The sequence below is a fragment of the Prionailurus viverrinus genome, chromosome B3, assembly GCF_022837055.1.
Source record: "Prionailurus viverrinus isolate Anna chromosome B3, UM_Priviv_1.0, whole genome shotgun sequence".
Taxonomy (NCBI): Eukaryota; Metazoa; Chordata; class Mammalia; order Carnivora; family Felidae; genus Prionailurus; species Prionailurus viverrinus.
The window spans coordinates 88,306,025-88,378,113 of record NC_062566.1 but is presented as its reverse complement, the minus strand read 5'-3'; positions in this window follow the sequence as shown (position 1 = coordinate 88,378,113).

Sequence of the window (72,089 nt, the reverse complement as noted above, 5' to 3'; positions counted from 1 at the left end):
TCCCTTGATCTCTGTAGCAAGAGATTCTCTGCTGTCCTGTATACTGTTTTCAAGCCCAGCGATTAATTTTATGACTATTATTCTAAATTCACTTTCTGTTATATTATTTAAATCCTTTTTGATCAGCTCATTAGCTGTTGTTATTTCCTGGAGATTCTTCTGGGGGGAGTTCTTCCGCTTGGTCATTTTGGATAGTCCCTGGCGTGGTGAGGACCTGCAGGGCACTTCCCCTGTGCTGTGGTGTATACCTGGAGTTGGTGGGCGGGGCCGCAGTCAGACCTGATGTCTGCCCCCAGCCCACCGCTGGGGCCACAGTCAGACTGGTGTGTGCCTTCTCTTCCCCTCTCCTAGGGGCGGGATTCACTGTGGGGTGGTGTGGCTCGTCTGGGCTACTTGCACCCTGCCAGGCTTGTGATGCTGGGGATCTGGCGTATTAGCTGGGGTGGGTAGGCAAGGTGCTCGGGGGCAGGAGGGGCAGGCTTAGATCGCTTCTCCTTAGGTGATCCACTTCAGGAGGGGCCCTGTGGCAGCGGGAGGGAGTCAGATCCGCTGCTGGAGGTTTGGCTCCGCAGAAGCGCAGAGTTGGGTGTTTGCGCGGAGCGAGCAAGTTCCCTGGCAGGAACCAGTTCCCTTTGGGATTTCGGCTGGGGGATGGGCGGGGGACATGGCGCTGACGAGCGCCTTTGTTCCCCACCAAACTGAGCTCTGTTGTCAGGGGGCTCAGCAGCTCTCCCTCCCTTTGTCCTCCAGCCTTCCCGCTTTCCGAGCAGAGCTGTTAATTTCTGACCTCCCAGACGCTAAGTCGCGCTTGTTGTGGGAACACAGTCCGTCAGGCCCCTCCGCTTTTGCAAGCCCGACTCGGGGGCTCTGCTTGGCCGGCGAGCCGCCCCTCCGCCCCGGCTCCCTCCCGCCAGTCCGTGGAGCGCGCACCGCCTCGCCGCCCTTCCTACCCTCTTCCGTGGGCCTCTCGTCTGCGTTTGGCTCCGGCGACTCTGTTCTGCTAATCCTCTGGCGGTTTTCTGGGTTATTTAGGCAGGTGTAGATGGAATCTAAGTGATCAGCAGGACGTGCGGTGAGCCCAGCGTCCTCCTAAGCCGCCATCTTGCCGCAACTCCCCATATATGTTTTTTTAAGTAGCTAAATTTTGTGGTAATTTTTTACCCTTCTAGATATTCTGTGTCACATTATCTTATTTTAATGAAAGCTCTTATCATTTGAAACGATCTTAATTGGTCATTTATTATATCTCTTTCTTCAATTCAAATGTAAATGTATAAGAATTGGGAACTTTCTTGTTGTTCTTTAATTCCCCAGTGTTCAGAAGAACATCTGGCACACAGTTACTGGTCATCAGTATTTATTGGTTGAAGGAATGAATGAATGAATGGGCAAATTTTGCTTAGTTTTCTCTCTAGGCCCTTGTTACTGTGTCTCCTTAAAATAAGCAAAAGGCTTAGGGCAAGAGCATTTGCCTTTTTTCCTTATCTTTACCTACTTGAGGGTTATTTCTCAAAAAAAAAAAATTAACCTGCTGTTAAACTTCCTTCTAACAGCTGTTTTTCTTTTAACTTCTCCATGTCCAAAGGTCTTCATGAACAATATCATAATTTTCATTTTGGATAAAATTAGGTTAAAAAAGCCTGCTTATTTGACACATGGTACATTTTCACATTTGCTTTTCTCTGGATTCTGAGCTTGAGTTCACTGATAACAGAGCAACATATTATCCGTAGTATTAAAATTGTTTTCTTTTCCATGTTGTTTCACTGTGAATGGTGTTAGTTTTCTTAGTAAAGTTTTCAAAAGTGAAAATAAGAAATATCTTCTTTCTTGCGCTCTCTTTCTCTCCCTGTCTCCTTGTCTCTCTTATTTGTTTGCTACTGTTGATTTCATAAAAAGTAGGGAACTTCTGGTTTTTCGACCACATTTGGCCTTGGCTTCATTTCATCCAGTATTCAGAACAATTTTGCTATTGTCACTGATGTGGAGGCTCATAAAATAAAGTAGTTCTCTTATTCTTTCATTTCTTGTAAAATTTCTTAGGGTTTAAAATTACAGTAAAGTTATAAGCAATAGGTTCAAGTTTCAAAAGTATTGATGATTGCAGTCTAAAGTTGTATCAAAAGTAAATAGCAAATGGGGAGCCTGGGTAGCTCAGTCATTTACACATCCGACTTCAGCTCAGGTCAAGATCTCATGGGTTTGGGAGTTTGAGCCCTGCATCAGGCTCTGTGCTGAGAGCTCAGAGCCTGGAGTCTGCTTCAGATTCTGTGTCTCCCTCTCTCTCTGACTCTCCCCTGTTCATGCTCTCTCTTTCTCAAAAATAAATAAAAATTAAAAGCAAGTAAATAGCAAATGTATTATTATGTATTTTTTCCCATCATGTCAGGAGCTTGCTAAGGGATACATAACTAATCCTGGAGTCCTTCACATTTATAAATGATTTCTATTTCTGATGATTATATCCTCAAAAACCAAAGTATTCAGCTGCCAGCGAAGTAAAGCAAATGAAGTTTGTAGTCACCAGGTTCTAATATTGTTAACTACTTTTGAAATTTAGAGTAATTGACCAAAAATTCCAGTCAGTAAATTCAACACATGTATTTCTGTGTTAAGGCAATGTGTTTGGCCAGTCAAGGGAGAGTGTAAGAGGTGAAGCAAGCTGGGAGAAGGAGAAGACAAATAGACACGGATCTAAAAGTCTTTTTAATTATTTTCACCACACTAAAGGCCTCATAGTTTTCTATGAGTGGGGAATTTAAGAATTCACTTTATAGTGAGGAAAAGACAAGGTAGGGGAGAAAGTGAAATAATACTTACAGGGCTTCATACACATTATCTTTATATCACTTACAACAGTCTTAAAAGGTACATTTCCCCATCCCTGAGTAGATCAAATTCTGTCTTCTCACAACACAGACAGAGCTGAAGTAAATAACACAAATGGTCTTTCTCTAACTTCAGTCTCAACCAGGCTCTTAACCAAACTGAGTTAGTTTATTTTCCTACTGACCCAAATATGATTTCAAACCTTCGTGCTTTCTTTAAATATCTCACTCTTCCCTTCCCACATTACTCTCAGTTGATGATTTTGTGTCTTACTTCAGAGGGAAAATGGAAGCCATCAGACATTGCCTACTTCATCTTCCTATCCTTCTCCCCACCTACTAATTTGCTGTCATGTATCCTTTCCTTCTTCTTTCCTGTTAATCTGGGGGAATTATATCTACTTCCATTGATGTGGATTAGATACTCTCTTGCCTCTTCAGAAACCAGGCTTTTAAATATGCCCTTTCTCTCCTTTATTTTCAGTATATTTCTGTGAACTGAACCCTTCTTATTAGCAATATGCTACATGCAAGTATCTCCTCCATATATTTTAAATATAATATTTAAATATGTGTTATAAATGTGTTTACACATTATTTTATGTGTTTTATTACAAATCCACAGAAAATTAATAATTATTATTTTCTCTGAGGAAAATAATTCTTCCCCTCCTCATACAAGCACACTATTATTTTTTCATCTTAAAATCACTGTCTCTTAACTCATTTCTGCTTCCAACTATTGCTCTATTCCTATCTTCCTTTCATAGCAAAACTTTTTGAAAGACTATGGTATATTCATATTACTATTTTCTTTTTCTTCTTTTCTCTTATCAAACTTCTTTTAAATAGACATTATTAAATACAGTGGTAACTTCTTAGTTGTGATATTTCTTGAAATTTCAACAACATTTGCCATAGTTGATTATGCGTTTCCTTGAATCTCTTTGTTTACTTGTCTTTCAAGATGTTGTCTGATTTTCCTGCTAATTCTCTGGGTTTTCCTACTTGCTGCCCTTTGCTGATTCCTTCTTATCTCTTTGACCTCTAAAGTGGGATTGTTTGGGGTTTACTACTTGGATTTCTATTTAAGCTCACTTCCTTGGGATTCTCAAGATACAGAACTTTAAATATGAGCTGCTGACTCCCAAATTAATACCTTCAACAAAGATTTCTTCCCTGACTTCCAGCCTCACATAGCCACCTGCCTTACTTGTTTCCTCAATGTAAATATGTAATATGCATCCTAAACTTAACATATCTAAAACTGAGCTCTTTATATGCCCACTACTCAAACCTGTACCTCTCACAGAGTAATGCAGTAGATGGCAAATTCACTCTTGAAATTTCTCAGGGCAGAAGCTTGGAATCCTCTTTAATATCTCCCCCCACCCTTCCCCCCCACTGCCCCTCATACTTCATATCTTAGGCTATACTTTTAAAATATATCCAGGATACAAATTCATTAAAAATTTTTTTTAAATGTTTGTTTATATTTTCAAAGACAGGCAGAGTGTGAGTGGGGGAGGGGCAGAGAGATTGAATCTGAAGCAGGCTCCAGGCTCTCATGTGTCAGCACAGAGCCTGACGTGGGGCTTGAACTCATGAGATATGAGGTTGTGACCTGAGTCCAAATCAGATTCCTAACCAACTGAGCCACCTAGGTGCCCCCCAGGATACAAATTCTTGAACCTCCACTGTTATTCCACCCTGATCAGAATCCTAATTATCGCTTACCCAAAATCTCTTCGTTGGTCTCCCCATGTCTGCCTTCAACTTATTCCCAATCTATGAAGAAGCCAGAGTAAGTATGATGAAACCCAAGGCAGATCATGCTCAAAATCTTCCAGAACTTTCCTATTCTATGCTGGATAAAAGTCTAAGTCCTCTTAGTGACCACAGGACCCTATATTATTCTCATTTCAAATGATCTCTCCTACTTTACCATCTCTAACTTCTACTTCAGCCATAATAGCCCTTTAGCTCTCCAGCTCTTCCTTAAACCAGCTTGCTTGCAACTGAGACTCTTCCACTTGATATTGCTTCTGCCTACAATGGTCTTTCCCCAGGTGTTTATTTGGCCTACTACTTTGTTTTTTCATAATAGAGGATGTGTTTTATTTATCTTATTTTTGTCTGTCTCCCCCATTAAAATATAAGCCCTATGTATTACAGTAATGCTAGCTGTTGTAACAAAGAAACTCCCAAATTTCAGTAAGCTAACATAATAGTTTATTTTTGGCCCATATAGATGTTCATTTATTTTTATGATCAGTGGTTCAAGAGGGCATTCTGCCCCCACATAGTCAATTAGTGACCCAGGCTGACAAAAGCTTTACCATCTAATTTCATCATCTAAAGCCATTTTGAAGACGATTCCTGTTTCTTAAAGGATATAGCACAGAAATTACCAACTTTGTTTCCATTCAAATTACAATGAAGCTACCCAGAAAGACAGCCACATTTGGATGAAAACTTGTGGGGAAGATAGCCCCTGATGGGCAGCTACCCTCCAGTGGTAACCAAGAAACTGAATATTTGGTGAACGCCTAGCTGTCTATGTCACATTCCATAAGAACGGTGATTTTTGACTATTTTATTTACTGCTATATGCCCAGCACTTAGAACAGTTAAATGAATAAGTGAAATACAAACAAATACGACAAACCATTTATTGGCTATAATCTTGTCCAGCTACTACTATCTTTTCCCTTCTCAAGCTTATCAAAATGGTAGCCCAGACTTCCTGTTTCACTCTAATTTCCTAGTTACCCCAATCTGAGTTGTGCTGAACATGAACTTTCTCCTTGTAAATAAATTCACTGGAAAATGTGGAAGGATAATATTCTTGACAATTTTTAAAAATTTTTCTGGGTCTCTCTCTCTCTCTGTCTCTCTCTCTCTCCCTCTTAACTTGTGGTGCTCTGTCCCTTGAAATGAAGGCAACTGTTACCTCAGGGAGAGGGCAGAACACAGCCAAATGGGAAGAAGTCAATGTTCAGCTTTAATGTTCCACGGACAATTCTAAAATCTCACAGGAAAGCCAAAGGTTATGAAAACTGATTTTCAGTTGCAACAGTTAGGCACTTGAGAGTGATAAAAGTTTTTCTTTTTTTCTGAACTTCCAAAGATATTTTTAATAGCAGAAAGTATACTTGAAAATGCATTTTTGGCATTTAGTCTAAGCTATAGAGTAGACACAGTATGACATGGGAATGGTTTCATTTCACTCTGGAAGGAGGTAAAAAAATCATCCTTACGCAGCAGTGGGAGAGTATTCTGAGGTGGGGAGCATTTCAACTTGGGTTTTCCAAAAGCAGAGGCTATGTTAAGGGCTTACATGTAACTTTTTATTTGGGGAGATGATCTTCAGGAATGGGAGGAAGAATTAGGAAAAGTAAGATAAGAAAGCTGGAAAAAGCCAACATAAGTGTATCATTGAAGCTCCCGTTATGAGCAATAAAGACTTTATTTTCCTGAGAAATATAGTCTGCCTTCTAGAACTGTCCTTTCAAGGATGGAAGGCAGAAACACTTTATTCATTGGCTCTCGTGCCAAATTGGTCAAGATACTCCTGAGAGAGTTCACTTCCTTGTGCTTCTGAGCTATATATGCCATTTAGGCTATCACAGCACTGGAGAAGTTCCCAGTGGACAAAGTGTAAATTGGGGTAGTGTGTCTTAGTAGTGGCATGCTGGAGGCATTACGTGACTTAAAATCCTTATGGAACTATTCACTCTAATTTTGAAGTGAAGTGAAGTGAGACCTTAAGGATATGCACTAGACACTGGAAATACCTCATATAAAGAGATTCTCAAATGATATGACAGACATTTAGGCATATTTTTTCCTTGCCAAATTTTGGACTAGAAGAAGCTGGGATTTGAAGCAGAATGGCCATATTATAAAAATATCAGAAATTAGACATGATAAGCCCTGTGTATATCAGCAAATGAATGCCACTCAAGCAAGAAAAACTAAGGACAAGCTGCATAATAATTGGAGGCCATTGAAAGTCTGAGGGCTACACAATGACTAGATGCCCTCTTCTGATGTTAGACTGCTCTAAGCTTGGAGGAAGGAAGGGCACAGGGTCAGGACTCTGAATTTGCCTGAATACTTGACCAAAATGATAATTCTGAAAGGGCATTCACTTAATATCTCCAAAATTTATTCACCACCTCTAAAAGAAAAAAGACTTGGGAGAAATAGTAGCTTATGAATAAGTTAAATTCTATTATGGAGAAGTAAAGGTCTTTAAATCTTCAACACTTGATTTATACTTTCAGAACTAAACTCTAGAATTCACTAGATATTCTTTTGTCACCATCAGCAGGAAACTAACTTAGCCACTGCTGCTTGCAACCAAGGAAGCCTAACTAAAACAATTGCTTTCAGAGAATGAATTAACTGACTATGCTATTCTCTTGGAAATGGGACTTGGTATTCTGAGACAATAGAATTCCAGTTCATATTTTGGGAATGGGAGCTAATAGCCCATGAGACAAAATCAAACCATGATGTTGAAGCTCTGAGATTCAAGCAGCTGGCACCATAGAATAATTTTAGAAAGAGTATGAATTCAGGGATGCTGTGTATGGTGCTTCTGATAAGTGTTGGATCACTTACAGTAAAAGGATAGAAGTTCAAATCACTAACTTATCACCAGGTATCATGGAATGAACACAGGGGCTTTCTGATTCTCTTAAAAGACATTTTTTTTAAATAACAGAAGTACTAAAGTCACTAATTGATTATTGATTCTGAAGATTGCTGAATTATAACAATTGAAATCATAACCTCATCAGGTCTAATGTGTGAATGTTAGGGAACTCATCAGTAACTGATGAAGATCTATGAGAAAAGCATATCTAGAAAGGTCTAGAGAATCTTGACATGGAGTATGCCACATTGGAAGTCATCTGAAACTCCCTATTGGCTTGTTGTTTGTTAGAGAAAATCCTCTTCTGTTAACAAGGGGAAGCTAGCAATTCCCTTCATGCCCATGCTGTTGCTTGCTAGTAACCAGAATCCAAATTCTACATTGCCAGGGCATTGAAGTGCATAGTTAGAGGAGGGAATGAAAGGTTACACAGATAAATTTGAAGAATTTGCCAATTTGATTAATCAACAATCTGAAAAAATTGAAGTTCGTTTAGAGGGTATCATAATTAAGGCAGGTGTAACAGCATTGTAATTATGCTTTCTTTATTGCAATGGCTAGGTTTTTTTGAGATTCTGAATTTAATGGATTAGCCAGGGCTAGGGCTGTGATTCTAATGGTTTCTGGGTTGAATAACAAAAACCCAAATTCATAGTTGGCCCATTGTAAAAGACATGAATTGGCCAGGAATCCCTAGTGTCATGAAGAAGGGAGGTTGCTATCTGGCAGCCTGCAGCTTGGATCTGGCCTGTCAACATGCTTTGTTTGGCCCTCATGATTTTGGTCCACACAGTGTTTTTAAAACAGTGGATTTGTATGCCAAAACGCCTTCATAAAAACTTTTATTTCTACCCCTTTTTTAAAAAGATCTGGCAACCCTGAGTTCATATTCCTATGTGGCAACAATTTGCTACAGTCTGCTAAAGATGGGGCAGGTGTGCTTGAGTTTGCTCTAGGCCCATCCCTTTCTATCACAACCCTATTACAGTCCACTGCACTCATTTACATTTGATTTTGTGATCCATTTTGCTAATGAAGGAATAAAAAACTTTCAATAACAGAACTCTGGATTAAATCTATCCTATATCTCACCTACTCACTCAGAATTGCTTTGAACAATGGAATGACGAAAAAGCAGAAGAACCTGTTTAAAGAAAATACTTTTACTGACCCTCTAGGGCCCATAACTGAAATACCCTTAGATTTTCACAAGAATGGAGAGTCCTGTGGTGGCAGAGCCCAGTGTATGATACAAACAGAAGATAACAGAGAATATACCTTAGAATGTAACCTTATTTGGAAATAGGGTCACTACAAATGTAATTAGTTAAGATGAGGTTGTAGTGGAATAGGGTGAACCCCTACTCTAATATGACTGATGTTTTTTTTTTTTTTTTTTTTTTAAATTTTTTTTTCAACGTTTATTTATTTTTGGGACAGAGAGAGACAGAGCATGAACGGGGGAGGGGCAGAGAGAGAGGGAGACACAGAATTGGAAACAGGCTCCAGGCTCTGAGCCATCAGCCCAGAGCCTGACGCAGGGCTCGAACTCACGGACCGCGAGATCGTGACCTGGCTGAAGTCTGACGCTTAACCGACTGCGCCACCCAGGCGCCCCATGACTGATGTTTTATAAAAGGGGGAACTTGGACACACACTCACACATAGAGAATACCAGGTGAAGTTGAAGGCAGAGATTAGGGCAATGCACCAGAAGCCAAAGAATTCCAAGGATTGCCAAGCAAACCACTAGAAGCTAGAAGAGAGACATGGAACAGATTCTCCTTCCTAGCCCATAGAAGGAGCCAACTCTGCTGATTTCATGATCTTGAACTTCTAGCTTCCAGAACTGTGAGACAATAAATTCCTGTGATTGAAGCCACTCAGTTCGTGGTGCTTTTGTTACAGTGGCCCTCATAGACCAATACAGTTCCAATACTTTCTGAGGGCAAGATCTTCAGTTTTTCCTTCTATTCTGTTATCTGATATTCTCTGAATTGTTTTCTTTGTGTGTGTGGGGGGGAGTAAGGCTTAAGATAAAATCTATTTTTCTTTTTTCAAAGAAAGTAATAGGCACAGATACATAAATCCCACAAAGTTTTGACTAGGTCGTTTTGGACCTATTCAGTATCGCCTCTACCCCTTACTCATCCTTAAAATCCCACCTAAATGGGAAGAAATAAGAGGAGGAATCTCCACACAGGCATACACACACATTCACCAAGACTAGATGAACACTCTGCATTTGTTTACCCATAGAAAGATTTTAGTTACAAATAAAATAATTACTTATGGGGTTATTCGTTAATGTATAACGACCCACTAGACCAAAATCTATTACAGGAGGCAAGACGTGTGTTCTATGTCCACATAGTAGTACTTGGAACGTGGTAGGCACTCAGTAGATATTTTGGAATGAATTAAATGCTAGGTTTGTCTTATTCTTAAAGTCAGTAATAGTCATTAGGTATAATAATGAAAAACTCTCATAATTAAACTAAAAAAATTAGTGTCTGTTTTAGAGTTCTTAAAATATTTGCAATCATTGCTTTTGTGATAAAATGCAATTAATCCTTTCAGAATTAACTTTTAAAGATTATTTCTTCTCTAATCTTTTGTTCATTTCACATGGTAACTGTGACTATACACTAATACAGTATATATTTACATATTATCAAGTTGAATTGTCTAGAATTAAATGGAAGTTTCTTTTAGCAATTTAAAAGAAATTAGCATTAATAACCACTGAAGTGAAAAAACTACAAGCCTTTTGTTTCTTGACTCTTGATCAATGAAATTTAAATGGAATTATCTTTCTCATAACTTATTGTAAAGTAAAACATCAAAATTATCCATGCCTTGACAAAAACATGTGAAAGGGTGTTGAACATAATTGGCGAAATTATTTTCATGTATGACATCAAATGCCAGTAAAAAAAAATGCTCAAATGCTTGTTTCACACTAAATAAAAAACCTAGCAAACAAACTTACAAAACAGCATTCTTTTATGTTGATATTGCTGCGTATATGTTTAACCAAATGAGCCACCTGACATTACCATTTCAATATCTGATAGGCATTCCAAATTTATATCTCTAAGTAGAACTCTTTTTTTTTTTTTTCTAAGTAGAACTCTTGATTTCCTCTGCATTTCAAAGTTGGTTCCTATCTTTTTTTTTTTTTGGTCTCACAATTCGCTCAAAGACAAAAATTTTCTCAAGACAAAAATCTGAAAGTCAGCCCTACCATATTTTCTTTGATCTTCACATTCAAATCAATAGCAAGCCCTGTTGATTTTCACTTCAAAATTAATATTGAATATGAATACTTCTCTCCAACTCCTCTGTCACAACGTAAGTATGAACCACTTCAATAGTCCCCCGAAGCGGTCTTTCTGCTTGTACCCTTTTCCTCTTAAAACCATTCTCCACAAAAGAGATTTCACCATCAATTGCTTCTCTTTGTGTTTAGATTAAAATATAAACCAAATACTATGGTCTTTGTATCAGTTGGGTCCTTGAAGAGAGGGAGTTAGAAATGCTAAGTTTTAGGGGGAGAAACAACTTTGAAAGAAGGGGAAGAGCAGGATTTGTCAGAGATAATGAAAGAGGAATGCAGATCTGAAAAGGTCTCTATACCCGCGACAGCTTGCTGTGGAATGACAGTTACTCACTACCCCACGGAAATTATTTTCACATATAACACACGTAAGCCATATATATATATGGCTAATATATATTATCTTAAAAGCTGTGATGGATCTCACGGTGTAGAGCTGGAAGCTGTCAATTAACCACTTTCCTTGCAGTGGGGCATACTTGAAGATGAATTTGGGTAGTGAGTTCCTGTACCTGCTAGTCTTAAAGGCTCTGGTGCTTTAGGTCCTCATTCAAAGTTTCAAATTCATCTGTTAACACCCTTCCTTGCAGTCACTGCTCCCTAATTTTCCTATACACACAAAGTCCTTTCTTGCCTCGGAATCTATGAACATTGTTTCCTCTGGAGTATTTTTGGTATGTATTAGTTCCGATAACAAACCTATCAGGTGAGTATAATGATTATTACCATTTTACAGATGAGGAAACTGAGGCACAAAGAAATTAAGTAACTTCCCCAGGGTTTCACATCTAGTATTTGTAGAGCAGGGCTTCTAAGCCAAGATTCTGTCTCCAGACTTGCTATTAATGTTTCTACTCTACTTTTCTTTTTTTATAGATATTCTCATGGCTCAGGTCTCAGCTTCATGATTACCTTCTCATGGAAGCGTTCATAACTACCCTCACTTTACTAATACTCAAACCCACCCCAGTTACTATTTGTAATCTCTAGTATATTGTCACAGACTTAATCTAAATATAAAATTTTCTTTTTGCTCTTGGCTTTGACATTTATTTTGTCTTACCACACAAGAATGTAACCTCTTTGAGGCCATGTCTGCAGTTCACTGTGCTCTCCTTTACACTCATAATAAAGCCTGGCCTTCATAGAAGCTCTTTAAGTATTTTTTTTTTTAAAGATAAATTACCAAATCTTTCATTCTCGTAAAAAAGAACAATATTAGGCTGTATTCATCTTGGAAATAGATATATCTCGAATGAATAAGTAGATGCTGAAATCTATTATTTTCTTTTTTTACTCTTACCTAAGAAGGGTTTCATGATAACTCATATCTGAAAAACACTATGTTAAAAGGGAAACTAGAAAATGTTTGGGCTTTTAAAAGTAATGTACATATAGATATCTCTTTATCACCTATCAGTCATCTCTCATCTATCTATGCACACATAAATACATGTACACACACATATAGCATAACAAGGGCTGCTTCATTAAAATAGGTAGGAAAAAAAATTAGGTCTGTTGGGTATGGACTTAACCTGAAGTGCCTTAGAGGGGATTCATAGCTGCTTATACATTTCTTACTAAGCCAGTTGGCATCATAGAAGCCTCTGATTGTGAGTGGTGCCAAGTCCATGGGAAAGGACCATGTAATGTGCCCCAAAGGTATACATATCCCCCCACCAAGCCTCTCCTAAAGGGGCCTGTGGCTGTTAGCCATATCGGGGAAAGGGAAAAAAAAGATCCTTCAGAGGTTATAAGATTATGAATCTGAACCAACACTAATCCCCATTGACAACTACATGGTTTGCTAGTCAGAATGGAAATCTATATGCCAGGTGACAAATTCTTAGACCAGTATAACCCACGTTAGGTTTAATGCTACCACTGAAACATCCTCAGAATGTAGAATAAGAATTAATATACTTAGCAATTGGAAGAATTCCAAAGTAGTTTCATTATCCATAGGGTCAAGGCCATTAGCTTTGGAATTGTCAAATAAGTCTCAGGAATTGCCTTCCACCTTTGCTCCCATCCCTGAACTATGCTCCCATCCCATTCGCTATGTTGGGACATAGGGAATCAAGACCGCAACACTGGGGGAATTAAGGGTTTATATGTATTGACAAAAACTTGAAAGATGCGAGAGGTTTAACTTCTGTTGGGTGCAAAACTAGGTAGGTCTTGAAGAATGACTGTGAATTATTACAGTTGGAGATACTAATCACAGCTGTAGTTCCAGATTTGTTTTCTTTATTGGAGGAAATAAAAATATTCCCTGCACCTAATATGCAGCTATTACAATCCTCCCCCCCACCCAATCTTATTAATAAAGATAATAAGAAGCAGTCTGCAGAGAGAGCAGAACATCTTTATTGGTTTTCCCTAAAGCTACACCAATTTTCCTGTTCTCTGTTACAATCTTTCTCCTTTAAACTTTATAGAGTATTCATACCCATCTTAATGTCTTAAATAAAATGTGTTTTCTCTTTCCTTACTATAGTTATCTTCAATAAAAACATTGATAGTCATATAAGCATCTTTAAATGACTCATATCTTTTAAAATTTTATACTTCCCACATGATAGGAATAGATATGTCTGGTTGAGATGGTACTAATTAAAATGTTAATTATAATTAAGAAACACATGCGGATTATTCAGAGTCTTGACAATTTTTTATGACTGTGCCATTTATTAAAAGGCTCAAAAATTTATTATCTTTTAATGTTTATTTTTGAGAGAGAGAGAAAGAGAGAAAGAGACAGAGACAGATCATGAATGAGGGAAGGGCAGAGAGAGAGGGAGACATAGAATCCGAAGTAGGCTCCAGGCTCCAAGCTGTCAGCACAGAGCCCAACATGGGGCTTGAACCCATGAACCGTGAGATCATGACCTGAGCTGAAGTCAGACGCTTAACCGACTGAACCACCCTGGTGCCCCAAAAGACTCAATAAATTTAAAGATAAATTTTATGGTGCAAGTTCTAATTCTAACATCCTTAGTCTTTCTCCCTGTGCAGTCTATGCCCTTTACCCCTAGGACCTTAACACTCCACCTCCAAAAGGGTCCTTTCCTTTCTTCACAAACTAAAAGATGGTCTTGATCAGTAAGGTAGGGCAATTCCTGGGCTGAATGTAGATGCTGTGGTTTTTGAAGGTGTGTCAAGCACCAATTCTGGTACCACCAGGTTTTTCTAGATATTGTAGTACACTTTAATTTTTCCCTAAATGGGATATTGCACAACGGGGTCACACAAGGGGAACATGTCCCATATTCATGTTTAAAAACAAAACAAAACAAAACAAAACTGTAACTAGGGTGCCTGGGTGCCTCAATCAGTTAAGTGTCTGACTCTCATTTGCAGCTCAGGTCATGATCTCAGAATTTGTGAGTTCCAGCCCTGCATTGGGCTCCGTGCTAACAATGAGGAGCTGCTTGGGATTCTCTCTCTCCCTCTTTAGTAGAGAGTTCTTCCCCTGCTTGTTTTCTCTCTCTCTCTCTCAAATTAAAAAAACAAAAAGAAAAAAGAACCCAAAAAACCCAATAACTTGGGGTGCCTGGGTGGCTCAGGCAGTTAAGTATCTGACTTTGGCTTAGGTCATGATCTCATGGTTCATGAGTTTCAGCCCCACTTCGGGCTCTGTGCTGGCAGCTCAGAGCCTAGAATCTGCTTCAGATTCTTGTGTCTCCCTCTCTCTCTGCCCCTCCCTGACTCACACTCTATCTCTCTCTCCAAAATAAATAAACATTAAAAAAAATAATGACTAAAAAATTATTATACCAAGGTGGATTTGGGGAAAACATAGTAGCAGTGGTAGCATACATTTTGAATCTTCCAAATACTTACCTTAAAAACAGAGCAGCCTGATAGCAAAACCAAAAACCTGTAGATAATACTTCCAACCAAACTACATATCCTCTCAAATCCCCAAATGCAAGTAAGTTGGAACAAAGTACCAACCAGGCTGAGTTTTCATATGCATGTACAATTAGGAAGCAGAGAGCTGAGGTCTGTGGTGGGCGGGGCAGTTCAACATCTAGTTGGCTGGAGGCGCCACTTCAAGGCTGATGGTGGCCAAGGCCCATGCCTGTGGTTGACTGGATAGGGCCAAGGCACCAATACGAAATTAAATCGGGGGCATTGTTCCACAGTGTACCTGCTCTGGGCTCAGGGGACCCCATGCGTGGTGAGGAGCAGATGGAAGAGGTGGAAACATATGTGCCCTAGGTCTAGTCTGGGGCTGGCTGCCAGCTGGCATGTCTGTGTGTGGTGCACAGTTGTTCCTGGGAGTCTGGGACCCCTGCCCAGAGCAGAAACACTCTGACACAGTAAACTTGAAAGGGGAGTTTAGGACAGCAGCTGCAACTGGAAGTGGGTGCTACCGCCTTCTCAGGTGAATTGGGTGTAAGGGGTCTGTGGACCGATCTGTGTGGTGTGGAGCAGTATAGCCTCAGGAACTTTGAAACTGGTACTCCAAGACTCTCTTGTTTTAAAAATTGCAATTCTAGTATAGTTAACATATAGTGTTACATTAGTTTCAGATGTACGATATAGAGATTCCACAATTCCACACACTGAGTACTCAGGGCTCATCATGACAAGTGCACTCTTTAATCCCCATCATCTATTTCACCCATCTCTCTTCTGGTAACCACCAGTTTGTCCTCTTTAGTTAAGAGTCTGTTTTTTGTTGTTTGGTCTATCTCTATTTTCCTCTGTTCCTTTGTTTTGCTTCTTAAATTCCGCATATCTGTTAAAAAACACATGGTGTTTGTCTTTCTGTGACTGAGTGACTTCACTTAACATATTCTCTAGTGTCCAGTCACGTTTTTGCAAATGGCAAGATTCCATTCTGTGTGTGTGTGTGTGTGTGTGTGTGTGTGTGTGTGTGTGTATGGTCACATTGATTCATCTGTCAATGGACACTTGAGTTGTTTCCATAATTTGGCTATCGTAAATAATGCTGCAATAAACATAGGAGTGCACGCCACCAAAAAACTACTAGAACTGTTACGTGAATTCAGTAAAGTTGCAGGATACAAAATCAATATGTGGAAATCTATCACTTTTCTATACACTAATAATAAAGTATTGAAAAGAGAAATTAAGAAAATAATCCCATTTATAATTACACCAAAAATAAAAAAAAAATACCTAGGAATAAACTTAACCAAGGAGGTGAAAGACCTGTACTTTAAAAACTATAAAACACTCATGAAAGTAATTGAAGATGACACAAATGGAAAGATATTTTATGCTCATAGATTGGAAGAACAAAATTTTTTTAAAATGTCCATACTACCCAAAGCAGTTTACAGATTTAATGCAATCTTTATCAAAATACTAACAGCATTTTTCACAGAAATAGAACGAATAATTTTAAAATTGGTAAAAGACCCTGAGTAGCCAAAGCAATCTTGAAAAAGAATAACAAAACTGGAGGTGTTATAATCACATATTTCAAGATAGACTACAAAGCTGTAGTCATCAAAACAGTATGATACTGGTACAAAAATAGACACATACATCAAAATGGAACAGAATAGAAAATCCAGAAATGAACCCAGAGCTATATGGTCAATTAATCTTCCACAAAATACAAAATAATATCCAATGGGGAAAAAGACAGTCTCTTCAATAAACAGTATTGGCAAAACTGGACAGTAACATACAAAAAATGAAACTGAACCGCTTTCTGATACCATACACAAAAATAAACTCAAAATGGATTAAGGACCTACATGTGATCCCTGAAACCATAAAAATCCTAGAAGAGAACACAGGTAGTAATTTCTCTAGGGCTTTCTTTCAAGACAGGATTCTACCCTCAGTGGAAAGTACTGACAGTGGAATGAAAAATGAAAGGAACAGAAAGAAAAAAAAATATATATATGATTAGAGGTTAGGGAGGAGAATAGAGTCAGAGATCTCAGAAATCAAGGTGTCATATTTTTTAATTTTTAAAATTTATTTATTTATTTATTTATTTATTTATTTATTTATTTAGAGAACAAGTGAGTGGGAGAGGGACAGAAAGGGAGAGAGAGAATCTTAAGCAGTCTCCACGTCCACTGTGAAGGCTGACTCAGGGCTCTATTTCATGACTCAGATCATGACCTGAGGCAAAATCAAGAGTTGGACACTTCACTGATTAAGCCACATAGGCACCCCAAAAGAGAGGACTTCATGACATTAGAAAAGGTATCTGAACCGAGTTTCCTAAAAATGTACAAGGATGAAATTTACCAAAAATGAGGTACAGAAAATTATCAACTCTCAGAAAAGTTGCCATAAAAAAATAAGGGGAAAAGAACATTCCTACAGGGATTAAACTCTGAGGAAAGACATGTTCATAAAACAGAAAAAAACTGTAACATATTATTTAAAAATGAGCCAAAAGATACAAAGATGATTTAAAACATTTCAGAACAACATATATCAGACTTAGAAAATCTCAGAAAGTGGGAAAAAATCAAATATAATTAGAAACAAAAGAAAAAAAACATTTTGTAAATGAAGACTAGAAAAAATAGAAGAAACAAATATTGAAGACAAGTGTGGTAGATAAATAGTACTCCTGCCCCCTTTCCTCTGCTCCCCCTCCAACTCCCCTTTCCATGAAAAAAAAGATGGCATCAGGTCATAATCACTGGAACCTATAAATGTTACTTTATATAAAAACAGGGTCTTTGAAAATGTGATTCAGAGTCTTGAGAAGATACCCAGGATATCAGGGTGCATTCTAAATTCAATCACATATACCCTTCTAAGAGGGAGGCAGGGAAAGATTTGATGATACACAGAACAAGAGATGATGCGGTAAAAGTAAAGATAGGGATTGGAGTAATGTGGACGCAAGTCAAAGAAAGCTGGCAGCCACTAGAAGCTGGAAGAGTCAAGGAAAGGATTCTTTCCTAGAACTTCCAGAGGGTCAGTGGCTCTGCTAACAGTGGGATTGTGGGTCAGTGATACAGATTTTAAACTTCTGGTTTTTAAAGTTATGAGAAATAAATTTAGTGTTTAAGGCACTAAGTTTGTGGTAATTTGTTATAGCAGCCATATGAAACTAATACCATAGACAACTAATGCAACATAGGGAGAATAGGTGTCCTTAAAGATGAAAATCAAAGCAAGTATACTATAACAAATACTAAAAATTATAATTCAATAAAACCTTACTGAATATATTAAAAAATGGAAGTACATATTAAATGAACATACCATGTACTTGAGAATATTGACCTAAAATGACCAACACAAGGACATATTTTTAGTAAATTACTGAATTTTTAAGAAAAGAAAGAAATCATTTGGGCATCTAGCCAGAAATGGTGCATGTGGCTTAGAAGAGAAATAGGGGCACCTGGGTGGCTCAGTTGTAAGCGCTGGACTTCAGCTCAGGTCATGATCTCACAGTTCGTGGGTCCAAGCCCTGCGTCGGGCTCTGTGCCGACAGCTCAGAGCCTGGAGCCTGCTTCGGATTCTGTGTCTCCCTCTCTCTCTGCTCCTCTGCCGCTTGTGCTCTGTCTCTCTCTCTCTATCTCTCTCAAAAATAAATATCAAAAAAAAATTTTTAAAGAAGAGAAATAAAATTGAATCATGTCAGTCTTTGTGACAGCAACTTTTTATGCCAAAGAAAATACAGTAACATCTTTAAGATATTAAGAGAAAGAATATGTGAGTCAAGAATTTATATCTGGAAAAAACTGGCCTTCCAATTAAAAGGAGATATGCACACACACTGTTATCAGTATTTAAGAAATCATAGAGAATTATTCCCAGAGTTATTTCTAAGGAATCTACTACAAAATAAATTTCAGAGTATCAAAATGAATTGATACAGTGATGTAAGACTGGAGAGGATGATGAAACGTGTGGTTCTTAGTAAAACTGAGATTAAATGAGAATGTAAAGAGAAAGGTATTAAAATAGGTAATAGGTAGTAGATCTGTGATTTGACAGTGTAAATCTAATTATAAAAATGTGGAAAGAATAAGAGTGGCATAGGCAAAAAAAATATAATTGCTTTATTTATACTAGTGGTAGTACTATTAACACTATTATGTCTGAAGCTCTTATATTTTTAATATGAGGTGAAACAAAAAAGTAATTATGAGATACCCTAATCCCATCATCTCTGTTCTTAACAATCATGATCCTCAGTATGGAAGAAAGGAGATACAGAATAATGTAGATGAATTTAGACAAGAATCTCATAGTCATGCATTTGAGTTGGAAATGTTATTTACTCATGAGCATTGTATCAATATCTATCTGCCTGTATTTATCTATATCCCATTCTGTCCACTAAAAAGGAAACAATGACCAAAACAGTAGCAATGAGCATGCCTTGCACACAGATTGCCAACTTGAAATATCAGTTCCCATTATAAGGGGACATGGCTTCTTGGATATATGGCTGATTGTAGAGCAGGTAATGTAACAGATGACCCTAAAACATCTTGACATATTAGCTATCAAGGAAGCTATCAAAAATACTCTGGCTATATCAAGAAGATTTAGGAGCTAACTTAAAGGGTCTTCCACTAGCCGAAGATTGAGCAATTTGAGGTTAAAAAAGATGAGGATTAGATTGGGTTTAAACTCATAAAGCTTTTTTTATTCCTGAGTTTATAATGATATTTTTAAAATGCCAATTGGTCACGTTTTGAAAATGAGAGAGAGCAAATTCATTTTCTTGCAAACAGGTTAAATAAGAGAAAGAACTGAGCATTTATCTTGCTTTTTCCATAAGAACCATTTCACTAGTAGCCACAAAGAAAAAGAGAAGTGCATCATTAAAAAATCATTACAGCTACTACATGAAAAAAAGTGATAGAATTAGAATATCACCTTTTTATAACCCCACTGAATTTAATTAATGGATCCAGGTCTGAGCATCAACCGCTGCCAGCATCAGAAAAAGGAAGCAACTCCGTATTATGTGCTTCCTGATGGCAGCACCCAGTAGAAACACCCATCCCCCCATTGTTTTTTCCTTAAAGGGATTGCATCTGAGTTTGGTCAAGCATCTTAATCCAGAAGTCAATTTGCAGGAAACTCACACAACATGTTGAACTGTACCATGAATGTACAATTAGCAAAAAGCAGACTGGAAAAACCACAGGCCAAATGGCCCAGGTTCTTCATCATATAAACCGTAAAAACAACAACATGAAAATATTGGCTTAGAGGGGACGAAAGTGTTGCCTTGAATTTTCCCTTAATGACATCATCCCATTTCTGTATCATATTTGATTAAAAGTTCTACTGGATAGGGGTTGTCTGGGTGGCTCAGTCAGTTAAGTCTGCAACTTCAGCTCAGGTCATGATCTTGTGGTTCATGGGTTTGAGCCCCACATCAGGCTCTGTGCTGACAGTTCAGTCTTGAGCCTGCTTCAGATTCTGTGTCTCCCTCTCTTTCTGCCCTTCCCCTGTTGACACTCTGTCTCTCTTTCTCAAAAATAAATAAACATTAAAATAATTTTTTAAAAGTTCAGTTGGATAAAGAGTCCTATGTTAGCAATAGTTACCTTTTAATATTTTGAAGGCATTGCACCATCATCCTTTACTTTTCCATGTGACTGTTGAAAAGTCAAAAGCCATTCTGGGGGCTCATGGATAGCTCAGTCAGTTAAGCATCCAATTCTTGATTTCGGCTCAGATCATGATTTTGTGGTTTGTGAGTTAGAGCCTATCCTTGGGCTCTGTGCTGGCAGCTTGGACCCTGCTTGGGATTCTCTCTCTCCCTCTCTCTCTGCCCCACCCATGGTCACTATCTCTCTCACACAAATAAATAAACTTAAAAAAGCCATTCTGATACCTAGTCAATTGTTTCTGAGAATTTTAACCTGTTCGCTGAAATCTTTTTGGATATTTACTTCGTCTTCAAGTGCTTAAATTTCACCATGATGAATTTTAATGTACCTCTATTTCTCATTCCTTGAGTTAGAAATTCTGTGGAATTTTTATTTTCAAAAGTCTTATCTTTCAGTTTTAAAATCAGAAATTTTAAACATAGTTGATATTTTCTTTTGAGAAAATCCGGTTACTTTAATGTGGAAGTTCCTGGATCAATCAGTATATTAGTAACTTAAGTCCAATAATATATTTAACATATATATCATGACCAGATGGGGTTCCCTGCAGGAACGCAGGGGTGTAAATTTGAAAATCAATAAATTTGTCACATTAGTAATAAAAGAAGAAAGCGATCAGATGATCTAATAGATATGGGAAAAGCATTTGATAATTTCAATATCTGTGCATGATAAAAATCTCTCAGCCAGCCAGAAAAGAAGAGATTCCACAAACTTATATATCCAAAACTAATGGCTAAAATCATAGTTAATGATAGAACACTGAATTCCTTACTTTTGAGGTTTGGAAAAGGATAAATTATGTCCACCATCCCTACTCTCAATTCTGTTTTTTTTTTTTTCTGATATGTTAAGACTCATATTAGCTTTCTTCTTGAATTTTGTCAATTCAGGAGTTTAAGTGTGTGTTTTCTCAAGTCAACCAACTCCATTTTTACTGTTCCATATGGGTTAAAGCTTTGAAAGTTTGTTTCTTGTCAATTATTTTCTTTTTTTCCTGTTTTAGTTATATTTATCCTAGTATTTTTTTCCTCCCCCCACTTAACCAAATCCCTTTTCTGTAACTGTAATAAGGTTTCAGGTGAGACTTCAACATGTCATGATTAGTGTGGGATTCCAGCCAGTTAACTTTGTTTATATCTTTTGTAGTAGGTAAGTTTAAAATTTTTGAGGTTTAAAATCTGCCAGTCTTTTCATACAGATCATTTAGGTTTTTGTGTTTGCTTAGAAAGTTCATTTCCACCTTGATAGAATTAAAGTATTTGGCTTCTAATGCTTTAATAATTGTTTTAATGTTTAGCCCTTTAATCAATTTGATTTATGTGTGTGTTGGGGGGCGGTGTAGAGTGGTTTGGTGTTTGACATGATTTTCAAGTAGATAGCAGATGTCCAATATAATTTATTAAGTGATCTATACTCTCCCCACTGGTGTCAATGCCTGCCGATTTTATTCAGACTAAAGTTCTATATATGTGTTTGTATTTTTTAATGGAATCTATAGGCTGCTCCCTTTACATCTTCATCAAGTTCTGTGCAAGTTTATACTGTTTCATTTACAGTAACTACATATCTTAATTGCTGATGGGGCAATATTTTCTTACTGTGTTTATTCATTTTTTCCCATATGAGATGTATAATTAGATTTTCATGTTCCATAAAAATTCTGTTGAGATTTTATATGAGAATATTTTGAATTTCTGGGTACATTGTGAGATTGTTAATTTTAGTTAATTTTTATTCTCAGCTCATTTTAATTCTATCAATTTTCTAAGGATAGTGATTATGTCTGTTTGGTCCATGATTTTATTCCTACTGCCTCATATAGTGTTGGCATGCAATAAGATATTTTATATGTATTGGATACCTGGGAGGCTCAATAAGTTGAGTGTCCGACTCTTGATTTTGGCTCACGTCATGACCCCATGGTTATGGGATTGAGTCCCCATTGGGCCTCATACTGAATGTAGAGCCTGCTTGAGATTCTCTCTCTCTCCCTCTGGCCTTCTCCTCTACTCCCACATGCTCTCATTCTCTCTCTCTAAAAATAAAAATAAAAAATATATGTTAACAAATAAATATTTGTATAATTTTTCTTTATAACTGATATACTATTCACTGTAATAAAAATATAATACTATTGGCACTAGGCCCACTGAAGCAAAAATATCTTCTATCATTAAAACATTATCTCCTTAAATTCAGAAAAATCTCAGGAAGGAAAAGATAGATTGCTTTGTCTATGTGTGTGAACATACATTTATGGCAAGTTGTGCTCAGCATAATAAAAAAGGATATATTTGGTTTTATTTGAACATCTACTGCTAATTACATGATTTGTACTAATGCCAGTAATAGTAATAAAATTATTAAAAATGTTAACTGTGTACTCCTTTGTGACTTTAACATTTAAGTAATTGGTTTAAAAAAATCTGTTTATAAATTTAATTTGGTTAACGTAGGCAAGAATCTGTCATATATTTCATATTGTTCCTTAGAGTTGTGTTTCTATTTTTAAAAATTTAGCTTTGGCTCTGCAAAGGAATAGTTGTTTTTTTTTTTTTTCATTCAAAACACTAGAGGAGACTTTTCTTTCTCCTCTTTTCATTTTGTAAACAGATTGCTTCATGGTACCAATCTTATTCTAGACTCTTCTGTATCCTGTGTCCTTCTTTCTCTCCAAGGGCTAGGAACATGGAACTACCTGGCCTTGCTTGGTGTTCTGCCTCTGAATGCTGGCTATAAGAACAGAAGTGCTTCATTCAGTACCTTTGACAGGTTTCTGATTTAACAACGAAGGATTCCAATTTTACAATTTACTCACACTTTCATTATCCAAGACAGGCACCCTAAAGCTGCAAAGATAATAAAATAAATAAAATAAATTGGAAACCTTTAAGGACAGATGAATTGCCTCTCTCATATTATCTCAATCGCTGTCTGTTAATCTTTGGTAGACAATTACCAACTTCATACGTTTCCAAAATGAAGGAAATGTAGGTGCCATTTCCCTTTTCTGATCTAGATATTTCTTACGGAGTAAATGCTTTGATAAAAAGCTAAGAGTGAGAGTATGATTTATTATAGTGTCAATTCTGTAATGTAAACTTTTTTGAATATATTGATATGTTAACCTCATAGCTCTTGGTTTTATCTCAGTCCAATGCAGGAAAGTCTGAGAGGCTTAGCATGTAAATTTCTTTCCCTTGTATTGTTTGACAGCATGCCAACTTAAATCTTTTCCACTGCTTGTTTTAAATGTTGAAAATAGTTTTGTTCGTCATACTTAAACATTATAAAAGCCATTTATGAAAAGCTGACAGCTAATATCATCCTCAATGGGGAAAAACTAAGAGCTTTCCCCCTGGGATCAGGAACACAACAGGGATGTCCACTCTCACCGCTGTTGTTTAACATAGTGTTGGAAGTCCTAGCATCAGCAATCAGACAACAAAAGGAACTCAAAGTCATTAAAATTGGCAAGGAAAAAGTCAAACTGTCACTTTTTGCAGATGACATGATACTCTACATGGAAAACCCAACAGACTCCACCAAAAGTCTGCTAGAACTGATGCATGAATTCAGCAAAGTCGCAGGGTAAAAAATCAATGTACAGAAATTGGTTGCATTTATACATACCAATAGTGAAAGAACAGAAAGAGAAATAAAGAAACTGATCCCATTCACAATTGCACCAAGAAGCATAAAATACCTAGGAATAAATATAACCAAAGATGTAAAAGATCTGTATGCTGAAAACTATAGAAAGCTTGTGAAGGAAAGTGAAGAAGATACAAGGAAATGGAAAAACATTCCATGCTCATGGATTGGAAGAATAAATATTGTTAAGATGTCAATACTACCCAAAGCAATCTACACATTCAATGCAATCCCAATCAAATTTGCACCAGCATTCTTCTCGAAACTAGAACAAGCAATCCTAAAATTCATATGGAACCACAAAAGACCCCGAATAGCCTAAGTAATATTGAAGGAGAAAACCAAAGCAGGAGGCATCACAGTCCCAGACTTTAGCCTCTACTACAAAGCTGTAATCATCAAGACAGTATGGTATTGGCACAAAACAGACACATAGACCAATAGAATAGAATAGAGAACCCAGAATTGGACCCACAAATGTATGGCCAACTCATCTTTGACAAAGCAGGAAAGAGTATCCAATGGAAAAAAGACAGCCTCTTTAACAAATGGTGCTGGGAGAACTGGACAGCAACATGCAGAAGAATGAAACTAGACCACTTTTTTACATTATACACAAAAATAAACTCAAAATGGATGAAAGACCTGAATGTGAGAGGAAATCATCAAAACCCTAGAGGAGAAAGCAGGAAAAACCCCTATGACCTCAGCTGCAGCAATTTCTTACTCGACACATCTCCAAAAACAAGGGAATTAAAAGCAAAAATGAACTATTGGGACCTCGTGAAGATAAAAAGCTTCTGCACTGCAAAGGAAACAATCTAGAAAATTAAAAGGCAACCGATGGAATGGGAAAAGATATTTGCAAACGACATGTCAGACAAAGGGCTAGTATCCAGAACCTTTAAAGAGCTCACCAAACTCCACACCCAAAAAACAAATAATCCAGTGAAGAAATGGGCAGAAGACGTGAATAGACACTTTTCTAAAGAAGACATCTAGATGGCCAACAGACACATGAAAGGATGCTCAACATCACTCCTCATCAGGGAAATACAAATCAAAACCACCCTCAGATACCACCTCACGCCAGTCAGAGTGACTAAAATGAACAAATCAGGAGACTATAGATGCTGGTGAGGATGTGGAGAAACGGGAACCCTCTTGCACTCTTGTTAGGAATGCAAACTGGTGCAGCCACTCTGGAAAACAGTGTAGAGGTTCCTCAGAAAGTTAAAAATAGATCTACCCTATGACCCAGCAATAGCACTGCTAGGGATTTACCCAAGGGATACAGGAGTGCTGATGCATAGGGGCCCATGGACCCCAAAGTTTATAGCAGCACTTTCAACAATAGCTAAATTATGGAAAGAGCCTAAATGTCCATCAACTGGTGAATGGATAAAGAAGATTTGGTTTATATATACAATGGAATACTACTTGGCAATGAGAAAGAATGAAATCATGCCATTTGCAGCAATGTGGATGGAACTGGAGGGTATTATGCTAAGTGAAATAAGTCATACAGAGAAAGACAGATACCATATGTTTTTACTCATATGTGAATCTTGAGAAACTTAACAGAAGACTATAGGGGAGGTGAAGAGGAAAAAAAAAGTTATAGAGGGAGGGAGGCAAACCCTAGGAGACTCTTGGATAGTGAGAACAAACTGAGGGTTGATGGTGTGGGGAGAGGGGAAAGTGGGTGATGGGCACTGAGGAGGGCACCTGTTGGGATGAACACTGGGTGTTGTATGGAAACCAATTTGACAATAATTTATATTATTAAAAAAAAGGAAATAGTTTTGTTCGTGTATTTTAAGATGACGAAATAACTTAAATAGTACCTTACTATTTAGCAGCTATTTGCACACACATTAACGACAACATGAAATAAAAGTAAGCAAAATCCTTTCCAACTGATTTAAAAAACAATTTAATAGGGGCGCCTGGGTGGCGCAGTCGGTTAAGCGTCCGACTTCAGCCAAGTCACGATCTCGCGGTCCGTGAGTTCAGCCCCGCGTCAGGCTCTGGGCTGATGGCTCAGAGCCTGGAGCCTGTTTCCGATTCTGTGTCTCCCTCTCTCTCTGCCCCTCGCCCGTTCATGCTCTGTCTCTCTCTGTCCCAAAAATAAATAAACGTTGAAAAAAAAATTAAAAAAAAAAACAATTTAATAGAGCTGTTTTAAATATGTATCACATTAGGTTTTTAAAAATATTACAAGCTGCTTTGACTTGAGATCATTATGTTCATATGTTTTTTAAATTAATTTTTTTCATTAATCATAACTTAACATTTATTAGGTCACTAAATCTTGAAAAATTAAATCCTTGTTTATAGCTGCATAATAATTAATCTTGTGATTATATAGTAATTTATGTAGCCATGCTCCTGTATTATAGACTGAACTGTGTCTCCCAGCCTCTATTCATATGTTGATGGTTTAACTCCCTTAGTGTGGCTATATTTTGAGTTGGGGCCTTTATGGAAGTAATTTAGGTTAAATGAGGTTGTAAGAGTCGGAACCTAATTCAGTAGGACTGGTGTTCTTATAAGATGAGGAAGAGACACCAAAGACCAATCTCTTTCTATGGAGCAAAGGCCATGTAAGGACACAGTGAGAAAGCAACATGGAGGCTCAGGAGAGAGTCTCACCAGAAACAACCCTAGTAGCACCTTGAGCTTGAACTTCCAGTGTCCAGAACAGTGAGAAATAAATTCCTATTGTTTGTCTAACCAAAATACTGAATCCATGGTATTTTGTTATGGTAGCCCAAGCAGACTAAGACATCCTGTTCATGAATTTTTAATTTGTTTTATATATTTCACCATTACTATTTTACTATTATATTTTACTACTGACTATTCTATATGTTTTAGTAAATGTTTTACTATTATATTGATATAACTGGAATTCTTGTAGTCTTGTCCATAATTCTTTGTGTACAGGCATCTCTATTTTTTTCTAGTCTAATTCAGTATGTGGAAATACTGAGCAAAAGCTAGAAGAAATTTTTGTCTAGAACTTTTTGTCCAGACATGTTTTATATAAGTTTATATTGCTATGTCATAGTTGCATATGAGAGCCCCTTTCATCATAGGCTTGCCAAAAGTTCATTTTACCAAAAAATTCTTTCCAAAGTAAAAAGTAAAAAAAAAATATTATTCAAATTTATGCCACCTTGGTTATTTTTGAATTTGATAATCTTTATTTTTTTAAGTTTTTTTAACGTTTTTTTATTCTTATTTTTGAGACAGAGAGAGACAGAGCATGAATGGGGGAGGGTCAGAGAGAGAGGGAGACACAGAATCTGAAACAGGCTCCAGGCTCTGAGCTGTCAGCACAGAGCCCGACGCGGGGCTCGAACTCACGGACCGTGAGAGCATGACCTGAGCCGAAGTCCGCCGCTTAACCGACTGAGCCACCCAGGTGCCCCTGAATTTGATAATCTTTAAGTATTTATGGATTATTCCTTACTTCTTCTACATTGAATTGTTTTTCATGTTCCTTCCCCATTTTTCTGGTTGTGTACACTTTTTAATACTAATGATAGAATCTTTGCAAATTCCTTCTCTGTTTTGCTTAATATATAATTGATTTAGCATTTTAAAAAAAGCCATACCTAAGTTATATCTCCATTAGACTTTTAGAATATTCATTTACTCACCTGTTCTTTGATGAATATTTGTTGAATACTTTCTATGTGCATAGCAGTATATTGGGTCCTTGTATTAGAGCACTGAACAAAATACTGTCTGTATCCTCTGAAATTATATTCTCATGAAGAAGCAACAGAAAGCAAGCAATGTGTAAAGACCTTAAAATAAAATAAAGGGTATAGGGAGGGTGAAAAGTGGGTGGGGTGGTTGCTGTTTTATATAGATGTGTCAGGAAGGCCTCTGACAAAGTGACTTAGATCTAGGGAAAACTCAAGACTGGACTAAGTAACTGTGTGGAGGTAAAGCTTTCCGAGAAGGGGGAGATGCAAATGTAAAGGACTTAAAGCCAATGTGTCCTCCCATGATGTCAGTTTTTAAAACTTGTATATTGTTGCTATTATTACCTTTTTAGGAGTCTACATACTGTATGAATTTAGTATTAAATAAAAGATGACTCCTCATTTAAGTACTAAAATGATTAGAATTAAAGTTACTAGTCTGGGGGAACCTGGGTGGCTCAGTCCGTTAAGTGTCCGACTTCAGCTCAGGTCATCTCACAGTTCGTGGGTTGGAGCAGCACATCAGGCTCTGTGCTGACAGCTCAGAGCCTGGATTCTGCTTCGGATTCTCCCTCGCTCTCTGCTCCTCCCCTACTGATGCTTTGTCTCTCAAAAATAAATAAACATTGAAAGAAAAAAATTAAAAAAAAAGGTGCTAGTCTGTATTCTCTTTGGTTAATTGCTCAACTACTATTTTTGGCACTTAAACATATCAGTGAACAAACTTAAACACTTAACATATTCTTTAACACTTAAACACTTAAACATATCAGTGAACAAACAGGTGCAACTTTCACACTTTTTGATTATTACTGTGTGTTATTGCTATGTTTAAATGATGGTGGGAGCTAGTGCATGGGTTAGTGTAAAATTTAGGAACTTGATGGCAGCATTTCCAAGCATGAATTCCATGAAATATTATTTGAAAAATGTCAACATCTTTCCAAGAAAATATTTTCTTTGTCAAATAGATTTTGGAAATGCTACGTATCATTCCCTTCTATGAAGAGCTTTCCCAGTAACAAATTGTAAGTAAGTCAATCAGAGAAAGAAAGAAAATACCAGATGATTTTACTCGTATGTGACATTTAAGAAACAAAACAAATGAGCAAAGGAAAAAAAAAAGAGAGAGAGAAAGACAAGTCAAGAAATGACTCTTAACTGTAGAGAACAAACTGATGGTTACCAGAGGGGAAGTGGTGGGGGGGATGGGTAAAATGGGTGATGGGGATTAAGGAGTGCACTTGTGATGAGGACTAGAAGATGTATAGAAGTGTTGAATCACTATATTGTAGACCTGAAACTAATATTACACTGTATGTTAACTATACTGGAATTTAAAATAAAAAATAATTCCAAATGGAAAGGCCTTGAAGATAATGTGTACTTGTATTAGAATAATGATAGCTAGATAAAATTTCAATAAACGCACTTTAAAAAAATTTTCTGTTGAATATTTATTGACATGCTATGGGAAAGCATCTTGTGAAACAATGGATTATTAGAGAAGTACATTGAACTTCATTTTTCCTCCTTGGAAACCAGTTGGGTATTATGAGATAAACTACCTCACCAAATCACAAATTAATCATAATCAAATCATCTTTTTATAATAGTTCTGAATTAAACTAATGTATAAAAAGTTCACAGTAATATAATATTAAGATCCTATATTTAAGAAAATACTTTATTGACTATCCTTTCTTGCTAAAAGTCTCTGATTTTGACTTGCAAATATAACACCAGTGAAAAACACTTCCTTTGTATAGCAGATAAACTTTCTTGAGTAGCTTCACTTCTTAGTGATCATTCTTTTTCTTCCAATGCCTTGTGAAGCCTTTCAACTTACTCAACAAGGAATCACAAACTTGGTCTTTCACTGAGCTGATTGATATTTGTACTTCACACCTGCATTTTCATTCAGTTTAGTACTGAACCTGGAGAAAATTTCTGTCTTAGAATTTTAACATCCCAGTGCATTGAGAAGGGGAAAAAGGTGGTATCTCTTTATTGGACCAGGAGGTTAGATGTCCTCTCCTCTGAAAAATATTCAGAAGGTCCATTCTGGTCTGTCTTATTAGAGAATTTAATATCTAGGAACTAAAGCATTCAGATGGATTTTCTCTTTGAATACCTATGATCTTATACATGTGATTGCCTGTTTCATTAAATAGCTAGTAGTAATCTCAATTTTTAAAAGGCATTCTAATTAGGAAGGCTTCATCTCTCAATACTATTTATTTCATCATTTATTTTTGCTACTTATAATTATTATTTATTCACTTTTATTTTATTAAAATTTAGTTAACATACAGTGCAATATTGGTTTCAAGAGTAGAATTCAGTAATTCATCACTTAAATACAACATCCAGGGCTCATCACAAGTGCCCTCCTTAATACCCATCAACCATCTAGCCCATCTCCCGCCCATCTCCCTCCATCAACTCTCTGTTCCTCTATCATTAAGAGTGTCCTCTTATTTGTTTCCCTCTCTCCTCTTTGCCCCCTTCCCATATGTTCGTCTGTTTTGTTTCTTACATTCCACATATGAGTGAAAGCATATGATATTTGTCTTTCTCTGAGTAACTTATTTTTTTTAGCATAATACATTCTGGCTCCATCCATGTCATTGCAAATGGCAAGATTACATTCTTTTTGATAGCTGAGTGATATGTATATATATGTGTGTATATGTATACACATACACACACACACATATATGTATTACCTCTTCATTATCCATCAGTTGATGGACATTTGGACTGTCTCCATAGCTTGGTTTACTTACAATTATTTTGATTATTATTATTTGTTTAGTTAGATACATCTTTGAATTTTTTTTCCCAGAAAGCTTATGTGAAAAGTGTATTTCCTATATTTCCATGAGTACTTGCCTGCCTGAGAATTTTGCTTTCAAAATAAGAATATTAACTTGGATGGGTTGATTTTTGAATTGAAATATTTTCCCTTTGAAACTCAAATTTAGGATATTTCTTTATGTTTGAAACTAGAAAAGGGGGAAAAAAAGATATGTTTAGTGTGCTCCTTTTCATTAATTATGCTTGGTACAAGGCAATGTCTTTCATCTGAAAAATTAAAGTATTCAGCTCATTAAAATTTAATTGTATTATTTCTTTACTTATTGCATATTTTCCACCTCATTAAAAAAAATCTCCTTTTAGTATTGCTGTAGACTTACAGTTTCCTGTCTCAGTTATCTATTGAAGTGTAACAAGCCACCTCCAAACTTATTTGTGTAAGTACAATTTTATTAAGATACCATAAACAGATTTTAATTTTATTAGTATACACATTCAGTCTAGCTAAACACAGCTGCATTCACTATTAACAGAGAAAAACGTGCAGTCTTTCTTTGGCATGTGATGAACCATTATGTATACCTTTTTTTGTTATGCCATAGAGACTTTTTTTTAACACTTATATCTTTAATATCAGCCCTAGCTTGACTCGCATTTTCACTTCTCTTTGCTGTACATAAACTAAACTATGAGGAACCACCCTGAGCTTGTTATCAAATTTCCAAATTTCTGTGATTATGTATCGATTCTTGCTGCATTGGTGACCAGTAGCATGGACCCTAACCTTGCAGTGCCATGGGCTTGTGTTTATGAACTCTGTGATTACAGGTTCTGTGCTGAATACCTACAAAACTATTTTTAGACTAGGGCAAAGTGTTACAAAAAACTTGAATAGAGAAATCTAAGAGTGAGCTTACTTATGGAGTGAGATTGAATGAGAAGTGTTGCTTCTCTTTTAGTTACTTAAATAAAAGTAACTATTATGGACCTTGGTGTCAACAGATATTTCCTTCCCTTTCCTCTTCATCCGTGTATTTTTCCTAATCCACCCTTTTGCTAGACTGTAGAGATAATGCCATTATCAAGGGGTGTGTCCACTAGTGAGTGAGAGAATTGTCTTCATAAGATAAAGGAGTGTCTTCTTCATATATATGTAGGTGAATTCAAGGAAATAGGATGAGAATAAGGGTCCAAAGCCATTTCTTTTAAATATATGTACTTACTGTACATATTTGTATACCTTGTATACTAGCATGTATTGAAGTTTATAGAGTAGAGTTGATATTATAAATGACTGAATAGTTGATTACTACTCAGTGTGATGTGGGAGTAGTGACTTCTTTTAAGTGTCTCTCTTCCTGACTTGTCATTGTCTTCAATTTCAATTATTGCATTGAACTTTCTTTTATCATATTTTCATGCTGGAGTTGACTGATGCTTAGGAGTTTATTTTTGGAGATTTTCAAGTTTTCCCCTGAAGTGGTTTTATTTTTATGTTTTAATTTTGATGATAATCTTAAAGCTTATATAAATATATTCTGGATGACCTGACTGAAGCAGAAAAAAAAAAATGGAATAAATTTTTGACTAAGTTGTGTATCTTTCTATTCTGAAGAGTAAAGTTTTGATAAAGAATGCTATATTATCAGTGAGTAGAAAATTTGACTTAAACCAGACATTGTACTATACAATAATCCAATAAATCATTTATTCACTTATTCAACACATTCATTAAATACTCAGGAGTAATAAAGGCAAGCATTTCTTTTATTTGTTGAGTAGGCAGACTTTAAACAAGTGATTATTACATATTTAATTATATCTGTCCCAGTATATTTATAGAAATTCTAGCTTATTCAAATTCACTAACAGATGCTAATACTTCAGAAGACAATTACATGGTAAATGTTCATTATAGAATTTTACATGGAATTAATATATTTATCAGTATTTCCTTCTAGGGTATTAATACTCTGTCTTAAAATGATAAAACAATGTGTTCATTTAGTTTTGTGCCATTGAATATAAGCAGTATACTCCGCTGCAATGGTAGGAAACTTCTGAGGCAGTTATTTTCTTCACAGCTGTGTATAGTAATTAGTAATGTGATGCATGACCAGAGATGAAACTGACAATAGTAATGTTTTATTTCTCCAAATAATTGTGAGTACTGAGGAAAAGAATCTATTTATTGATTTGTTTTTATACTTTTTAATAGCATTTTTAAATTTTCTGCTAGTTTTATTTTTTATGTTTTTATTTATATTCCAGTTAACATACAGTGTAATATTAGTTTCAGGTGTACAAAATAGTGATTCCACACTTCCATACAATACCTGTGCTCATCGCAGCCAGCACACTCCTTAATCCCCACCACCTATTTAACCTTTCCCCCCACCTACCTCCCCTCTGCTAACCATCAGTTTGTTCTCTATAGTTAAGAATTTGTTTCTTGGTTTGCTTTTTTTAACTTTCCCTTTGCTCATTTATTTCTTAAATTCCACATATGAGTGGAACTTTATGGTATTTGTCTTTCTTTGATTTATTTTGCTTAGCCTTATGCTCTCTAGCTCCATCCATGTCATTGCAACTGGCAAGATTTCATTCTTTTTTATGACTGAGTAATATTCCATTGTGTACATATACCAAGTCTTTATGCATTCATCAGTTGATGGACACTTGTGCACTTTCCATTCTGGCTATTATATAATGCTGCTATAAGCATTGGGGTGCATGTATCCCTTTGAATTAGTATTTTTGTATTCTTTGGGTAAAAATCTAGTAGTACAATTGCTGGGTCATAGGGTAGTTGTGTTTTTAACTTTTTGAGGAACCTCCATACTGTTTTACAGAATGGCTGCAACAGTTTGCATTCTCACCAACAGTGCAGGAGGGTTCCCCTTTCTCTGCATCCTCACCAAAGAGATGAAAACTATAAAACACTGACTGAAGATGAAAATAATCACTTTAGAAGATGATATTGTAGTTGGAAAATTGATGACTACATGGTACTGAGTACATTATTAAAAAGAGATATGAATAATTAGCCATCATGCAGATATACATAGAAAAATATTCATTTTTATGACAAAAATAGTTTTGCTTCATAATATATACTTATAAATACCTGTGCGAAATGAATCATGTAAATAGAAGAGTTGGAGAAACTTAAGTAGATAATGTTTTTTACAATTGTAAGCCTGTTTTTCAATAGGCAAAATGGATTGATTCATTCAAATTATTATTTTTCTTCCTATAATGTCACCACCCTTTATGTGGCTCAAAAACTTTTATTTTTTATTTTTTTAAATGTTTGTTTATTTTGAGGGAGAGAGAGAGAGAGACAGAGTGCAAGCAGGGGAGGGGCAGAGAGAGAGGGAGACCTAGAATCTGAAACAGGCTCCAGGCTCTGAGCTGATAGCACAGAGCCCAATGCAGGGCTCAAACTCATGAACTACAAGATCATGACCTGAGCTGAAGTCGGACACTTCAGCCACTGACTGTGGCTCCAAAATTAAAAAAAAACAGCTCAACTATACTATTTTTTCCCAAGAATGATGTCAAATTTTTTATTCTCAATAACTAAATCAGTAGGATTTTTGCATGAATCCAATCAGTTGTATATGCTCAGATTCAGGCACATACAAACCATGCATCTCTAGAGTTTAGCTTCCACTCTAGCAGCATTAATATAGAAAATTATTACACATAGTGAGTCTAATTCTACTTGGGCATGTGGCTGGAGGCTAGCAATGCCTCCTTCAGGAACTGCAGGAAACCTCCCTCCTTTCTCCTGAAATGATTCCTTTGACATACATTCAAATAGGACTTGAGAAAATAATCTCTAGCATTAGTGCAGGTCAACTAGCTTCATGTTAATTCTTCAGAAAAGGTACAAGAAGCTGCAGTTGAAAGAAGTGTGTGTGTGTGTGTGTGTGTGTGTGTGTGTGTGTGTGTATGTGTGTTTTAGGGACAGAGAGGTAGGGAGGGAGAGAGGGAGAGAGAGAAAAGGGGGGAGGGGGAGACAGGAGGGGAGGAGAGAGGGGAGAAAGGGAGGGGTCAGGGAGAGGGAGAGAGAGAGTGAATGAGAGATTGATTCTGTTGCTAGGTTGGTACTATGCTGTTGGTATTTGGTAATAAATGTGTAAGCAATCTTATTACTGAGCTGTTTGCCATGTGGTATCTACCTTTGATGCTTTCTCTCCCACTCCTTGCCTTGACCTCCAATTATGGGTCAGGAAAAAGAACTGCTTGTTAGCCTTTTTAAATGTGAACCCAGGCATAAGTTCTATCTAGCACTCTATTTTCTCACTGGGGAAGCAGTTTTCAAAGCACAAGATAAAATTTTATGGAGTTTGTTAAAGTAAAGAAAAACACAACTTTAGAAATGTTGTATCTCCAATGAATTATTATTTCTCAAAGGAGGAAAGTTTTCAAAATGAGTTTTACATTGTTAAGAGGATATTAGCGTTCCCCCCCCAGTGTATTTGTAAGATAAATGGATAAACCCAAAGGGCTTCATTTTTATTGTTGTTCTATTAACATTGCAACTTTTTTGGTATAGATTTCATTAAAAAATTTGGAAAAGTTGGTTTTTGTATGTGGCTTAACATATCATGCCTTTCCAACAGATAAGAATACAAAACTTTTTGCCAAATGTACATATTTCACAAGTTATTAATTTGTCTTGGGTTAAGCAGAAGTAATAAGGTTTGGGTAGCATATCTGTTACACAGTTTCTAGAGCTGGGGGCAACTTGAACAGTTAATGTTTATCTCTCGTTCCTCTATTTCACAGTATAACTACCTTCCATGGTGGATTATTTCCTATACAAACATATCAAAATAATTCTTTTTTCCTGTGCTATGATATTTTTCCTTGGCAATGCATTTTTAACTTATTTTCATTTTTAAATGTGAGATATTTATTATATAACAAAGTAATAATATATACTGTAAAAGTAATAGAACAAGTACTATTGTAAAGTATCCAGATTATTTTTTTATAAAGTTTTTTTTTAATTTTATTTATTTTGAGAGAGACAGAGGCAGCGCAAGGAGGGAAGAGGCAGAGAGATGGAGAGAGAGAATCCCAAGCAGGCTCCACACTTTCAGTTCAGAGCCTGATGTGGGGCTTGAACTCATGAGCATTGAGACCATAACCTGAGCCGAAACCGAGTCAGATGTTTAACTGACAGAGCCACCCAGGTGCCCCAGATTATTAAATCAAATGTTACCAATATCATTAAAGCTATTCCAACCATCCTGTGATCTCTTTACTACCTTCCCTACCAGAGAAAAGTCCTTCTTTCTGGAGATAGTCTATCACTGGGCTTCAGGGACAGCACTTTTGCTGGATTTCTTCTTACCTAAGTGCTGCTCCTTCTAAGTCTTTTCTGGCTCCTCCTTCTATTCCAGACCACTAAGCACTGAAATGTTCCAGGTTTAGTTTTCCTCTCTCCTCTCTCTATAGTCTCGTTCTTTCTTTCTTTCTTTCTTTCTTTCTTTCTTTCTTTCTTTCTTTCCTTCTTTCTTTCTTTTCCTTCCTTCCTTCCTTCCTTCCTTCCTTCCTTCCTTCCTTCATTCCTTCCTTCTTTTCTTTCTTTCTTTCTTTCTTTCTTTCTTTCTTTCTTTCTTTCTTTTCCTTCCTTCTTTCTTTTCTTTCTTTCTTTCTTTCTTTCTTTCTTTCTTTCTTTCTTTCTTTCAATTTATTTATTTATTTTGAGAGAGAGGGAGCAAGAGCAGGGCAGGGGCAGATAGAGGGAGAGAGAGAGAGTCCCAAGCAGGCTCCACACTGTCAGAACAGAACCCTGAGTTGGGGCTCAAACTCACAAACCATGAGATCATGACCTGAGTGGAAATCAACAGTCAGTGCTTAACCCAGGACCCTTACAGTCACTTTCTAAGCGATCTAACCCAGAGTCAACTATGTAAAATCAAAATTACCCTGAAGATACCCATATTTTAATTGCCAGTGAAGAAATGTCCTTTCAACACTAGACTTCTGTATCTAATTCCCTACTCAACTTCTTCATTTTTAGGTGATTGATAGCCATCTCAAATCTAATATGTGCAAAACCCAAACCTCATTTTTTAGCCATAGTTGCCCACTGTCCATCTTCCAGATGCTTAATGCAAACACCTTGGAGTCTCTTTGCCATTCTCTTTTTATTGTAACCCACACTAAATGCATCAGGAAATTGATTTTACCTTCAAAATTACATCCACAATTAATTCTCACTACCTCCAGGGATACCAGCCTAGTTCCATGCCACCATTTTCTCTTGCCTGGATTTTTGCAGTTGTTTCCTAATTGATTTTCTATCTTTTCTTTCCTTACAATCTCTTCTCCATATTGTATCCAGAGTGATACTTGTAAAACAGAAAGATGATCACGTTATGTATCTGCTGAAAACTTTCCAGCAGCTTTCCACTAACTCAGAGTAAAAGACAAAGTCCTTATATTGGCTTATAGGCCCCTGTATGATCTAACTCCTTTCTTCTTCACTGACCTCATTTTTATTGCTTTCCCTACCCCATTACCAATCTACTCACCCCACTCCCAGCTACATAAGAATCCTTGTTGTTCTTGGAATGATCGAAGCACACCCCTATTTCAGGCCATTTGCCTCTGCTTTTCTCTCTTCTGATAATGCCATTCTTCTAGAGAACCATTGGATCCCTTCTTTTTTCCATCAGATTGATTCTCAAATTATGCCTAAGCTTCTGTGTCCTAAGACAGCTATTCTACTTCCTCCAAATCCACCAAATCTACTTTATCCACTTTGTTTCTGTTTTTTCATATTTACCATGTGACATCTTGTTTCCTGTCTTCACTAAAATGACTGCTGGATGAGAACAGGTTTTTTACAGAAATATTTTGTTGGCTTCTCCGACTCCATCAACCTAACAATACCAAGTATGTGAATAAATAAATCCTGGATTCTGTATTAAGCACTTCATTGCTTTTCTTTATAATTTTGCCATATTTATTTATATTAGGTAGAACCATATGAAATTTCCAATACTCAGGTATAAAAATGGCAATTTCAAATGACTAAACATTGCATCTCCCTAAATTTTATATGCTGTTTGGATTTGCATGTTTAAAATTTATGTAAAGTGTATAATATGGTGTGTATTTTTATGAGTGTTGCTGTTTTCATCAATATTTCATCAATATGTACCTGACATATATCCACATTGTATGTGTGGCTGTAGTTGCTCATTTTTTTCTTTAAAGATACAGAATATTCTTTTGTGTGAATATACCATGATTTATTTATTTAGACCATGGACATTGAGTTGTTTTCAGTTTTTTTCCCTTTCAAGCAATATTGACAAGGTAATTACAAATTTTTTTATCCAATTAGTAGTTGTATTGACTTATTTTCACTAATAGTTTATAAACTTTTAATCTGCATTTTTGTTGACACTAGTATTGTCACACTTAATTTCTGCTGTTCTGGAGGATGTAAGATGGTATTTATGGTTTTGATGTTCATTTTCCTAAATTGTTAATGAGATTGACCATATTTTCAAGTGTTTATTGGTCCTTCATGCATCTTTATCTGTGAAATGCTTATTTATGCTTTGTGACCATTTTCTGAGGGTGGTTAGGTGATTTGGATTATTTTGTTTTTCTTATTGTTTTTTTAAGTTTTTATATTCTTGCTAGAAATCTGCTTATATCTTCCCCTCTGTAACTTCTTTTTCTGTTTTTTAGTGATATAATTTTATGAAAGATTTTATATTTTAATAATGTCTGATATATATGTTTATTTATTTGTGGTTTGTGCTTTTGTGTATCACTTAAGAAGTCCTTTCACACCCAAGCTCACCTGGGGACCACATTTTTAGAACCAGTGCTGCAGTTTATGGCAAGTATAATCAGCCGGTTTTGATAATTACCATTGATTTCCAGCTGTAGTATCTTTACTGGCACAAATAAGCTTAACCACTAATACCACATCTGAAACTGTTTCCTAGCAGATATTTTTGCATCCATCTATATAATTAAAGAAAGTCTGAATCACTTTAGCCTTACCTGGCAGTGACAAAAAGATATATTGATTTCTTGCTTCAGGCCCTCATCAACTCTGCTGCTTTCTATCATAGCATAATTTTGGAATAACTTGATAATGATATCACAGAGAATATTTGAGATATCTTAATTAGACCTTTCTTTGGTTATTTGTCACCATATAACAACTTACCTATTGCTTAGGAGCTGAAGACAACCGTTTTTATTTTGTTTACAATTTTGGAAATTAAATTTCAGGATCTCTCAAATGCATAATTTTGGCTTGAGGTTCCTTAGGTGATCATGTCTGTATTTTGATTGGGGATTTGGTCACTTGAAAGCCAAGATGGATTATTTACATGGCAGACAGTTGATATTGGCTATCTGCTGGGAACTCAGCTGGAATTAGAGACCAACCTTCACGTAGCTCTTTCATGTGACTTAGACTTCTTATGGTGTGGCAACTGGATTTTGAAAGGTGTCCTGAGAGTAGGTGACAAAAAATGAACATTCTGATGGAGCAAGGTGGATGCTCCAAGTTTTCTGACCTAACCTAGGAAGTCATATAGTCATATAGCATTGTTTCCGTGGAGAGTCAGTTACTAAGGCCAGTCAGATTAAAAGGGAAGGGAATTAGATTTCACATCTCAGTGGGAGCAATGTCAGAATATTTGTAGTTGTGTTTATCCATCACAGACCTAGTAAGTATAAAGAAATAAGGACCCTCTTTGCCTTCATAAGAAATATGAATTCTAGGGAGTAGATTATATATCTTTATAAAAGTTCAAGTGATGTCACATGGGTGAAATTTCTAGTGTTAATTAATTTTTGGACATGTTTAGATATCCCTCCCAAAGTATGAAAAACATGTTGCATTTTACACTGTTTACCATAAAGACAGAGGCTCAATATTTGGTAGGCCTCATAAGATTTGGGAGGCAACACATAACAACAGTTTGTGTTAAGCTGTTCCAACCCTACATGTAGATAAAACATACAGCTCCTTTCCTGGGGTGAAAATTAGAACAAGATCACCTGTTTTATAAGTTCCCCTGCCCTTTGGTCTTTAGGGAGTGTGTGTGTGTGTGTGTGTGTGTGTGTGTGTGTGTGTTTATCTGCTATTGGGTGTCTTGTTCTATTTTATGGGTCTAACTGGTTTATTCTTATGCCAATACCAATATATACCATACCAATAGCAATATAAAAATGACTCAGTATCTGGTAGATTATGATTTTCAATCTTCCCCCTACCATGTAATTCTTTCTCTTCATGAGAATGATGGTCTTTCTTTATCTTTCACTCTTTCATATGTAGTTACTGTAGGGGATAAGATTAGGAATCCCCCAGGCCTACAGCACTGGGTTAACAAGGCATAAAGAAAAACAAAGTAAAAAAATGCTTACACCTGAATTCAGGAAAAACAGATTGGCATGCCAAGGATAGGGAGGCACAAAGGTGTCAAGAATAGGGGGGTGCAAAGGCACCACAAAATAGGGAGGGGTACTGAATTCCCAAAAATAGAGAGGGAAAGACAAAGGCCTGAAATAAAATCAGCACAAAGGTGCCCAATACATAGGACTAACGAGATTAGATATTCAGGGTGAAAGCACCCCAAGTTTAGTACTATAGCAGAAAGCTGCTTTCATAGGAGAATGGGGCCAGTTCAGGTAAATTGGTGAATTGGACTTTGGACCACTGTGCTTTAGGCTAAGCAGCCCGGAGCAGAGATGGTTAACTAAAGAAAAGGTGTCTTGTTAACCCTGAGGTTATTCGCCTTATCTGCCTCATCCCCTAGGCTGGCAAAGATAAACAGGCAAAGTGCCTCCTGTCTGCTGTTAACAACCATCTATCCATCTGCCTGGCGCCTGGATTTTGTCTTATGTTGACCCAAACCCCAAACACTGTATATCTTCAAGACCCCCCTTTCCCCCTCATGTCCTCAAGTTAATGTTCACAGTTTCTTTGTCTCTTTGTGCACACCCATCACGTTTGTAAGCCTTCTGATCTGAATAAATACTAGGCAAGGACCCTTATTCAGGGCTCTTGTCTTTTTCCCCCCGGACATTAGCTACCTCTCGTTTTAATCCTGCATCTGCTCTTTTGCTGGCCCAAAGAGAACTTTATACGACAGTTAAGACAGTTACGAGTGAGCTTATCATGTTCTACCAAAGAAGGAAAGGAAAGGATAGGAAAAGAAAGGAAAGAAGAAGAGAAGGATGGTAAGAAGGAAGGAAGGGAAACACAAGAAACCTTGCTTGGTTTTATTAGAATTTTCATCACACCCAAAGGCAGTTTAAACCAATAATATGTCTTACTTGGCATGTCCCTCCATTTATTTAGATTTTCTTAATATATATCAATAAAATGCTTATTGTTTTTTTTTATTTAAGAAAATTAAAAAAAATTTTAACGTTTATTTATTTTTGAGACAGAAAGAGACAGAGCATGAACAGGGAGGGGCAGAGAGAGAGGGAGACACAGAATCTGAAACAGGCTCCAGGCTCTGAGCGGTCAGCACAGAGCCCCACGCGGGGCTCGAACTCATGGACCATGAGATCATGACCTGAGCTGAAGTCGGACGCTTAACCGACCAAGCCACCCAGGCGCCCCGAAAAATTTTAATGTTTATTCATTTTTGAGAGATGGAGAGAGACAGAGCATGAGTGGGGGAGGGGCAGAGAGACAGGGAGACACAGAATCCAAAGCAGGTTTCAGGCTCTGAGTTGTTAGCAGAGATCCCGATGTGGGGCTTGAACCCACGAGCCACAAGATCATGACTTGAGCCAAAGTCAGATGCTCAATTGACTGAGCCACCCAGGTGCCCCTATTGTTTTCTTTTTAAAAACATTTATTTATTTTGAGAGAAAGAGAACAGGAGAGGAAAGCAGAGAGAGAGGGCAAGAGAGAATCCCAAGCAGGCTCTGTGCCATGAGATGATGACCCGAGTTGAAACCAAAAGTCAACATTTAACAGACTAAGCCACCCAAGCACCCCCTAAAATGCTTGTTTTCATATATGTCTTTTCAAAACTTGTTCTTTGGTACCTCATATTTTTAATTGTTCTTAAAAATCGTACCTTTTTGAAAATACTTTTTTCTACTTTCTTGTTATTATATAAAAATACAATTTACACTTTTATATCAAAATAATTTATTTTAAATAACTTATATTAAACTAAATTAAATCTTATATTCTAATAATTTTGTAAATATTTACATAGATATATACATAATAATGATAGTGTCGTAAAGTACTTTTAAAAACCATATAATTTGTTTTTTTTCTTATACTAAATAACACTTCAGTTAGATTAATCAAAGTAGTACTAGTGGGTATCTAATATTGCCAATTTTTTCTAGTATCAGTATATCTATGCAAGTTTCAGTTTCTTCCTTTTGTTTCCAGTTTGCATTGCATGTCTTTAAGAATCCTTTTTCATACTCCATCTTTTGGGTGCAAAGTTCTGTGTAGGTTCATTAAATGAAAGTATTAATGATAATGTTTAAATATTCTATATCTTCACTCATTTTTATCTGTTTTATATAGCTGATGAACTATATATATGAACATTTATAAAATTTTATACTATTCAATTTGAACATACATGCCATCTTTAATCCAATTCCCTTGAACATGGATAGGGCCAGTGAGTATGATGAGCTAATGCTTCTGTGATTGCTACTAGTCAGTTAATTTGGATATTGTTTTGTGTGGGCTCGATCTAAACAGGTGAGTCCTTTAAATGAAGGTGAAGCATCAGAGAGAAGTCCTTTTGATGGTCTTAAGGATTCAGTTCATGACTTCCTAAACTGTCCGGATGTGAATTCTGCCAATAACCACATTAACTTGGAAGAGGACCTGGAGCCTCAGATGAAACCTTGGCCCCATTTATCACCTGGATTTCAATGAGACCCTAAGCAGAGAATCTAACTGAGCTCTATCACAGAAACTGTGATATAATGAATTTGCAGTGTTTTAAAGTGCTATGTAGCAGTAGAGACATAAAACATCTATTTTTATGTATTTACAAATTCTCTTATATAAATCAGTTTCTAATCATATTGCCTACCCAACCACCATCCTAAAAATGTAATCATTCTTTTTATTTGTATCCTTTTATTATGTGTGTGTGTTCTTGGAAAATACATGTTATCTTATACATACATATTTTTATTTCATAAGCTATTATAAGTCTCATTTTAATATTATAATTTTAATATGGCAATGTTTCTATGAACTATTTAAATTACATTTACAGCTAGTCTATTGCTTCTTATAGCCCTGTAATATTCCATGGTTTGCATCTACCATATTTTTATGTCCATTCTCCAGTAAGGACCAGCCTTGTGGGCAATTTCTCTAGGATATATATGCTCAGGAGAGTATTGCTGGTTCTCAAGAGTATTTGTATACTTAATCTGACCGAGTACTGTCAGATTGCTTTCCAGAATGGCTGCCCATTTTACACTATTATCTGTACTGCATGAACATCTCTATATTCCAGTGTTCTCTCCAAGAATTTATGCTATCTAGCATTTTAATTTTTGCTAATATGGGCATGAAATTAGATCACATTGTTTTAATTTAGTTTTCTCTTTTAAAAATGAGTTTAAGCATTTCTTCATATCTCTATCATTCACATTATTTCTTCTGTGATTGTGTTTTTAATTTTTGAAGTTGATTAATATCTTTGTTTTCTCCTTACCAGAAGAGTTATTTATTATTCAGTCACATCTTTGGTGTTCATCCTACTTTTCTAGCATATTCATATTATCTGTAATTTTGGGACTGGTTGTTATGAAATGCTTTTACTTTTTCTGTTATTAATTAATTAAAGTTTATTTATTTAGAGAGAGAATGCAAACAGGGGAGGAGCAGAGGGGAGAGGGAGAGAATCCCAAGAAGGTTCCGTGCTATCAACCCAGAGTCTGGTGCAGGCTTCATTGTGGGGCTCAAACCCCATGACCCATGAGATCATGACCTGAGTTGAAATCAAGAGTCAGATGCTTAACTGACTGAGCCATCCAGGAGCCCTGTTTTTATATGTTTAAAATATGTCTATGAGAATCACAAATGTGTTGACTTTTTCTGGAAAATCATACATAAATTTGATTTGATTTTAGAGCTAAGCTTAAATATTAGAGACTCATAGAACCCCTCATTCCCATATAACTTCTGGCTCATCTAAGTACCCAAGCACTGTGTCACTTTTTTTTTTTTACATTAAATTCACTTGAATGGTTAGTACAATGAATTATTGACCTTCTGATATCACATTAAGAAAAATACTCTCATGTCAGAACAGAATTTACCAAACATGAGTGGGCAGTTGTTTTTGTAGGAATATAGGATTTCACATGCAGAGACACCAAAAAGAAAATGTGGATAGATTGAAAATATCACTGATTCTTGTAGGTCATTGATCTTGGAATGATATTAATTAGAACATGTTAAATATTCTCACAAATATATAAATTTCACTTGTTTTGCTGTATTAATTATACACTTTTCTCTACCCAGTTCCATTCCAGGTTAGTAAAACAGTAAAAAGAAATATTAATAGCTACCATTTATGCATTTTAAAGTATTTGCCATTTTACTTTATTTGGTGCTTTATTTGCAATAGCTCATATAATTCTCAGAAAACTCCTATGAGATTTATACTCTTATTTTTTAAAGTTTATTTATTTATTTTGAGAGAGAGAGAGAGAGAGCAAGAGCACAGGGGAGGGGCAAAGGGAGAGGGAGAGAGTGAATTTCGAGCAGGCTCCACACCATCAGCAGGGAGCCCAGTCCAAAGCAGGGCTAGAACTCACAAACCATGAGATCATGACCTGAGCCAAAATCAAGTCAGTTGCTTAACCAACTGAGCCACTCAGACACCTCAAGATTTATACTCTTGTATCATTGCTTTGCACTGAATATCTGGAGGTTTATTGTCACCATGGGGTCAAAAGTTTGTGTTTTACCATATGCATTCTACTATGCATGCTGCCTCAATTTAAATTAATGTTCTTGTTATAATGAAGACTATGAAAGGCTTGTTCCAGTCTGGGTACGACTTATTAGGGAGTATGTGTGCTTGCCTTGCTGCTGACATTAGTGTTTGGTTAAGCAAACTTGAATGTGGCAGTACATATTGAATTGGGCAATGTCCAATCAAAATGCATTTTCAAGATTTAGTAGTTGTCTTTTCAGTACTGGTAGTTCTTGTTCTCTTCCAACCCCTATCATCTAGAAATTCTTGAATTTGGACAGAGCTACATTTACTATTATAAGGAAAACAACAGTAAAAAAAGAAAGTAAGTTGCATTATTTTTAGTTCCTAAAAAACCCAAAAGGCTTACATGGTAAAAAGAAAATTTGGCTATATAGATAGCACTAAAAAAGACACCCTATTGCCGTTATAACAAGGTTTCAATGTTATTAGGTAATATAGATCATAAGGCTTTGTTTAGAGATTTCCCCTAATGTGACATTAAATATTTGCATTTTAAGTAATCTCACTTTAAATAAGCCTGAACACTGGAAAACATATGGTTTTTGATATAGCAGATACAGAAGTTCTGTTTATAATTGTTTAAACTTGATATCTGGTATTTGATTCTTCTTTTGGTATAGTTTTCCTCCCTGGGGACAAAAAGAAGCTAAAATAGTATCATGTCATAGGATCAAACAACCCATTTTATGGAGAAAGAAGTTGAGCCGATGATGTCCAAATCCTTATCCTTCAGACTGAGTTTTGAGAGTATAAGTAAATGAGGATACGCCCCTACTTTCAAAAGGGGAAACAGTAGGTTAAACCTTGATAGAGAGAGGCTGAGAGGCAAGGCACTACAGAAGGCTCAAGTCCATGGACTAGTTAGCACTGCTGGGGATGCAATTATATCCACCATGTTGAGGTGCTCTGCTGATACTGAAACATTTTCCTTTAGCTTTTACTGAGGCAGCAAAGCAGGGATACATGAAGCTGTAGTAAGTCCAGAGGAGCCATGGAAAACATGTAAGTGCATTGATTCTGAGTGGGAGACCTGTGTTAAGTCTTCCACTCAGGGGCCAGGCATGAGATATTGAAAAGCTGAATACTTGACATTACTTCTACTTTTCCCTTTTGTCCATGTGCTCTCTAAATAGGCTTATTTTTCTTTTTCAAGTGCCTGCTGTTAAGAAGTGTTGATTTTGTTTGAACTATGTGAGAGGGCTAGGACGAAGTGGAACAGATTGAAAGAAAATTATTGAAGTTAACCCAAAGAAACCATTCTGAAGCAGTTTAAAAAATGTCAGTTGCTTGCCATATGATACACTCTTTTTGCTTTTAATCCAGATGTTTTGGACATTTGTTGATCTAGAATGCGTTTATAAACATTCTGCTTTTAACACAGTGGACCTTTGATCACAAATCTTTATATGCACTTGTATCTGAAATTAGCTTTAGGCAATTTTGTCACAATGTAGCAGCAATCATTTACTTTCCCTGCCAAAAATTTATACACAGTTGTCCTTCCCTATCAGACTGCCAACTTTTAACACTTAGGTAGTAGTAAAAATAAATGACCATTGAAAACAAAATATGAATACCTTCTACATGTGTGTTAAAATAATCATTTTGGTAAGATGGTTCTTTTGTTTAAGAAAGCACCTTGATGGGGGTGCCTAGGTGGCTTAGTTGGTTAAGTGTCCAACTCTTGATTTCGACTTAGGTCATGATCTCATGGCTTGCGGGATCGAGTGGGCTCTGTACTAACAGTGTGGAGCCTGCTTGGGGTTCTCTCTCTTTTCTTTCTCTCCCTTCCCCCACTCACGCTTGCTCTCTTTCAAAATAAAAAAAATAAACTTAAAAAATTTATATATGTAAAAAAAAGAAAGCACCTTGATGAATCTTTTTCCACCTTAGCTACAGCTCCTACTCTGGATGAAAGAGTCTAATTCAAAGGCTGACCAAATTGATTTGCACAATCCATTAAGAAAAAAATAATTTTAGGGGCGCCTGGGTGGCGCAGTCGGTTAAGCGTCCGACTTCAGCCAGGTCACGATCTCGCGGTCCGGGAGTTCGAGCCCCACGTCAGGCTCTGGGCTGATGGCTCAGAGCCTGGAGCCTGTTTCCGATTCTGTGTCTCCCTCTCTCTCTGCCCCTCCCCCGTTCATGCTCTGTCTCTCTCTGTCCCAAAAATAAATAAACATTGAAAAAAAAATTTAAAAAATAAAAAAGAAAAAAATAATTTTATTCCTAGAGAGATATGGTGATTATGAGAAGAAGCGATGGAGGAAAGAGAAATATATACAGCTAGCAAGGCTGGAAGGACATAATAAGTTATAACTTTCATGGTATTGAAGTCTGATATGGAAAACATTCCTTGATTAGTTGGGTATTGTGGAAACAAAAGAAGAGGTTAGTGTTTATTGTGTGATGAAGAGTTATACAAAGAAGATGGCAGCCAAGGAGCCAAGATCAACAATAAAGCACCAGATGATAACAAAGAAGCAGGGGGTACATAAATCTGAAACAAGGTGAGGTATTTGACAGTTGAAAAGGACTTTAAAATTCTAAAATCTGCTTACCTACCTGCCTGTCTGTCTAATCACTTGTCTGTCTGTCCATCCACCTATCCATCCATCCATCCATCCATCCATCCATCCATCCACCTACCCACCCACCTACCTATCTATCTATCATCTATCTACCTATTAACTCTTAGTAACATTATGACTACAGATATCTGAAGGTTTTGACTGATGGCATCTTGAAATCCTTAGATAAAAGATCAATGCTCTTATTTTTATAGAGAGAGTTGTTTTGTGGACCAAGAAAACTTCTACATCAGTTCTTGCTTTTCCTACTTATCCCTGTCTTATGATGAAGAGCAAAATGAGAAATATGAATACTATTTCCAAGGAGTTTTAACCAAAGAGCTAATGGTAGACACAATTACAGCTAATAGCTAAAATGTGCTCTTAGATGAATTATTTTTAGAAATATACCTTGTACCCCAATTAATAAAAAAATAAGGTTTAACAAAAATAAATTCAAAATGGATGAAAAACCTAAATGTGAGAAAGGAAACCATCAAAATTTAGAGGAGAACACAGGCAGCAACCTCTTTGACCCCAGCTAGAGCAACTGCTTATTAGATGTGTTGCCAAAGGCAAGGGAAACAAAAGCAAACATGAACTATTGGGGCTTCATAAAGATAAAAAGGTTCTTCATAGCAAAGGAAATAATCAACAAAACTAAAAGACAGCTTACAGAATGAGAGAAGATATTTGCAAACAACATTTCTGATAGTTAGTATCCAAAATCTATAAAGAACTTATCAAACCCAACACCCAAAAAACAAATAGCCCAGTTAAGAAATGGGCAGAAAACATGAATGGACACTTTTCCAAAGAACACATCTGGATGGCTAACAAATACATAAAAAGATACTCAACCTCACTGATCATCAGGGAAATACAAATCAAAACCATATGATGAGATTCCACCTCACACCTGTCAGAATGGCTAAAGTTAACAACTCAGGAAACAACAGATGTTGGCAAGGATGCACAGAAAGGGGAACACTTTTGCACTGCTGGTGGGAATGCCAACTGGTGCAGCCACTCTGGAGCACAGTATGGATGTTCCTTAAGAAACTAAAAATAGAACTATCCTATGATCCAATAATTGTACTATTAGGTGTTTATCCAAAGGATACAAAAATGCTGGTTCAAAGGGGTACATGCACCCCAATGTTTATAGAAGCATTATCAATGATAGCCATACTGTGGAGAGAGACCAAATGCCTGTTGACTGATGAATGAATAAAGAAGATGTGGAATATTAGCCATCAAAAAGAATAAAATCTTGCCATTTGCAATGACATGGATGAAACTAGAATGTACTATGCTAAGCAAAATAAGTCAGAAAAATACAAATACCATATGATTTCACTCATATGTGGAATTTAATGAACAAAACAGATGAACATATGGAAAGGGGAGAAAAAAGACGAGAGAGAAACAAACCCCAAGAGATTCTTATTGATAGAGGAAACTATGAGTTGATTGAGGAAAGTTGGTGGGCATTGGTCTAAATGGGTGGTGGGTATTAAGGAGGGCACTTGTGATGAGCACTGGCTGTTGTATGTAAGTGATGAGTCACTAAATTCTCCTTCTGAAACCAATATTGCACTATATGTTAACTAAAATTTAAATTTTAAAAAAATGGGGAGGAGAAAAAATATTAATGTTTAAATATGTGAGGATGTTTTCTAGATTTGGAAATACGGAGTTCATTTATTTTTATCCTGTGTATTTTAAAACCCATAGTAATGGAAAAGAATCATACGGAGACATCTAAGATTAAAGATGGGCATTAGAACTGGGTTTAAATACATTTCTGTGGTTCCTTAGGTCTTTTTTTAACCTTTTCCCTTTGCCCTTGCAAAAAGGCTTCACTATAGATTGAACACTTTTAGACTGAAATTGTGGAAACATTATGTGCATGGAGATGGAAAACACACATTATTCCAAAACAATGGAAGACGATAGAAGGTTGCCTTTGAACCTCAAAGTTTTTCTTCTGGAAAATGAGCTATAAAGTAGTTTTCTCAATATGAGCCCAATTTAGTACAGTCCTAAGTTTCAACGACTTCTGGATTTTTGAGGTCAAGAAAAATGGAATAGTGGGTTCCCTGTGATTATCTCTTATAGAATTCCATGCCTGTGATTATAAAGGTTCAGGAATGTTAGCATGTTTGCTTTTAATCTTGGCAAGTGTCAAGGAAAAATATGAATGATTAAATAAATTACAGCATGCATACTAAGTTGCTTTTTATTTTGTTTCCGCTCTGTTATTTAGTTTTTCACCAAAATTAGAATTGAACCAAGATAATCTGTGTCTCATCAGGAAAACTTACTTTGTGTTTGGAAGAAGTGGAAATCAATAGTAATAGACAGTTTTTAAAAAGATCACTCCATTGGTTTGGAATTCTTTTTTAGTAAGTTTTAAAAATTGACACTAGCTTAGTTGACTTTACACAATAGCTGAGTAAGAAGCTGCGTGAGTGACAAAGAAGCGGAACTTCTGAATGGATGTCCTATACTATGCTACATAAAAATTGAAAATACCAACAGGAAATCATTCTTTAGTTATTTTGCCTATTTAAATATCCTATAGGGGCGCCTGGGTGGCTCAGTCGGGTGGTCGTCCGACTTTGGCTCAGGTCATGATCTCACAGTTTGTGAGTTCGAGCCCCGCATCAGGCTCTGTGCTGACCGCTCAGAGCCTGGATCCTCTTTGGATTCTGTGTCTCCTTCTCTCTCTGCCCCTCCCCAACTTGTGCTCTGTCTCTCTATGTCTCTCAAAAAATAAATGTAAAATAAAAAAAAATATCCTGTAGCCAAAATATCTAATAACCCACTTTTATTCAATTACTTCTATTGTCTTCCTCAAAGTATCACTTTGATACTCTCACCAATATCCTCTGAGATCTGTATCACAGTTATTCTGTTGCACTAGCCTGGCCAAACACTAATCATATGTGAATCTTGGGGTGAATTTCTTTTACCTGGACAGTTTCTAGATGTCTAAACACTGCTCAGAAGTGTGGCTGATTTTTGCCTCTATGCGTCATTGTCTCCAAATTCATTTAATCTCTCAATATGTCCAGAAATTTTCTGTATACATTCCCTAGCTAGACATGTATTCTTTTTTCACTCTCTTAATACTCCTTCACTTTCCTTAAACTGTGAATCTCTTCCCATCTTACCTTTACCCAGCCTCAGCTATTTCCAACTTTTCACTGAAAAAAGAAAGCCCTCAACTTCCAGTTTCCCCTCTGTGAAATAGCAATGCACCACACCACATCTTCATCCCCTGTGATGGAGATTGTGTTCATGATTGATCATGCCTAATCCATGAAAATCCCAATGGTATGGGGTTCAGAGGGCTTTCAGGTTGATGAATACATGTATGTGCTGGGAGGGTGGCACACCTCAACTCCATAGGTACAGAAGCTTCTGTGCTTAGAACCTTTCCAACATTACCCCATGTATCTCTTCATCTGGTTATTAATTTTTATCTTTGATGATATCCTTTATTATATAATCACCTGGCAAATATAAACAAGTGTTTGCCTGAGTTCTGTGAGTTGTTCTAGAAAATGATTGAAACCAAGGAGAGAATCTTAGGAATATTTGACTTATAGCCAAGTTAGACAGAAGTTGTGGGCAACCTGGGGACTTAATACTTGTGACTGATGTGTGAAGTGGAGGACAGGACAGTCTTGTGGATCTGACCTGTGGGGTCTTAACCTGTGGGATCTGCACTAACTCCAGGCAGTTAGTGTCAGAATTGCATGGTGTGGAAAACCTGTACATCAGAAGTGGTGTGAGTGTGGTAGTGGTGAGAGAGTAAAGGTAAATAGTGATTTCCCCTTTTCCCTTACTTACCTACTAACTTACTTTCATCTGGACTCAGTATTTCCTACTGACCATTAGTTATGGAGGAAAATGTGTTCCTTTCCACTGAACCCTCTATCTCTGCTCTGAACTCTGTCTCAACTCACTGAGAAAGAGACCTTTCTGAGGCTTATTCCTTCTCCTGTATGTCAATATCCTTTGCTTAACAGCACCTTACTCAGAACAGTATTTTAATATGTTCACTTCTCTACTATCTTAAGATAAATAATTCTATCTTGGAATGCCTGGGTGGCTCAGTCAGTTAAGCATTCGACTCTTGGTTTCAGCTGATGACATTGTCTCACCTTTCATGAGTTTGAGCCCTGCATTGGGCTCCATGCTGACAGTGCAGAGCCTGCTTGGGATTCTCTCTTTCCCTCTCTCTCTGACCCTCCCCTGCTCATTCTGTCTCTCTCAAGATGAATAAAGAAACTTAAAAAAAAATTTCTTATGTCCCAAGCCTCCTTAGAGTTGATAAAATCTTTTCACAGCAAAGATTCTTGAAAAGGTCTTCTCGTTGTCTTTGTTCCCTTTCTCTGTCATTTTATTTTTGCCTTTATCTCTTTCTAATTTTATAAGTCAGCTTTTCTGCAGTAATAAATAACCCCCAAATCTCAGCAGATTATAAAAACAAGCACTTATTTCTTGCTCATGTTACATGTCAATCACTGGTGGCTTCCTGCTTTGGCTCTACTGCTTGTATCTTATTATTCGAGGACCCATTCTGGAAATGCTATTTGTATGGCAGAGAGAAAAAAGTGAGAACTGATTGAAAACTCTTCATGTTCTTTAAACTTTTATTTGGACCTCTTTAAACTCTAATCGATAAACTTTTGTGATATTTGGACACAGTCATCTTTTGTATAATTGGTATCAGCCAAAAGATATGGGAAGCTGCTTTTCTGGAGCATAAGCCAATTTAGTAATGAGAACAAAAATTTAGGGCTACAGCTTGTGTTATCAGTGCGAAGTAGCAGATCCTGAGAGAGAGATAGAGGTGTCCTTGTACGCTTTAACACATTTGTGTGTGTGTGTGTGTGTGTGTGTGTGTGTGTGTGTGTGTATTTGTGATATGTGAAGAGCTAAAGAGGAAGCCCCAGACTGGGGCTATTTTGCCTGAGCCTATGGGTGGTTTTCACTTGGATGTTCCATATTAACATTTAACCTAACCCAACATGAACTAATTTTTTGTTCCAGATCTGCTCTTTCTCTGGGGGTATGAGAGCAAAGATCATGTTCTTTCTATGTAGCTTTCATCATGATGTTCTGATTTACCCTAATATTGCTGCATAGCCTCTTTCTGAGCTGGAAGTGTAATGATTACCCTCTCCTCAAAGCTCAGAATCTCCCCATTCTCGCAGGATGACATCCAAAACTCTTGGCTAGGCATGGTTTGTGCTTTTTTCTCCTTGATCTCCCCATCCTCTTATAGTCCTCATTTTGGCAGTTTGAATTAGTAAGGTTTATACTCTTGCCTTTGCTGTTTTTTAATACATGCCTATCACTAATTTATGCATCAGCCTCCTATTCATCACCTGGGTCTCAGCTCAAATGCTACCTTCTCTTTTGAACTTATTGCCACACACAGGTTTTTGTGTACCTTTTCTTGTGCCTACTGAAATACTGGTACATAGTTATGATAATTAACATGTTTAATTGTGCTGATATAATTTGTATTACAAAGTCAGAGTTATGTAAATATATATCCATATGATTTGTGTGTAAATACATATATGTGCTCTGTGTGTGTGTGTGCATGTATATATGTCGCACATAGAACTTAATATAAAAGTACTAAATAAAGTGTTCTTGTCAAACACATTTTCCCAGGTATTAAGACATAACCTTTGTTATTTTGAATTTCTCTAGTCAATCATGGTCCAAAATAAGAAATTCTACTTTTTATTTGATGAATCTTCCCTTTCAAAGTAATTAGTTTCAAGTGGGAAAACATATAAAGCACACATATGCCTAAAACTTTCAGATTCTTTTCCAAATATTCAGAGTTATTAGAAATATATTCCTGGGCTATGTCTGGCTCTGCCATTCATTTCCATGTGAATTATCTGGAGTGCTGAACAGTTTAGGAAAATTGATTAGTCTTAGTAAAGGATTTATAATATGTTGCTTTAATCCATTTATATCACTTTGGATTACCAACAAGTTTTATTTGAAACATTGCATTTGTCTCTTAAACTATTTCCTTAGCTCCAGTCTCCCCTTTATCCTAAATACATTCTTTAGAATGATTTTTTAAAAATACAAATCTGGTTCTTTCACTCTTTAGTTAAAAACTATCAATAACTTTCTATTTCTTATATTTATAATAGGTACCTCCCCATCTTTCATTCTTTACCCCCATTCAATCATCTAGTTTTATAGATTCAACTTCCATATCATCTATCATATCTAGCCTTTCTTTTCTATCCCTAGAGCTACTGATAATTAAAGCATCTATCATATTGTACTTGAATTACTAGAATAGTCTCAAAATCAGTCTCTCTTCTTGGAGGTTTGTCTTTCTCTAATATATTCTCTACTCTGGTGACAGATTGATTATTCAGAAATTAAAATCAGTTCATATTAGATACAGGCTAAACTCCATAATATTAGGACACAAAAGTTCTGTCTTTATCATTTGGTCTTTCTTTCTTTCTCTCTCTCTCTCTCTCTCTCTCTCTCTCTCTCTTTTCTCTCTTTTTCTCTCTCTCTCATTTGCTAATAACACTGGTCCTACCATTTGGAAAATCCTTTAACTTCATTCTTCTGTAAAACACTTACAATTTTTTTTTAATGTTTATTTTTGAGCGAGAGAGAGTGTGAGCAAGTGCGCAAGTGGGGGAGGGGCAGAGAGAGAGAGAGAGAGAGAGAGAGAGAGAGAGAGAGAGACATACAGTCCGAAGCAGGCTCCAGGCTCTAGGCTCTGAGCTGTCAGCACAGAGCCTGATGTGGGGCTCAAACCTACAAACCATGGGATCATGACCTGAGCCAAAGTCAGACACTTAACCGATTGAGCCACCCAGCTACCCCTGTAAAACATTTTTGACACTGAGTTTGATCAATCTTATCTGTGAAATCTTTTCTGTACCCTTCACTACCTCCCTAGCAGAGAATTCGCCATTTTACTCCATCCTTTGTAATTTTGTTAATATTTCTTTAATGGTCATTATAAAATTCAGTGGCTTTAGTATACATGCCTATATTAAATGTTTTTGTACATTTTCTTATTTAACTTTACTACATCTCAGAAAGTAGGTATAATCTGTTTTATATATTTATTCATTCTTTTACGTACATATTCATTAATCATCTATTTTATTGGAAGCATTTTTGCAATGCATTGTAGGAAAGGCATTGTTTACATAGTAAGAAGGGCATTGTTGCTGTAATAGAACTTTAGAAAAGTAAGACTCAAAATATGTTAGTAAATGAACCTAATGATACATAGTTACAAGTGCCAGTGGATTCAGATCTCAGTTCTTAAGGGCATAAACATCTAATTTGTGATTTTGTCACTAGTACTTTCTTCAATTTCTAGCCCACTGCAGTTGAATAAATGATATAATGAAATTTTATTTTTCCTTTTTAGCATGATTCTTTTATTTGAGCATAGTTCATGCACTCCTGAATTCCTTTCATGATATATATCTATATCTATATATCTATATCTGTATATCTATATCTATATATCTGTGAACAGATATATGTATCTGTGGAACACTATGGAAAATGCACTGAATTAAAGAAATTATAATTGCTACTGTGACAGTTGATATTTAACTATTTGTTTTATTGCTTTGCTTATCCTGATTAAATATTCACCTGTAATATGAAAGAGCTCACCTCGTCCCACAATGCAACTAGATAACAGCCACATCAGTGCAACTAACACTGACCCAAAGACTGGTAGAACAGACTCTCCACAGTTAATCATAGAGAGGAGGCCACATCAAAAATGGCAGGAGGGGCAGAGACCTGGTTGGGAACCAAACTTCCTGTGAGACTAACCACTAGCTGGAGGGACACCACAAGCTTGGAGAAGGGAGATGAGCAGAGCCCTACCCCAGGCACACAGCTCACAGGAGCTGCACTGGAAAGACAAGTTTGGATAACATTTGGCTTTAAAAACCTGTGGGGCTTAACTTCATGAGTTTTTACAGTTAGTGAGGCTTAACTCTGGGTACTTTAAGAATCAGCAGGCTCAGCACTGGGAGAACCAGAGGGTAATAGGAAACAGTCCCCGCCCTTAAAGAGACTGCATAAGGAACAGCCATCAGCTAAGATACAACATAGAAACAGCAGTTTGAAAAGCACCTGGGTAAAAGGGGAGGAGACTAACTAATACCTTGCACTCCTATTCTCAACCCCACCTCCCATGTTCTCCTGTGTACTCACCTGACTAAGCAGGAATCCCTCCAAAGTACTGCCTGACATATCTCATTCTGCAAGCAGCCCTAACTCTAACCAGCACCACTCCAGTTGTTGCCCTGAGGAGAGGGGAAAATAACCACACACAACAGTAGGACTGCAGCCTCAGAAATGGGCTGGGGGCAGACATCTCACCTGACCACTGCCACCACCCCCCCACCACCAAAACCAACAAAACCTCACAAGGAGAGGCCACTGCCTCTTCAACAGATAGACTGGGGCAAATATCAGGTCTGGCTGTAGGCTCTACCCACCAATGAAAGTGTCTCAGGGGACAATGCAGGGAGAGCATTACCCTGATGCAGAAACTAGATAAAGACACTCCAAACAAACAAACAAACAAAAAATTAAAAAAAGGCAAAAAAACCCAAAACTACAGACCAATATCTCTGATGAACATAGATACAAAAATCCTAAACAAACTGAATTCAACAATGCATTAAAAAAAATCACTCACCATGATCAAGAGGGATTTATTCCAAGGATGCAAGTGTGACTCAATATTTGCAAATCAATCCGTGTGAAGCATCACATTAACAAGAGAAAGGATAAAAACCATATGATCATCTCAATAGATACAGAAAAAGCAAAATACAATATCCATTGATGATAAAAACTCTCAACAAAGTGGGCTTAGAGGGAATATACTTCAATATAATAAAGGCCAAATATGAAAAACCCACAGCTAGCATCATACACGATGGTAAAAAGTGAGAGCTGAAGCTAAGACCAGAAACAAGACAAGAATGTCCATTTATCACTTTGTCAACATACTATTGGAAGTCCTAGTCACAACAATTTGATGAGAAAAAGAAATAATAGGCATTCAAAATGGTAAGGAAGAAGTAAAACTTTCACTATTTGCAAATGATGTGATACTATATATAGAAAACCCTACATATTCTACCAGAAAACTTCTAGAACTGTAAATGAATTTAGTAAGACTGCAGGATACAGAATTAATACACAGAATTCTGTTGCATTTCTATACAGTGATAATGAGTTAGCAGAAAGAGAAATTAAGAAGACAATCCCATTTACAATTGCACCAAAAATAATAAAATACCTAGGAATACAATTAACCAAGGATGTGAAAAATTTGTACTCTGAAAACTCTAACACACTGATAAAAGAAATTGAAGATGAAACAAACAAACCAAAGAAATTCCATGCTCATGGATCGGAAGAATCAATATTGTTAAAATATCATTGCCACCTAAAGCAACCACAGACTTAATACAATTCCTATCAAAATACCAACAACATTTTTCACTTAAGTAGAACAAATAATCCTAAAATTTGTATGGAATCACCAGAGATCCTAGTAGACAAAGCAATCTTGAGAAAGAACAAAGCTGGAGGGATTATAATCCCATATTTCAGGATATGCTGCAATGCTGTAGTAATAAAAACAGTATGGTACTAGCATAGAAATAGACCCATATATCAAACAGAATAGAGAGTCCAGAAGTAAACCCACAATTATATGGTCAATTAATCTATTACAAAGGAGGCAACAATATACAATGGGAAAAGAGTCTCTTCAACAAATGGTGTTGAGAAAATTGGACAGCTACATGTAAAGCTACATGGATCATTTTTATACCATACACAAAACAGACTCAAAATGGATTAAAGACCTAAATATAAGACCTGAAATCATAAGATTCTTAGAGAGAGACACAAGCAATAACATCTTTGACATTAACCAAAGCAATATTTTTCTATATATGTGTCCTGAGGCAAGAGAAACAAAAACAAAAATATACAATTGGGACTACATCGAAATAAAAAGCTTCTTCACAGTGAAGTAAACCATAAAAAAAACTAAAATACAACCTACTAAGTGGGAGAAGATATTTGGAGGTGATATATTTGGTAAGGGGTTATATCCAAATATATATAATGAACTTATAGAACTCAACATCAAAAAAAAAAACAAAAAGTGGGCAGAAGACATGAGTAGACATTTTTACAAAGAAGACATACAGATGGCCAACAGACACATGAAAAGATTCTCACATCACTAATCATCGGGGAAATGCAAATCAAAGCCACAATGATGTATCACTTCACACTTGTCAGGATGGCTAAAATCAACACAAGAAACAAATGTGAGGATATTATATGGAAAAAAAGGAACCATCATACATTGTGGAAATGCCAACTGGTGTAGATGCTATGAAAAACAGTATGAAGATTTCTCAAAAAATTAAAAACAAAATTATCATATGGTCCAGCAATTTCACTACTGAGTATTTCATACCAAAGAATATGAAAACACTACTTTGAAATATGAAAACACATATCTCATATATGCACCCCTATGTTTATTGCAACATAATTTACAGTAGCCAAGATACGGAATCAACCCAAGTGTCCATTCATAGATGAATGGATAAAGAAAAGGTGGTATATATACACAATGGTATGTTAATCAGTCATAAAAGAGATGAAATGTTGCCATTTGCAACAACATGGATGGACCTAGAGGGTATAATATAAATAAGTCAGTTAGAGAAAGATAAATATCATATGATTTTACTCATATATAGAATTTAAGAAACAAAACAAAGAAATTAAAAAAAGATAAACAAAAAACCAGAATCTTAAATATAGAGATCTGGTGGTTACCAGAGAGAAGGTGGATGAGGGGATGGATGACATAGGTGAAGGGATTAGGAGTACACTTCTCATGATGAACACTAAATAATATATGGAATTATTGAATCGTATTGTACCCCTGAAACTAACACTGTATTTTAATTATACCTGAATAAGAAAATAAAGCCAGCAGTAGCAAAAGGAAGGCAGCAGTAGCTATACTTAGACAAAATAGACTTTAAACTAAAAATGGTCACAAATAACAAAGAAATTCATTATATAATGATAAAGGGGTGAATAATAATGATATAATAATTATATATGTTTATGCGCTCAGTATTAAAGCAGCTAAATATATAAAGCAAATACTAATAGAACTAAAAGGTGAAATAAAATATACAACAATACAATAATATTTGGAGACTAATACTGCACTCTCAACAGTGAATATGTCATCTAGACCAAGAGTCAATAAAGAAATTGCATTTGAACAACCCTATCGATCAAACGGACCTAACAGTATGTACACGATAGTCCATTCAACAGTAGCAGAATGTATATTCTTCTCAAGTGTACATGGAAGATATTCTAGGATAGACCCTACATTAGGCCACCAAATAAATCTTAGCACATTCAACAAGACAGTAATCATGTCAAGTATTATTTCTAACCAGTGTTATGAAATTAGAAATCAACAAGAAGAAAGCTGGAAAATTCTCAAATATGGGGTTGTTAACACACTCCCCAACAAACATTGGATCAAAGAAGAATGGGAATCAAAATATATTTCGAACAAATGATAATGGAATTACACATGCCAAAGAACACACACACCTCAAGCATAAACTGAGCCCAAAGTTGGCAGAAAGATATTAAAGACTATAGCAGAAATTGAAACTGAAAATAGAAAAATAGAAAAGACTAACAAAATTAAGAGCTCTTTGAAAAGGTAAACAAAATAGACAAATCTTTAGCTAGACTAATCCAGAAAAAAAGAAAGAGGACTCATATAAATAAAAACTACAAATGAAAGAGGAGACATTATAACTGATAGAGAAATACAGAGGATCACAGGATACTACTATAAACAATTATATGCCAACAAAGTACAAGTTTACCCTGCTATCCAAAAGCAGAGCATTTCTATGAAATCTTTAATAATCCAAAATGACATAAAGAACACTTAACACTGATTTATATGAAAAAAAAAATTGAGATTCCCAGACCCAAAGCATTAGGCTTTTCTGAAGCTTTAGGACGCATCCTGCTAATGGATACACAAAATAGATTGAGAGAAAGCACAGATGCTCACAAACAAAATTCAAAGCTATTGTGATGTGGTGCTGAGGTGCTGACTATAGTTTCAGGTGAAAGAATTTGGTGATGCCACTCTCACTGCTTGAGGTACACACTGCTGGTATAATGGCTTGCTGCAATACAAATGCTGAACACAATTTTCACTTTTTACCTTTTTTTGTAAAAGTAAAAATCCTCTTAATTTCTTCTTTCTTAGCCCTTCAGATTTCTTTCTTTTCTGGTCTTGTGAAATGTTTCTTTCTTTATTGAAACTGATTTTCTCTTTTATATTTAATTATTGTTGATAAACAAGGTATAATAAGTCTGAGGCTCCAAAATACCCAAAGAAGGAAAAAAAAAAATGTTAAGTGTATCCCGAAGTGAGTTGCTAGATCACTTATGCTTAAATTGCTAAGGAGGAAGTAACAATTTGATAATTGTGAGCCAAACAAGGTACTAAAAACCAGGGTTGAAGTTGAAGACCTTAGTGAGGGGCTTTGAGAAAACTACAAAGAAGCTTGATAGAGTCTGGGGACATGGCAGGTAGCATTTAAAACAGAAAAGTACCTAGAGATGAGAAGCTGGTTGAACATTCCATCATAGCAGATAAGAGGTTTGCACTGGGATCAAAACACACATCTATTTACATCAAGGTTGGGGATGTATGAGATCTTCCCTTAGATCTAATGTTAACCATGTATGAGAGAGAAAGCCTGGAGCTAATTAGAATCATAGCCAAAAGAAAGTATAGAGAGCTATTTGAACAGAGCGAATCTAAGTGATATTGGGGAATTCCAGTGTTAAAAAATGTATCTCTCTGAGAACAAAGACATGCTGTGTTGTGCAGTTACAAACAACCCCCCAAATGTCAGTAGATTAACACAATATCATGCTGTGCATTCACCACAGGTCAGTACAGGTGATCTGCTCTTGATAGACTCTGTTAACCCAGGCTGATGGAGTCTTCTTCTTAACATGGGCTTTTATTATCACTGCAGCATTAAAAAGAGAATCTAACATTATATAGGTGAGAATATACTATTATAAGGGTCTAACATTACAGATAATGTAATTTAAAGGTAAAATGTGATAAATATGCGTATTGTAAGCCCTAGAGCAGCTACTTAAAAAATCATCAAAAAGTAGCTCTATCTACTAAGCCAATAGTGGAGATAAAATAATTTTAAAAGATCAATCTAAAAAAAAAAAAACCCAAACTGACACACATGAAAAGATATAAAAAAGAACCAACAAGTAATAGGAAATATAAAAAACAAGTAGAAAAATAGGATATTTAAACCCAATTATATTAATAACTACATTAAACATTAATGATCCAAACAACAATTAAAGGACAGGTACTGTCAGACTAGATTAAAACCAAAACCAAAACCAAAACCAGAAAGCCAAGACCTTAATTTATGATGTCTAGAAGAAATTCACATGAAATATAAATTTACAGACAATATAAAATTGGAAAATATTTATTCAACAAATAACTAAGAAAGCTGCAATAACTTATTATATCAACATAGATTTCAGAATAAAGAACACTACCAGGAACTTCCAGGAAGAACATTTGATAATGATGAAGGGTAAAATCATCAGTCTTGCATGAATAGGCACACAATTACAAAGCTTCAAAATACATGAAGCAAGAGGTGACAAAAAGAGAAACGAACAAATCTACAATTGTATCTGGAAATTTCAACCCATCATAAACTGATGGGACAAATGAGCATAACGTCAATAAGGATACAGTAGACTAAATAACATTATCATCTCACTTTAAATAATTGACATTTTAGATCACACCATGAAACACACATTCTCAGGGGCGCCTGGGTGGCGCAGTCGGTTAAGCGTCCGACTTCAGCCAGGTCACGATCTCGCGGTCTGAGTTCGAGCCCCGCGTCAGGCTCAGGGCTGATGGCTCAGAGCCTGGAGCCTGTTTCGGATTCTGTGTCTCCCTCTCTCTCTGCCCCTCCCCCATTCATGCTCTGTCTCTCTCTGTCCCAAAAATAAATAAACGTTGAAAAAAAAAATTTAAAAAAAAAAAGAAACACACATTCTCTTCAAGTTCACATGGTAAAGTCACCAAAGTAGACCATATGCTTAGCCATAAAAGAAGCCAATAAATTAAAAATTATTAAAATCATACAATGTGTGACCTCTGGTCAAAACAGAATTAACTTAATAACAGAAATAAACCTCAAAAATTGTCAAGTAGTTGATAATTACAAGATAGTTCTAAATAGCATAAGGAGCAAAGAAAATCATAAGAAAAAAATAGCAAATATTTTGTACTCTATAAAACTTAAAATACAAGGTATCAAGTTTTTTGGATATAGCTAAAGAAGTGCCTAGAAAGATATTTGTATTTTTAAATGATAATATTAAAAAAGAAGAAATAACTGAAACAAAATAACCGATATGATGTTCTCTCTTGATTTTTTGAAAAAATACAACAGGTTCATAAATTTTCAGCCATATGTGAACTTATTTTTTATCTAGATGAAAAATTGCTTCTGTCATTTTAAAATATAGGATTGGTAGAAATAATTTCAGAAAACTTTCTTTTCAATCTGTCAAAATCTATTTTTAAGTTCTGTTTTTCAGGTCACTAATTTATATGGTAGATTAGCACCTTTAGGCTTTCTGAAAATGATGCATTGAACGATGGCTAAAGTACTCAATTTTAGGAAGATGATTCTGTGAATGCAAAGTTACTCTCTAAAATGAGTTACGATCTGTCGGTATATCTATTTAGTATGCCTGCCTAGATACAGTAAGGAACAAGTTTAAGGCCTGTCAATGTAAAGAGTTAACATCAGCTGGTCCCTCAAACAAAGTTCCTTGACTTAGAGACAGCTGTCTGTACTCCCTGAATTTAGGATTCTCATACAAATAATTACCTAGACTCTGAATATTCATTTACATTTTATAAAACAACTGTTGTGATCATTTACAGAGTGAAAACAGATGCAAATTACAGAAGTATGTATTTAAAAGGAGGATTAGAGCTCTGAAGAGTGTGCTGGGGTTTATGAGGCCAATATTTCAAACTTTTTACTTTCCTCACTGCATTTACATTCAAATACTTCATTTTTCAAAAAAGTACATGTTAGACACACTACAGAATATTTTTGAGAACTGGATTTTCTACATGTTTTTCACTGTGATTAGGTATTATTGTGACTCAACTGGTTTTTTTCTTAGGATTAAGTTTTTGGCTCAAAATAATAGCTCAATCTTTTTATTTTCCATAGGGATTTGTGGATTATTAAACATTTTATTTTATACCTTTCTGAATAGTGAATGTGTGGAAGAATGTAATGTGAAATTTGGCAATTTAGAGGGCTAAAAAACAAAACTATTAAGAATCAGTTTTATAGTAAACAAATCATTTGCATTTTCAATGGGTTTAGTAAGGTCTAACTTTAGACTTCAAAAGCAGTGTGATCATTACTTTTGATGGCAAATATAATCTAAATTCCTATATTTATTTGTAATAAAATCTTCTATATTGAGGAAAACTTTAAATAACTTTTTATTTATACTAATGTATATGAATATAATTGTGTACTAAATTATGTACTAAATATATATATATATTTATTATATATAATATATATTATATATATAATATTCATGAATATTATATATATATATAATATTCATATATGTGTGTATGGGTCTGTATGAAAAAAACAAATTATCTTATTCTCCTACATTTGGCCAAATCTGCTAACTGAAGTATGTAGTTGATAGCATTTTATGAATTCTAAAATTTTAAGCAGAAAATGTGAGTTGCTGTTTGAAGAACATTCTTGAGTAATGTTTTAATCCTTATTCTGCTTTGCAACTTTGCCAAAAGATCTGATAAAACAATAATTTTCCAATAGCCAAGAATAATCAAGATAGTATTGTTTCAAATATTAGGGAGAAAAATGTTTATTTTTCGATATCTCTTCTATATTCACATAATAGTAAATACAAATATGGCTTTACTTAAAGCAGTACTTAAAATGTGGTCAAATGCATTGAACAACAAGAAAGCAAATAAGAAACAAAGGTAAAGAAGAGGAGAAAAATTATACTAAAAACTTACAAGTGAGAAAAACTCTAAAATGTAATGAGCAAATTTAGTTCTCAGGTTTATAACACCTGGAAAGATGGAAACACAGCACTTGCTGTCATGATAGCATGCAAATCAACAGATTCACTGAAAAAAAGTTTATTTTTTTGATCCTATTTGGTAAAAGAAAACAATTGTATGAAATTTGAAGAAAACAAAACCCATGTTGGTTATTTACATAGCTTTCTTGTCCAAGATATTGTACATCTTTAGTTTTAATGTAAAAGTAGTTTTACATTTAAGAATCATCTTTAAAAATGATATAATCTATCTTAGAGATATCTATATTTGGACTTCAAAATATTATATAACATTTTGAATTTTTAATATGAAAATGGTTTTACTTTTAAGAATCACTCTAAGAAATAGTATGTTATTATCTTTGAAATCACTACATTTAAAAAATATTTTAACATTTACTTATATTTGAGAGAGAAACTGTGCATGAATGAAGGAAGGGCAGAGAGAGACAGAGACAGAATCTGAAATAGGCTCCAGACTCTGAGCTGTCAGCATGAGCCCGATGTGGTGCTTGAACTCACGACCTGAGCTGAAGTCAGACACTTAACTGACTGAGCCACCCAGGCACCCTGAAGTCAATGTATTTTAAATTCAAAACCTCACATCACCATCACATGACTAGAGAAAATGCCCATTATGTGTTATTCATTTTTCATAAAAATGCAAATGTTTAAAAGTATGACAAGTTATGAAATGAATGAAAAAAAATGGATTATTTGTTGTTTTTTTTTTTTTTTTAGACAACAATGAAGAAAAAACAAGCCCTCACATTTAAGGATGACAAATGGAGCTTAAATTCTTCTTTGGTATATGGAACTATTGTAAATTATAGGATACTAAAATATAAAACACATCATGGATTGGTATGTTATAGGACTTGAATAGTTTTACTATGAAATTCCAAATTATTTTTCAAAGTGGGTATACCAGTTTACTTTTCCAATGAGTGTCTTTCATCCCTGCCGACATTTGATATTGTCAGAATTTCCCTTATTTATTGATTGATTGATTGATTGATTGCCAATCTGGGAACTATTATCAACTTGATTTAAATTTGCATTTTTAAGATTATTAATGTGGTTGAACATCTATCTTTAGGATTAGGTCATTTGTGTTTTCATTTCAGTGACTTTTTTATGTTATGTGCTCATTTATCTATTAGTTTGTCTTTTTGATTAAAAAATATATTTACATATATTGTTAAAAAATTTTTTCTTAACGTTTATTTATTTTTGAGAGACAGAGGGAGACAGAATGCCAGCCAGGGAGGGGCAGAGAGAGAGGGAGACAGAATCTGAAGCAGGTCCCAGGCTCTGAATGTCTGCCCAGAGCCTGATGTGCGACTTGAACCCGCAAACTGTGAGATCATGACCTGAGCTGAAGTGAGATGCTTAACTGACTGAGCCACCCAGGCGCCCCATATAGATTTCCATATATTTTAGCGCTAAATTATTTGATAGTACTATGTATGGCAAATGTATTCTCTAAGTTGTGTTTTGTCTTTTCACTGTCTTTAGTTATAGGAATAATTAATTTTAACCTAGTAAGATTTTTTTATGTTCTTTTTATACTTTAAACTTGTTTAAGAATTATGATCCTAAAGGGGCACCTGGGTGGCGCAGTCGGTTAAGCGTCCGACTTCAGCTAGGTCACGATCTCGCGGTCCGTGAGTTCGAGCCCCGCGTCGGGCTCTGGGCTGATGGCTCAGAGCCTGGAGCCTGTTTCCGATTCTGTGTCTCCCTCTCTCTCTGCCCCTCCCCCATTCATGCTCTGTCTCTCTCTGTCCCAAGGATAAATAAACGTTGAAAAAAAAAAAATTAAAAAAAAAAGAATTATGATCCTAAAATCGTAAAAATACTGTCATATATTGTCTTTTAAAAGTTTCATATATTTTTTAAAACTGTTTTTAAACATTTATTTATCTTTGAATGACAGAGAGAGACAGAGCACTAGTGGGGGCTCTGAGTTTTCAGCACAGAGCCCAATGGGGGGCTCGAACTCGTGAACCGCGAGGTCATGACCTGAGCCATCAGACGCTTAACTGACTGAGCCACCCAGGCGCCCCTAAAAGTTTTATATTTTTGTTTTTCACGTTTAATTCTTTAATTCACCTGTTGCTGATTTTTGTAACTGGTGTAATATAAAGAATTCCTTTTAAGGATATTATCCTCTTAAGGATACAAATATCCCAGCTCTATTGAAAAGTCAATCTTTCCTCCAGTAATCTGCAATAGAATAAATCAAATGTCCAGTTATGTATGGATCTGTTTCTGGACCCTCTATTTGATTTCATATAAATCTTGATATTTGGTGGTAGTGTATGTTATTTTCTATTTTTAAAAATACATGTTGGCTATAATTGGACTTTTACAGTTAATTGTGAATTTTATAATCAGCTCCACATTTGTCCAATAAAATCTTTTTGATTGGAATTGATTATTGGATTAACTTGACATCTTTATAAAATTTAGTCATTTACTTATGAAAATAGAATATTTCCATTTACTTATGCCATCTTTAATTTCAGCCCACATAAATTTTATAATTTTTCCACAAAACCTTTGCACCTCTTTTGTTAGATTTATTTTCAAGAACTCTTAATTTTTTATTCTATATACATACATATATATGTATATATATGGCATATGTATATATATGATTATTCTGTATACTGATATATATGTTTAGATAGCATATATAAGCATATATATTGATATCTGATTATGTTATAAACTCCATATTACTATTGTGAAAATACCATACATACAACTAAATTTATAAAAGTATAAATCTAGATTGAAGAGTAATTTGAAATGAAACATCCCTATTATAACCACCACAACTGGAAAGAAAATATGGCCTGTTGCTTAAAACTTTCCTTTGTGTCCCTTCCTGATGGCAGGCTTTCTGTCCCTCCAGATGTAACCACTATTCTGACTTAGGTGATAATTATTTTCTTGCTTTTCTTCGTATGCAGTATGACCCTTTATATAACATTCAAATTATAGAGTTTAGAGAGATACTTATATAAAGGGTCATACTGTATGGATAATTCAAATATTTGACTTCCTTTTTTCACTAAATATTATGCTATTGAGATTAATCCATATTGATACATGTAGATCATCTTATTATGAGAAAATACCATGATTTATATACAATTCTGGTAAGAGACATTTGGAGTGTTTTCAGATTGTGATTATTGTTAACAATCCTGTTATATATACATTCTCATGAATGTTTCCTGGAATAGCTAGGCACTGATGTGTCCGGATCAAAGAATAGAATGTGTTGTAGGATGTATAAAAGATTACTGTACCAGATAATATCAGACCATTTTTAAAAAGAGGGGCAATCTGGGGCGCCTGGGTGGCGCAGTCGGTTAAGCGTCCGACTTCAGCCAGGTCACGATCTCGCGGTCCGTGAGTTCGAGCCCCGCGTCGGGCTCTGGGCTGATGGCTCGGAGCCTGGAGCCTGTTTCGGATTCTGTGTCTCCCTCTCTCTCTGCCCCTCCCCCGTTCATGCTCTGTCTCTCTCTGTCCCAAAAATAAATAAACGTTGAAAAAAAAATTAAAAAAAAAAAAAAGAGGGGCAATTTGTACTGCCTCCAGCAACATCCAAAGTTCCTTTTGCTTTATATCTTCATCAATATTTGGTATCATTATCAAGTTTTTAAATGTACATTAATCTATCTAAATGTTCTTTAAAATTGGTATTTCTCTGATTATTAGTAAAGTTGAGCAATTTTTGTATTTTAACCACTTATATTACTTCTTTCATGAAGCACCTATTCAACTTTTTGTTTTTGTTTTTGTTTTTAATTTGTAGGAATTCTTTGCATATTGTGGGTATGAGTGATTTGTAAAGAATGTGTGTTGCTTAAGCTTTCAGGGTTTGAGACCGCACCTGAGCTCAGTTTCCCATAGAACCAATCATGGATTTCTAGACAAAATCCAGAAATAATGGATTTCCCAGACAAAATAAGTAAAAACCATTGAGCGTTAGACAGATTGGCAGAGCACCCAATTTAGCCAACTGACAAGTCTGCTTTTTATGCTTGACCCATAAAAATTTATATTTGCAGGAACCATGTCTTCTGAATGGCACACAGACTTTCTCTGTGGATCCAGCAGTACGCTGGCCCTATCGATGGGAGAGTTGAAGCAACTGTGTCTTCTATTCTCTTGGACACTTGTCTGTGTTAATTTCTGCTTATGCCAGTGGGAATTAAATCATAACATATGATATTGTGAAATTTGTCCCAATATTTGTTAATCATAAGTGGTGACCCAGAAGAGACCTACTTTGTATAACAAACATTTGAAGAAAATATTTCATGATTCTCAATGATCACCACTTATATCAAATGTTAATGAGTGTGTCAGTTTTTGAACCATCTAATATTTCCTGTTTATTTTCTCACCCCTATACGAACACTATTGGTATATTATCCACATTACTATAGTTGTGAAAAATAAATCTTGAAGCCAGTGTGGCACCTTGCTGTTGTTCAAAAGAATCTTGGTTGTCTTTGTACCTTTGCACTTAAAAATATTAGGATCAGTTCTTCAAGCTCTACAAAGAGACCTCCAGAGATATGTTTACATTGAGATTGCATTGAATTTGCACAGTAATTTAGAAAGAACTAACATGCCTACCAAATTTATTTATATGTAAATATCTTAATTATGTTTTACGATTTTGTGGGTGTTTTGTGCAATATATTTTTGCACACTTTATTTTGATGTTATTTGAATGGTAATTTGACATTTTAATTTATTTTTATTTTCTTGAAAAGCAGAAATGTCATTAGTATTTATTACATTGATTTTCATATCCAACAACCTTCCTAGATTCTTATTAATATAATAATTTATACATGAATTTAGATAGCATATATAATCATATGATTTATAAATGATAAAGGTTTTGTTCCTTCCCTTTAAATAATTATACTTTGTTTTTTCTTGCTACTGCACTGGTTAGAGCTTCAAACATAATGTTGATTAAAAGTGCTGATAGTAGCAATTCTTAATTTGTTTGCAAATTCAAAGGGAAAACTTCCACTTTTCATACAAAAACATAATGCTTGTTGTAGGATATTTAGATACTCTTTGTCAAATTAAAGAAGTTCCTTTCTGCTAACAGTTCACTAAGAACTTTTTTAGCATTAAAGATATTAAACTTGATCAATTGTATTTTTCTGCATCTCTTGAGGTGATTATATTATCATCTTGTTTAATCTGATAATATGGTGGAATTCATTAATGGATCTTCTAACATTAAGTGTGATTTTCACTCATTGAAAAACTCAAATTGGTCTTGAGGTATTATCTTTAAATATATTGCTGGATACAATTTGCTAATCTTTTTCTTTAGGATTGCTACATCAATGCTCATTAGTAAAATTAGCCTCTAATTTTCCCATTTTGGTGTCTCAGGTTGTGTCTTCCAGAAGCAGGTACTGACCGAGTTTGGTGTGTAGGATGTTTACAAAGGATCAACATTTGTGGAAAGGAGGGAAGGGGGAGGCCTGTAAAAGATTAGTTGGCTTTCTGTGTCTCAGGCAAGTCTTGAAAGACTTGACAGGTGGAGGCTGCCTGCTGACAGCCTCACAGCAGCTGGAAAGATCTTGGTTGAAGGGGGATCTGGGTAGTACCACTCTGTGTCCATCACACTTGGTATGAAGTGTTCTCTCTCTTTATCTGGAAATGTTTGAGTACACATTTGAGGAAAAAAATAGTAAATTCTGATTGAATTAAAATGACTCTTGAATGTGTGGTTGAACTCAGCGGTCAAATTACTAAGATGCCAAATTTTCTTCAAAGAAAGAGTTTTGATTACCGAACTTAAATATTTAATAGTTTTAAGAGTGTGTTTTACAATATTGGAATTATTTCTTCTTTGTATGCTTGGAGATATCTTCTTTGAAACTGTCCATGGCTTGGAAAGGATGTGAAGGATCGGAGATTTGATCTTGTTTGCAAGCCAGAAAGTTAGTCTGTGACAGTTTCATGGATTCTGAGAGAAGACGAGACACGTGGGTTAGAGATAAGGGACTTTATTACTACAGCAATAGCAGTGGTCAGAACATCTGCATTTGCACCAGTTCCCTAAGCCTCAATTTCTGAAGACCGTTAGTTGGGTTGGATTACACGAAAGAAACCCTAAGTTTAGGGAACCAAAATCTCTTATAATGGGTGGTTAGCTTGCCTTACCTTCACCAAAGAGGGAAACATGTTTTTTATCATACTATGTAATAAGAAAAATTTTTCTTTGTTCTGAACAGAGACTATTTATTTCTTCCAAGGGTGTTTGCTCTAAAACCTTTTTAAAAAAGAGAAAAGTCCAGAACAAGCCCAGTTGGTGCCTTTGCTTGCAGGACACGCAGAGATAGGGATATTATTTCTCAACAAGGCTACCATATGTGAAAATATCTTTGATTATTGAATCCATATTTAATAATTTTAGGACTATTCAGTTTTATTTCCATTTTTGAGTCAGTTTTGGTAAATTAAACTTGACTAGGAATATACCCATTTCACCTCAATTTTCATATCTATTGACCTTAATTTATTTATAATGCCTTCATTTTATTTCCTTGTTTGCAGTGTATATGCTTATGTATACTTTTCCCATCCTAATTCATTTTATTTATACCTTCTCTCTTTTTTCTTGATTAATATTGGTAGAATCTTATCAGTTTTATTGATCTTTTGCAAGGAACCAATTGTGTCAGATTCTGCTGTGTTTTGTTGCCTTTCTTTTCAGTTATTCTAGAAAATGCAATTAGATTGTATTTGTCAGCCCTCCCCCAATGCATAAAGTTACAGTGTTAGCCATTATAATATGGGTAGAGATTCTAGTTGTGTAGAAATGATACAGACCATTCCCAGACATAGCATTAAAAACCCAGAGTCCTTGGTAATCCTCCATGATTTCTTGCTCTCATCAATTTTCTGATGACTGGATAAGAATAAGTCACTAGTGGACTTTGAGGCTCTGGGAAATGTCAGACATAATACAAAGAATGAGAAGCAATGATTGCAATAACCAAAGTTCCCTGTCCTCTTCACCCCCCAACTCCTATTACCATGAACAATACATAAACCTTTATTGTGTTAATCTACTGAGATGTTGACGTTTGCTTAGAATTTAGTGCATTCCAATCCAGTGTTGATCTCTATTATAAGTTTGTTTTCTATTACCTTTTGATCTTTCTTTCAAAATTTCCTTCCTTCTACCCTTATTTTATTATATACATTTAATAACTTATTCAAGTGGATGTGTATAGCATTCATTTTCACTATTTCTTCTTTTTGTATAAGCGTACAAAGCTATACATTTCCAACTAAATACTTCCAGCTGCAGGCCGAAATTTTAATGTAATATATTAATTTTCATTCTGTTTTAACTATTTTCTAAGTTCTCTTAGGTTTCTTATTTGGCCACCAGTTATTTGAAAGTATATTTCTTAGTTTCAAAACATTTGCAAATATTCTGGTTATAGTCATTATTTTTAATTTCCAATCATTTGGTATGAGAGGGTGGTATGATGATATTAAACTAATGAAAATTATGGGGCGCCTGGGTGGCTCAGTTGAGCGTCCGGCTTCGGCTCAGGTCATGATCTCACAATTTGTGAGTTCAAGCCCCGTGTTGGGCTCTGTGCTGACAGCTCAGAGCCTGGAGCCTGCTTCGAATTCTGTGTCTCCCTCTCTCTCTGCTCCTCACCTGCTCATGCTCTGTCTTTCTCTCTCCTTCAAAAATAAATAAAAACACTAAAAAATAAATAAATAAATAAACTGATGAAAATTATTGAGAAATGCATTATTGCCCGGTATGTGACCAGTTTTAGTAAACCTTTGGTGTGTTCTGGGAAAAAAACGTGTTCTCTGTAGGTATTAGATGCTATTTTCTATATATATGTATTAAATCAGGTTTGTTTATTGTGTTATCAACTTTTCCTTATTTAAGGAGTTTTCTGTTTGCTTACAATCTTGCTATTGAGAATGCTATATGAATACAGTCCACAATACTTGGAGATTTATCTGTTTCTCCTTATACACCTAACACTTTTAACTTTGTGTATTTTGAGGTTATGAGGCTATTACATTTGGTGAATAATAATTTAGAATTTTATAGTTTTAGAATTGTTACATCTCTCTGAGGAATTTAATATTTTATCATTATGCATTGAAGCATCAATAAAGTATGAATGTTTCATCATTATGTACAGAGGGTATTTTAGGGACAATTCCATATTCAGACTCACAGCACCAGAATAGGCCACACGTGGCACACAGTCAGGAAACACAGTTTGCCAACAGTGCAGCCTCCTCTTCTAAGTGCCTTCCTCCTCTTTGCATTAGCCTTTGCAATATAGTTTATACAGCTGTATAGGAGCTCCTCCCTTTGGCCTCCACGTGTTAGCTCAGGCACAAGGACACTATATCACATAAGTGGGCTATAGGGTCCATGTTAGTTCAGAGCTTTATGCAACAGAGCCAGT